Raw genomic sequence first — 71,904 nt, 5'->3', positions numbered from 1 at the left:
CAGACCCCTTGTGAGAGTCACCTGTGATGACCCAGCTCAGCCCCTCGAAGACTTTCCTGCTTCTTTTTGGCCTCCATGTGATGGATTTGACTTGACTTTGTGTTCTAGCTTACAGTGAGTATACTTCAGGCCTCCAAAAAGCTTCTGCCTATATTTATCTCATTTAATTCTTTCTATATCCCTGCCAAGTAGGAGACTTGGGTACTGCTGGCCCCATTTCACAGGAGGGAAATGGAGGCCACAGAGCTCAGGCTGCTGCCCAGGCCACACAACCAGCCGGGGGCAGAGCAGGGTGCAGACACAGGGCGGTGTCACATCTGGTCCCCTCTGGAGGTGCAGAGCCCTTCTCGAATCCTTCCAGCAGGGCTGAGGCTAGGATGAGGCGAGTGAGGCATGGCCCTGTACACAGAAAATGCTATCATCGAGATAATTACAAAGCAAAATTTAAAAAAATCAAAATCAATGCTGAGGGCTTCCCTGGTGATCCAGTAGTTAAGAATCTGCCTTCCAGTGCAGGAGACACAGGTTTGATCCCTGGTCCAGAAAGATCCCACATGCCACAGAGCAACAAAGCCTGTGTGTTGCAGCTACTGAAGCCCAAGTGCCTAGAGCCTGTGCTCTGCAACAAGAGAGGCCACCACAATGAGAAGCCCTTGCACCACAACTAGAGAGAAGCCCCTGCTCGCTGCAACTAGAGAAAGCCCGCAGATAGTAATGAAGACTCAGCGAAATCAATCAATAAATAATTTTTAAAAATCAATTGCCGAAAAAAAGCCATGATGTACAAAATACAGAAAAAGTTTGGCACAGACAGGTGGCAGCCCAGTGTTGGCACCATCCTGCCTCACTTGCCTCTCCCTAAACCCAGCCCCGGTGCCAATGAACATTATTTACACAGACAGACAGCGGCCTATAGTGGCTGTAGCTTACTGATCTGAATTTTGCAAACTGTGTACTGCTTCCCCACTGCCACCCAATTTTTATTATGTACACCTTCTGCCTTCCTGTCTTAGGGCAGGTCCTATGGTGTGTGTCCTTTTTTCTCCCCCTCTGGACCGGGATTCCCTGGTGACTCAGATGGCAAAGAGTCTGCCTGCAATGCAGGAGACCTCGGTTTGATCCCTGGGTTGGGAAGATCCCCTGGAGAAAGGAATGGCAACCCACTTCAATATTCTTGCTTAGAGAATTCCATGGTCAGAGGAGCCTGGCAGACTATAGTCTATGGGGTCTGAGTGACTAACACTGGACCATAAGCGCCCCAAGGCCACAGGCAGTGTCTAGTGCAAGGGTTCATGCACTTCAGACAAGGGTTGCATCTTGGGCCCACCCTAGACCTGTCCCATCAGATCAGCACCCAGCAAGATCCCCGGGGCGTCCGTGGGCACAGTCAGGCCTTGTGGTCAGACACATTGAGTTCAAGTCCATCCTGGCACTTTTAGGCTCCTCAATTTGAAAGCAATCATCCCATGCTGGGGTTTCTGCTAGGTCCTCTGCAGACATAATCTCATTAATCTTCAGAACAACCCAGGGGCTCTCGGCTAGTGATCCTGTCTCCCTGAGGACACTTGGAGACATCTGTAGACCTTTCGGTCATCACAGCCAAGAGCGGCTGCTACCTGCATCTTGTGAGTAGAGACCCTGATGCTGCTGAGCCGCTGGCGGTGCAGGACATACCCCTGCACAGAATGGTCCAGGCCGAATGGTTGTTGTGCTGAGGCTGAGAAACCCTTCCAAGTGAGCCAGTGACTGTCATCATTTCTGTTTTGCAGAGAAGGAAACTGAGGCTTAAGGGGGGAAGGGTTCCAAAGTCACCGCACAGGTGGTAGGTGAGGGCTGTGATAGCAGTGGGAGAGCTCATTCATTCAATCAACCAACTTTCTACAAAGCATCTCCTCTCCATTCAAAGCGGGAATTGCACACACCTGTGCAGACACACAGTCAGGATTCAACCAGTGCTACCACTGGTTAAACCAGAGGCTCATAACATGTGCTGAGCACTCAGGAACTATATCATGGCTATTACCCTTTAGATCCCAGAGGATCCAGCTCCGGTGTTCCATTTAGCATTTTCATTTGGACAGAGGGAAGGCCTTGAGGGGGACTTGCTGGTGTCTTCAACTTTCTGATTCCAAGTCTTGGTGCAGAGCTGAGCTGCCTTGGGGGTGCCCAGAGCCTTGGGTTCATGGTCTGGCTGCACCCCAAAGTAACCCATCTGGGGAGCAGATGAGCTGGATACCATGGAGACCACCTGGAGACCATGAGAGGTGGTGGAGAGAGGCCAGGTCCTGGGACTGTGGTTCCCAGTAGCTTGCCAGGCAGGTCCAGCGATATTCAGGACATACTTGTGCTTACTTGTTTAACTGAAATTCAAATTTAACTGGATGAGCTGTGTTTTCTCTGCAGCCCTACTTCCTGGATGGCCCCACGTCTCCCCTTCCCTCCTGTATTATTTTATGTAAACTTTTATCAAGGTGTAAAATATACAAACAGAAAAAGGCACAGATCTTAACTGACCAGACGCACAAATCTTCACAAAGGGATCACACATGGGTATCTAGAACCCAGATCCAGAAAGAGAACTTGACCCTCGAAGTTCTCCTTGTGCCTCTCTGGGCCCCCTCTTCCACCCCGGGGTTACCACTGCCCTTATTTTCAGCTCCACGCATAGACAGTTCCTGCCTTTGAATGATCTGTGCATGGAAGCGCACAGTGTGTTCTCCTAGTCTGGCTTCCTTCTCATGTCGAGATGCATCCCTGTGGCTGGTGTCTCATCTGTCCTCAGTGATCAGGAATATTCCACAGCTATATACACGGCCCTTTTTTCCTCCACCCCATGGATGGGCATTTGAATTATTCCTAGTTCGGGGCTCTTATAACTAAAATTGCTAAGAGCATTCTTGCACAACCCTGTTTTAAGTATTACCCACCCCCAGTTAGAGAAGATCCTCTGGAGTTGGAAATGGCATCCTGCTCCAGTATTCTTGCCTGGAAAATTCCATGGATTGAGAGCCTGGTGGGTTACCGTCCACGGGGTTGCAAAGAGTCGGACATGACTGAGCAACAAAGCACTTACGCACCCTCCCCGCACACACTCCCCAGCTATCATCTTAGGCATTTGATGAATTTGTCCAGCTGTCTGCCCATTCACTGGAAGCCCCACAGGTGCGGGCTGGCTGCTCACTCTGGTACCCAGCCCCTAGCATGCTGCCTGCACACAGTAGGTGCTTATTACGTATTTGATGGATGGAAGAACATCTGCTCCCTCTCTCCCTGGGCATCTCGGGTCTGGGCTCTCTTGGGAACAGTGTTCATCAAGAGATAAGTTTGGGGCACAGAGCTTGGATTTGCCTGCACTTTGACTGGAGGCCCAGGCAACCGCCATGCAAATGTTAGGGAAATGAGCACCCGAGGCTCTGGCAGAGGAAGAGATGGAAGGGTTCAAGGAGTAGGAACCAGCTTCTTGCAGCCTGCCGGCTACGCTCCACCTGCAAGGATGTCCTATTTCTAATTACCCCAGGCTGCCTGACTCTCCCCAGACGTTGCCAGTGGGAACATTCCTGGGCTTCTCCAATGCCTCCAGGCACTCTGAGTCCAACGCCTCAGAGCTGGGTGATAAAAGCTGATAAAAGACTCCAAGCCCAGCACCGGCCTGGCCCCCCAGTTCCTCCGACCTGTGCTATCAGAATCCCATAAAAATAGCCTGCTTCTAGCTATTTTGGGCCCCAGAAAGCCTCAGAGAGACACAGTGTTCTGAGGAGAACCAAGAGGGAACCCAGAGCAGCTGAGAGGGGCGATGAACAGGGAAATCAAGCCGCAGATGGTCTTTTCCAGCAAATGGGAATGCTTCTGAAAATTGCAAATTAGCACCCAGTATGTAAGAGGAATATTCACGTGAAAATGCAGTTCTTGACTCTCCTTACCTGCCCATTTTGCACCTGCCCACCCCAAGGAGCATTTGAATTGCGGCTGTGGGTTGACTTGGTCCTGTTGGGCTTGAGGGCAGGGGTGATTTCAGGCAAACATCTCATTAACTTTTTTCATCTCGTTCAACACTTTTTTTAACTAATTTATTTTCAGTGGCATATAGTTCCTTTATGGGACTTCCCAGGTGGCGCTAGTAGTAAAGAACTTGCCTGCCAATGCAGGAGACTTAAGAGACAAATGTTCAATCCCTGGATAGGAAAAATCCCCTGGAGGAGGGCATGGCAACCCACTCCATTATTCTTGTCTGGAGAATCCCCCGGACAGTGGAGCCTGGTGGGCTATAATCCATGGGGTCACAAAGAGTCAGACGCAACTGAAGTGACTGAGCACGCATGCATAGTTGGTTTATAATATTGCACTACTTTCTGCTGGCCAACGAAGTGAACCAGCCATAAGCATTCATATATCCCACCCCTTGTGGACCTCCCTCCCTCCTACCCCGCATCACACCCATTTTACACGTGACAGTTCTGGCTGCACAGAAGTTCACAGCCCATGTGTGAGGTCCTTTGGGAAATCCCATCGCATCCCAGCAGAAAAGTTCTCTCTTCTGTTTAAACAACTCTCCCTTCAAATTAACTCACTCTCTCCGTCTCTCTTTTTCTGTTAAAAAAATAGTAAAAGCAAATTTAGGAACATTTTTATAAAGAGAGGGTGCTGTAGCTTCCCCTCCCCCACCTTAGCTGACTTCCATGTGGCATATTCCCTTTCCTGTGGTGCTACCAGAGTTCAACCTGCCGCTTCCAAGTGGCCTGAAAACACCAGGATGAATAGTTAGTCCTGTCAACACAGTTGATCGGCTGCTGTCACTGTCCTGAGATGCACACATGAGCGGTGGCTGCTTTTCAAGGGGTTCTCAGCATTGGAATCTGAGTCCTGGGTTCTCCATCTTCTTTCTCCCAGTATGACCCTCAGTTTCCCCATCTGTGAAATGGGCATGGAGCACTGCCTCCCAGGTGGTTGCATGGACCAGGGAGATGTTGCCGTGGAAGGTTGAGCAAAGGGGCAGGTGAGCCCCACCCACCTTGGGTGGCCCCCTTAGCCTGGCGTCCCTCCCACTCACTGCTCAGGCTGTTGTGATATTGCCTTGCTGTCCTGAAATTGCAGTGGGGTCCTGCATCCACAACCTTCCTCCCCTTTCCATTCCTTCTTTCCCCTACTCTTTCCTTCTTTCCTCCTTCTCTCCTTTGGTGAAGTTCTTGGGAGCAACGTAGTGTGATTGTTCCGGGCAGGCCTGGCTACAAGGTCAAGAGCCTCCTCAGGGCCAGGCTGAGTGTGAGGATAAACAGCCCAGGGACAGTGAACTCTGGAAAGGGTGTGGGGGCTGAAGATCCCTGAACCAGCCTCCCAACATCTGCCAGATCCTGGCCTGGCCTCTGCTCTGGACATGGAGGCTCTTTGCATATGCAAAGGAGCCTTCAGCCTCCCCAGGCCTCAGGGGGCATCATTCCGGCCACCTGCTCTGGAGGTGGAGACTGGGGCCACTGGGTCCTTCCAAGGAGCCGAGTTAGGTACTCCCTGTCAGGGGCCGGAGAGGAGCCAGAGTCCCCTCGGTGTGGGGAGAGAGGCTGTGGCTTTCCCTCCTGCTCTGCTTCGTCTCTTCTCCTCTTTGTCTCTTTCTCCCTTCTCTTCTTCCCTCCCAGCCCTCCCCACCCTTTTCCTCACCCCAATCCCTTCTGATGCAGACCTGACAGTCCAGGCTGTCCTTTCCAAAGGGTGCATCCAGGTGGAGAAATGCCAGGATTGACCCTGTGACCAAAGATGTCCCCAGGCTAATCCTTAGAATCGGTGACACTCCCTTACGTGGCAGGGAAATTAAAGTTGCAGAGGGAAGTGATGTTGCCAATCAGTTGACTTTAAAACAGGGAGATTGTCCTAGACTATCCGGGTGGGTCAATGTCATCCCTATGCACGTGCAGGTGCATGTGCGTGCTAAGTCGCTTCCGTAGCGTCTGACTCTGTGTGACCCTACGAATTTTAGCCCACCAGGCTCCTCTGTCCATGGGATTCTCCAGGCAAGAATTCTGGGGTGCGTTGCTGTTCCCTTCTCCAGGGGATCTTCCAGACCCATGGATCAAACCTGGGTCTCCTGCATTGTCAGGCAGATTCTTTACTGTCTAAGCCACCGGGGAGGATCCCCCCCACCCCCCCGCAATGCCATCACAAAATCCTTTAAATGGAGGCAGGAGAGTCAGTGTCAGAGGGAGAAAAATAAACCAGCTTTCCTGGCTTTGAAGGCGAAAGAGGCCATGAGCCACGGGATTTTGGCAGGCTTCAGGTGCTTTCCAGCACCTTTTCCAAGGCAAGTATAAATGGATTCTCTCCTAGGGCCTCGGGCATCTCACTGCCCAGATTCGAATCCTGGCTCTATCTATGAGCTGTGTGGCCTGGGTCATGTTTCTTAACTTCACCGTGCCTTGCTTTCTGCTTTGTAAAAAGTAAAAAATGATGGCATTTTCCCCAAGGGATGGTTGTGAAGATGTGAGATCATGAGTGTAAACCCCTTGGACCAGGAGTAGCCCATTGCCCATGGGCTCCTGATAATGACATCCAGATTTTTAATTTTCCCCCAAATACCACCTTCTTCACAGACAGTGGCTGAGCATGTTTGTAGGTGGGAGATATGAGGAAAAATTCAGCTTTTACTGGCTACTCTGATAGGTGTCCTTGCAAAACCATGGCTTTTCTATGAGAAACTTTGTAAGATGGCTGTCCCACTGTCTAAGTCAGATTTAGGGAGCCCCACGCTCTGAGCTATGCTACTTAGAAATACTGTTCATTATGAGGTTGCTCATGTCATTTGGTAAGGAATTAAATCCCCTGTCAAGTAAATGTATTGCTATTAGTTTGAAAGAATGGTCTTGGAGTTCTACTTCTTTCAAAATAAAGCCTGGGGAAGACAAAAAGGACAGGTGGAAGTTACAGATTAAGTTTTTCATATGTGCTTATAAAATTAAAGGATGTATGCGAATGAAGACAAGCATGGTAATATGAATATTAGCTTAAATTCACTGTAAGAGGGCCACTTTTCTTATTTTTTAAAAATTATAGTTGATTTAAAAATTTGTGATAGTTTTAGGTGAAGCATGCCACTTTCAAATTCATTTTTTTTTAATCAAAAAGACTTAAAAAGAACTTTACAGTACTGCTTTGGTACATAGTAAACAAGATCACTTGCCAGAAACAGGAATAATTATCATCATTATTATTAGTGACATTTTAAGCATTTATTCTGTGGCGAGAACTGCCAGAATGCTTCATAAACTGTGACACATCCATCCTCGTCACAGATGTTACTCTATGACGCTGGTACCATTATTCCCATTTTACAGATGAAGAAACTGAGGTTAACTTCTTCTTTCCATCTGCTCATAATAGGGGTCTCCATCGAGGACATGAAAATTACTTGAATTCACCTTTTTAATGTACCTGAATTGCCACATTCCCCTCTCCTCTTCCTTTATTCTACTCAGCTTCCGTTCTTCCTGAAAAGGTTAGAAACTTGGTCCAGCATCACTCCCCACTCCCACCCCTAAGCCTAGGCGGGTGAATGTGCCCTCTCTTGTCCCCAGCTCTGCAGCTCCGAAGTGCCCACCACATGCACCCTCCCCACTCCAGACAGAGCTCATCAAGGGCAGAGAGAGAATCCCCCCGCTGCCCCCTCCACCCCACAGCCCTGGCGCACAGTAAGTGCTCAGTGAACACTTGTTAGAAGAGATGAGTGAATGAGCAAATCAAAAGCCGGAAGTGAATTCAAAGTCCAGCATAGCTGAGGTTCCTCGCCCACGGGCACCTGGATGATCAAGACAGTTCCTGACTTTGGTTTTGGTAGTGACCTGTCTACTTTAAGGCGGAGCTACTCTGAGCCTCATTTTCTCATCTACACGATGGGATGACAGTAGAATGGGGGCTGGTATAAGGATCGAGTTCACATTTTAGGTTAGAACAGAGACTGGTACAGAGCAAACGCTCAAAACTGTTAGTAACAACATTATGTGTAATCACTATGTATATGATCTACATATTTATGTGTCATAATTATTTATGGCAAGCGATACTGGTTTTCTATTTACTGTAGTGTTGTGATGCTCTATTTAGAAATAAATGTATTTGCTTTTTTAAAAGTGAGTTGAGGGTTTCTTTGGTGGCTCGGTGATAAAGAATCCGCCTTCCAATGCAGGAGACACAGGTTTGATCACTGGTTTGGAAAGATCCCACATGTGGTGGAGCAACTAAGCCTGTGCATGACAACTATTGAGCCTCTGCTCTAGAGCCTGGGAGCCACAGCTACTGAAACCCGTGTGCCCTAGAGCTCTTGCTCCGCAACAAGAGCAGCCACTGCAATGAGAAGCCTGAGCGCTGCAATGAAGAGTAGTCCCTGCTCTCTGCAGCTAGAGAAAGCCTGTGCAACAATGAAGATGCAGCACAGTCAAAAAGAAAATAAATAAATAAAATCATATATTTAAAAAGTGAATTGAAAATAAGTTTCTGTGCAGTGGTATCTAGATAGGGTCCACATTCTGAAGTGGTACCAAACAACGGGTTAACATGACACACAGGGTGATGGTGATTCAGTTGAAGGCAGATTTTAGAATTTATACCCTGGTCATTTGGGCCTCCCAGGTTGTACTAGTGGTAAAGAACCTGCCTGCTAATGCAGGAGACGTTAAGAGACCTGGGTTCAACCCCTAGGTGGGGAAGATCCCCTGGAGGAAGGGCAGAGTGACCTACTCTAGTATTCTTTCCTGGAGAATCCCATGGACAGAGGAGCCTGGTGGCCTACAGTTTATAGGGTCGCACGGAGTGGACACGACTGAAAAGACTTAGCATGCACCTGCACCTTGGTCACTGGACATGTGGCTGTGGGCATGGGTGTCAGTGTAGAGGCCGAGGCTCTTTGGAAAAACCTGAAGATGCTTTGCCAAGGACCCCGATGATCTGCCACCCTGGGCTTCCCCGTCTTGTCTGCTCTGAATGCGTGGCCTCCACCCCAGACCCCTGCTGGTATTTTTAGCACACAGGCACCCGGCACTGCCTCCTGCACTCTGACCAAATTTAGAAATCACAAGAGGTCTTTGCACGCCCATGCCCTCGGTAGGAGGAATGGATGGAAAGGCCCCCAGCCCCAGCCCCTGCCAGTCCAGCTAGAGCAAACCCCTAACCTATGCCAGGCTCTACCGACTGCTGAGAAGCCCGAGACTTAATTCGCAGTGAGAAGCAGCAGGCCTTAGAATCACAGGTGTGTCTGGGTCTACTTCTGCAAAAACAAAACAACCCCCACGTGTATGTGTCTGGGACTGCTTAGCCTGGGTGGGGCATGCAGCAGGCTGCTAACTATGGGAATGGGGGAGCAGGAGGGAGAGTGGGTTAGGGGCTGGAGCTAGAGCCTGGGAGGTGAGTAACTGTCCTTATGCAAAGCTTTGTATTTATTGTTTAAAACAAGTGTGGATTACTTCCAAAATTTGAAAACCTTGAACACCAAAAAGTTTAAATATATCCCAAAATTGAAAAATCTCAAACTGAATGTTCATATGGGGTTTTACAGTTAGCAAAGGGCTTCTGTGGTTTTGCGTGATGGACCCTCACTCTTTCGGACAACTGGACATTTGCTCTCCATCTCCTGATGCCTCTTAGATGTGCCAGGAACTTTATTGCTCCGGACTTTGGTCCACTGGATGCTGACTCCACCCCCAGTTCCAGGAAGGAGGCGTGGCCAGGGCTGACCAATCAGAGCACTGCATGGCCTTTGTGCTTTAAGGCTAGATCTCACGACTAGCAGGGAGGTTATTGCAGACACTGTTAAGCATGGGAACCCAAGACCCTCTGCTTAAGAGCTGCTACGGAACCTCTCACTTGAACCAATTCATTTCTGTCAGCTGAGCTTGTCTGAGGCTTGTCTGAGTGGCGATTGGGTCAGCTCTCCAGTGAATCCACACAAAATGATGGCTGAATTGGCAGGAATTTTGCGTATCATTTGTCACACATGGGAAACATTGAAATTGAATTGTATGAACTTATCATTAAATGAGTTATATTAAAAACAAAGATAATCAATACTTGGCACTTATCTCTCCCTAATTATTTCACTACATTTTACTGTTTTTTTTAAAGAATTTTTTTTTTTATGTAGGCCATTAAAAAATGTATTTACTTATTGACTGCACTTGGCCCTTGTTGCTGCATGGGCTTTTCTCTAGCTGTGGCGAGCAGAGGGTACTCTCTAGTTGCGGTGCACAGGTTTCTCATTGTGGTGGCTTTTCTTGTTGTAGATCATGGGCTCTAGGGTGTGTGGGCTTCAGCCATCTCGGCTGCTGGACTCTAGAGTACAGGCTTAATAGTTGTGGTATACGGGCTTAGTTGCTCCGTGTGGCATGTGGGATCTTCCCGGCCCAGGGATGGAACCTGTGTGTCCTGCATTTGCAGGCGGTTTCTTTACCACTGAGCCACCAGGGAAAGCCTGGATGTGGACCATTTTTAAAGTCTTTATTGAATTTGTTCCAGTATTGATTCTCTTTTATGTTTTGCTTTTTTGGCCCTGTGACTTGTGGGATCTTGTCTCCCCGAGTAAGGATTGAACCCGCACCCTCTGCAGCCCTGCAGTGGAAAGTGAAGTCTTATCAACTGAACCAGGAGGAAAATCCCTCAGTACACTTTACCATTATCCATGCCCTTGCGGTTATTTATCTCTGCTGTCTCCGTGCGGTGTAAATGCTTTGGACAGTGTATGCCTCTGTGTCTCCCTGCTCCACACAAAGGGAGTCAGGCTGGTAGCTTGAAACCCGTCATGCTTGGGAGTATTCACACCATGGAAACTGGCAAGTGCTGCAAATGGGCCTCCCCCACTCCAAATTGTGGTTGAACATTTGTCAGCATAGTGCTGAAAGGAGGCCTGATAACACATGCGGGGCCCCATCTGCTTTTCAGGAGCTTTGAGTACCAGGAAGGAGGGGTTATAATCATCCTTGGAGCAAGATTCACACTTTGGTTTCACCAGCATCTAGCGCGGACAGCCCATTTATGAGGGTCGATTGACTTGAGGCAATCGGTGTCCAAGACCACCTGGTGGTGGGGTAGGATCCTGAGCACAGACCCTGTGCCCCACCCTGGAATCAACCCTTCTTTTTCAGTCATCTCTGACCCCTGGAGGACTGAGAGGCCCAGCTGGTAGGTGAGCTCAGATGCTCTCCCTCAGGCAATGAAGAAGACTCTGCCCTTCCCAGTGGCCCTAAAGTTCAAAGCCTTTATTCTGAGCACCCATTTCTTAACAACTTGCAGCTTTGCAAAATGATTTTAGCAAGTGATGGGCGCAGCATTTACTAACATGAAGACTCTAAAGACTGAGGGCAGGAGGAGAAGGGGGTGACAGAGGATGAGATGGTTGGATGGCATCATCGTCTTAATGGACATGAGTTTGAGCAAACTTCAGGAGATGGTGAAGTTCAGGGAAGCCTGGCGTGCTGCAGTTCATGGGGGTCGCCAAGAGTCGGACATGACTGAGCAACTGAACAACAATATGCCCTTTCAAAATGCACAAAGCAAAAACTGAAAGGATAGACAAATCTACAATTCTGGTTGACCTCAAACTCTTCTCTAAGTTATTGAAAAAATAGACAAGCAATCAGTGAGGATAGAAAAGACCTAGATGGCACCATCAGTGATGTGATCTAAGTGACGCATTAGAACAGGCCACTCAGTAACAGGATACAAAGTTTTCTCAAGTGCCCATGGAACTGTCACCAAGACAGACCGTATTCTGGGCAACCAAACAAACCCTAACAAATTTAAGAGGAATGAGAGCATACAGTGTTCATTCTCTGACCATAAGTTAATAAATCTAGAGTTCACAAACAGAAAGGTATCTGGGAAATTCCCAAATATTTAAAAATTAAATGCACTTCTAGGTCAAAGTGGAAATCTCAAGGGAAAGTAGAAAATATTCTGAAGTGACTAAAAATAAGAATATATCAAGATTTGTAAAATGCAACTAAAGCAGCGCTGAGAGGGAGTTTCATAATGTCAAGTGCTTATGTTAGAAAATAAAAAACATCTCAAACGAATTATCCAAACTTCTATCTTAAGAAGCTAGAAGAAGAATGGCAACTTCAGGCTGAAGGAATGAAATTATAAAGATAAGCGCAGAAAGCAATGTAATTAATATCAGAAAAAATTAAAGAGAAAAATTAATGAAACAGAAATCTGACTATTTGAAAAGGCCAACAAAATTGATAAACCTCTAGTCAGACAGATAATAACTAAAGGAGAGAAGATAAACATTAGCAGTATTAGAAATGAAAGAGAAAACATTGCTAAAGACTCTGCTGCTGCTGCTGCTAAGTTGCTTCAGTCGTGGCCGACTCTGTGCGTCCCTGTAGACGGCAGCCCACCAGGCTCCCCCGTCCCTGGGATACTCCAGGCAAGAACACTGGAGTGGGTTGCCATTTCCTTCTCCAATGCATGAAAGTGAAAAGTGAAAGTGAATTCATTCAGTCGTGTCTGACTCTTCGTGACCCCATGGACTGCAGCCTACCAGGCTCCTCCGTCCATGGGAGTTTCCAGGCAAGAGTACTGGAGTGGGGTGCTATCGCCTTCTCTGGCTTAAGACTCTACACGCATGAAAAAGATGGTAAAGAAAGGTTACAAACAATGTTATGTCCTAAAATTTAACAGCTTAGGTGAAATGGACTAATGTCTGAAAGACCTAGAAAACCAAAACTCACTCAAGAAGGAATAGTTAACCATAACTATTAAAGACATGGAATGTATAGTTAAAACTTTCTAACAAAGCAAGCCCCAGACCAGATGTCTTCACTGGTAAATATTACCATTCAAGGAAGAAATAATCCTAATTCTACACAAATTCTTCCAGAAAATTGAAGAAGAGGGAACACTTCCCAACTCATTTCTTGAGGCTAGCATATGCTAATACCAAAGATATTAGAGGAAAAGGAAACTATAGACCAGCATTGCTAGTATACATAAGTAAAAGAATCCTCAGCAAAATATCATCAAGTCAAATTCAGCAAAATATAAAATGTATAATACATCATGACCAAGTGAAGTTTATCCTGGAATGCAAGGCTGTTCAACATTGGAAAATCTGTCAATGTAATCTAAAGCACTGACAGATATAGACAAAGCATAGAATCATCTCAACTGATGTAGAAAAAGCATTTGAGAGAATTCAGTACTCATTCATGATTAATTCTCAGCAAACTGATATTAGGAATAAATGTCCTCAATACATTAAATGGCATCCACAGAACATCTACAGCTAACATCTTAGTTAATGGCAAAAGGCTCCATCCTCACCCCCTAAATTGGGAACTGGAAAAAGATGTCCACTCTCACCACTCCTATTCAACATCATACTGGAGGCCCTCACAAGTGAAATGAGGCAAAAAAATAAAAACCTAGATTGGAGAGGGGAAAAAAAATAAAATCATTCTATTTGCAGATGGCATGACTGTCTATTTAGGAAACACCAAGAAATCTACAAACAAATTGCCAGAATGAATAATAAGTGAGTTTAGTAACGTTGCAGGATACAAGGTCAATATATAAAACTCAACAATATTTCTCTGTACTAGCAATGAACAGTAGGAAGTTGAAATTCTAAAAACAGCACAATTTACAATAGTACCAAAAAAAAAGAAAAATCTCACCAAAAACTGAGTATAAATTCCAACATCTGTGCAAGATCTGTACACTGAAGTCTATAAAACAATGATAAATGAAATTAAAAACCTAAACAAGTGGAGAGATATACTGTGTTCATGAATCAGTGCATGCTTGCTTAGTTGCTCAGTCATGTCTGACTCTTTGTGACCCCGGGACTGTAGCCTGCCAGGCTCCTCTGTTCATGGGATTCAGAAGACTCAATATTGTTAAAATGATAGATTCTTCCCAAACAAGTCTGTAAATTCTTCCCTTCCAAAATGTACTTTTGTCCAACAAAATGTAGGAATTTGTACATCTTTGGTACAAATCAACAAGCTGGTTTGTAAATTTACTTGGAGGGGCAACAGATCTAGAATAAGCAAAACAATTTGGAGAAAGAACAACTTTGGAAGACTCATTTTCTAATTTCGATGCTTACTATAAAGCTACAGTAATCAAGACAGTGTGGTACTGATGAAAGCCTGGATCAGTGGAACAGAGTGAAATCCAGAAATAGATCCCACATGTGTGGCCAATTTACTTTCAACACAGCTGCAAAGGGAATTCAATGGACAAAGGATAGTTTTTTCAACAAATGGTGCTGGAACAATTGGTCATCCATGTGTGAAAAAAGAAACCTTGATCCACACCTTGTATCATAAACAAAATTTGACTCAAAATAGATCCATGACTCCCATGCAAAGCATAAAATTATGAAACTTCGGAACTAAACCTAGTGGAAAAAAAAATCTTTGTAACCCTGAATTATGCAAAGATGTCTTAGCCAAGACACTAAAAGAATGATTCATCCCAAGAAAAGGATAAATTAGACACTATCAAATGAAAAGAAAAACCTGCTCTTTGAAAAACACTATTAAGGGAATGAAAAGAGAAGACAGAGAGAAAATATTTGCAAAGCATATGTCTGATAAAGAATCTGTGTCTAGAATCTATAAACTCTCAAACTAATTGAAAAAATAGTTAAAAGATTTGACCAGATATTTCATTAGAGAAGATGTGTAGATGACAAATAAGTCTATGGAAAGGTTTTCAGACTCACGAGTTATTAATAAAGTACAAACCAAAACCACAGTAAGATATCACTATACCTATTAGGACAGCTTAAAACAAAACCAAATAAACCCCGATAATACCAAGTGATGGCCAGGATGTGGGGTGACTTGACCGCTTACACCTGGCTGGTGGGAATACAGGTGCGTCCACTTTGAGAACTGGTTTGGTAGTTTCTTATCAAGGTAAACACACATCTATCTTATGACCCAGAGATCTCACCTCAGGAGAAATGAAAATATAGATTTGCACAAAACCTGTACACAAATGTTTTATAATAGCTTTATTCATAATCTACCCAAAAGTGGGAACAACTCAAATGTCCTTGACCTGGTGGATAGAGAAGCAAATTTTGGAATAGCCATACAATGGAATATTACCCCATAATAAAGATAAATTAACAAATAATCTAGGAAACAGTAAGGCAAAATCTCAAAGTCATTACCATGAAAGAAGCCAGGCTCAAAAATATAGTGTATTTGATTAGAAACATGTGATTCCATCTATAGGACGCTCTGGAAATGGTGATTGTCGGGGCAGAAAGAAACCAGTTTTTGCTGTGGGCCAGGAGCAGGGTAGGAACAAAGGGGCACTGTGGGGCTTGGGGTGGTGTTTACATGACCGTTCTCTTGTCAAAACTCAGAACTGTGCACTTGAAAGGGGAACTTTTACTATTTGTAAGTTATACCTCAAAAATCAAAAACATGTAAAAAAAAAATACAGTGTTGGAAAATAGCACTGGGATTTCTACTATCCAGCTCATGTAGATAAAACGTTGTGATTAGTAAACTAATTTCCATTTGGCCAACGTTTGACAGCTTCATATTTCCATGACTGATTTCTGATTCTTCATGAAATTTTGTTTTTTTTTAAAGATGCTTACTTAAGTTTTATTTTTATTTATTTTTTTGCCATACCATGAAGGGTGTGGCATCTTAGTTCCCTGACCAGAGATAGAACCCATGCCCCCTGCAGTGGAAGTGCAGGGTCTTAACCACTGGATCACCAAGGAGGTCCCTTCAAGAAATTTTTTAAAATCAAAATTTTAAAAGAATGTGAGCAAGCATCTATCTGTACCTACCCATTCATCCATTCATCCTGATGTTATCATACCTGTTGCAATACATGGTAAGGATAATTTTTAAGAAGATGCAGTTTTTCTTATTCTGAAATGGGTCTGTGTTATTACCCCGACACAGGACAAATTCAGTCACTCCAATGCATTTTCAAATGTCCATTCTCTACATGACACATTTACCGTCAGCCTGGTAGAAACTCCTGTGTGGTTGGCAGACCCTGGATCTGCCGTCTCCCTCCCCTTGTGCTCTGCCACCACGAAACAGATGTCCCAGGCCACCTGAGTGTGGGATCTCTGTTCCAAACCACGGACGAGGCCCAGCAGACTCCAGATCACAGGTCACCTGACGCTTCCAGAGCTGTCTCCTTCCGTTCCCAGGGGGGCAGAAGCCAGTTGCCAGGCCACCAGAGGGCTGCTGAGGTGCCCTTTGGGGGTAGAACCATGCAGAGTGAAACCCTCAGGACCTGGTACTGAAAGCATCTTCAGTTTTTCCAGCATCGGTGAACGCACGGAAGCAGCGCCGCCTGGAGGGCAGGAGATGCCGAGCTGGCTCAGCCACAGCACTGCCAGTGGAAAATGCCCTCGGAAAATGCCAGCTCTCGGGTGTCACTCGGAGCCGCTCACTTCGTGGGCCAGGGTGTCCTGTCCGGGAGTCTGTGATTTTCACAAGCTCCTGGACAATCCCAGCGCCCAGAGACATTTCTGAACTCCGCTGTCGAGGGCCTTGAAGGAGCTGGGACTCCGCCCCCGCCCCCAGGACAGGATCAAGTGACAAGTGTGTTGTGCGGTGGCCCTCGAGGAGGGGACCAGGTGACCAGAGCAGGGAGATGCACACACCACCCCCACAACCCGGTGACAGGTGACGCTGTTCCGAGTGGGACCCAGGCCCTCTGCACAGACAGGCTGCCCGCTGAGCAGAAGCACCCCCAAAGAGCTGGGGGGTCGCCTGCAGACACAGACTCCAGTTCAGGTGGGGCTGTCCAGCCATACTCACTGTCCACTTGCAGCTCCAGCCACTCCGTCTGTTCCCAAAGACATACCCCTCTCCACCCCTCCGCCTCTTCCAGCAGAGGCGCCGGGCTTCTCCTGCCGCTCGTGACCACGTCTGCTCTTCCCAAGCCCTGAAAACGTGACTTTCATTTCAAGCTGGGGTTTCCAAGGGAATTCAGTTGGGTTCACGCCTATGGTATTATGAACAGCTTTGGGATCACATCCTAAAATCCAGGCGCACAAAGTTGAAAAAAGAGCACCAGCAGTTGTGGCCGCTTCTAGGGAGACCGTCACACTAGGTGACACTTTGGCCTCCAGGGCTCCTCCCGGTGAAAATCGTTCCAGAGATTTCACTGCTAAGTTGGGCAATAAAACTCAACTTCCGCTCCTCTGAAAGCCTCCTACTTTCAAATATTAGCTTCTTTATTTAGGGAGTTGGCAACAGGCTTGATAACAACACTCTGCGGCCAGGATGGAAAAAGCCTAACTGTTCCTGTATTTCATTTAAAATTGATTTTTGACGCCCAAGGCAGCTGTATTTAAATCTTGCTACACCAGCAGCAAACTAGGGCATGCCTGTATCGTGAAAGGTTTTTATTTTTTTCTGCTTAAGACAAATTATTTAACTGACAAAATACTCTTGTGTCGTAGAAAAATCCTAGAATCCCTTTTAGAATTGTTTTGTCAGTCTTCACCCATGATTCCAATGCCATCAACCGGCTGCTCTCATTTTTAGGGGGTGAAGCGGTTCTCATGCTTTGAAATACTAGACGCGCTTCTCACCACAAATAGATTCGTGTTTAAAGTTTGCAGATGGTCATTAAATGAAAGGGCTATACCTCAGAAAAGGTTAAACACAGCTTTTCTGATCAAGTTAGTGACCGAAGCTGATGGACTTAAAGTAATTCATTGTCTAGTGCACTGTTTTCTGTTTTTACCTTCCTGATGTTGGTAGTTCAGGCACTGGGATGTAATTATAATAATTATCAGGATGAATCTTTTAATCAGCAACCTCTGGACTCGTCTACAAACTGTCACCCTTCATTAACAGGAAATGACATCACGTTCCAGCTCAACCATTTGGCTGCTACGAAGGGCAGTATTCTACCACGACAGCTATTTGCAGCCATCCTATCTCGTCTCCTGTGACTGGCTCCTGGCCACTGGGGCTCAATAAAGAGTTTTTTTTTCTTTTACTGCATTTTTTGTCTCAACAATCATGGTGAGCATCCTGTACAACACTTAATCTGCAACTGCTCAGAAAAACAAGCACGTGTGTCTTTTGACATCCTGAACTGTGCATACTATGAAAGACAATGATTTATGGAAACAAGGCTTACAGTCATAGCCATGCCTTGGAAATGATGCAAAAGCTACTTAAGTCACACCCTGAACGAGGCTGCCTCTTAAGATCTGTTTTATCTGATACACCCCATTAAAATTAAAGTGCAAATAAAGATGGGGAAATGTAGAAACAGTTGGTTTGATAAGCCAAAGGTCCTAAGGCTTTTCATTGAACGTGTTTAAGTTCAATGCTATTAAGTCCTTAACTGCCCGCTAAAAGGACTGATCGCTGTAAAGGATACATTTCCAGGGACTATTAAGTGAGATTATCAAAGGTCAGCCAAAAGCATAACATTTATACAGTAAGTCCCCTACTGACGAACGAGTTCTATTCTGAGAGCATGTTCATAAGTCCAACAAAGTTAGCTTAGATACGCAACTAACACAATCAGCTATGTAGTACTGGGCTGTAATAGGTGTCTACTACTTACCACACAAATAATACTTTAAAAAAAACCCACTTTAAATCTTACAGGACAGTACCTTGAAAAGTACAGTAGTACCAGTTACATCACCACTGCTTTTACCCTTTCTTCCAGACATCCTGGCCTTCCCCGGTGGCTTGGATAGTAAAGAATCTGCCTGCAGTGCAGGAGACCTGGGTTCAACTCCTGGGCTGGGAAGATCCCTTGGAGGAGGAAATGAACCCACTCCAGTATTCTTGCCTGGAGAATTCCATGGACAGAGGAGGCTGGCGGGCCACAGTCCATGGGTCTCAAAGAGTCAGACATACCTGAGAAACTAACACCCACCGGACATCCTAGACTTGAAATAAAGAAACTAAACTACTGTATTCTGTACAGGATTGTAGAGCAATGTACACAAAACCCAGTCACTTGTAGAGGGTACTGGGGGTACATGACAACCTACCCCAGACACATGAGCTAACTTACAGGACTGGACATGTGAATACAGGTTCACATCTTTGAAAGTTCCCAGGTTTGTGTGTAGGGGAGTTACTGTCCTGGAAATAATGCCTGGAAAATAAGAAAGCCCTGCCATTTTCATAAGGCTGTTGAACTTTCTAGTGTAAGCCGCTTGCCTTCCATCAGGGCTAACCCCCTAGTGGCACGAACTCTTTCAGTTGTTGCTGTTTGTCGTTTAGCTGCTCAGTTGTGTCTCTTTGAGACCCCACAGACTGTAGCCTACCAGGCTACTCTGTCCGTGGGATTCTCCAGGCAAGAATACTGGAGTGGGCTGCCATTTCCTTCTCCAGGGGATCTTCCTGACCCAGGGATTGAACCCAAGTCTACCATGTCTCCTGCACTGGCATGCAGGCTCTTTACCACTGAGCCACCAGAGACCGACCTCAAACAACAGAGGCATCAGACAAGCCTCAGTTCAGTTCAGTTCAGTCGCTAAGTCGTGTCCGACTCTTTGCGACCTCATGAATCGCAGCACGCCAGGCCTCCTTGTCCATCACCAACTCCTGAAGTTTACCCAAACTCATGCTCATCGAGTCGGTGATGCCATCCAGCCATCTCATCCTCTGTCGTCCCCTTCTCCTCCTGCCCCAATCCCTCCCAGCATCAGGGTCTTCTCCAATGAGTCAATTCTTCGCATGAGGTGGCCAAAGTACTGGAGTTTCAACTTTAGCATCAGTCCTTCCAATGAACACCCAGGATTGATCTCCTTTAGGATGGACTGGTTGGATCTCCTTGCAGTCCAAGGGACCCTCAAGAGTCTTCTCCAACACCACAGTTCAAAAGTATCAATTTTTCGGTGCTCAGCTTTCTTCACAGCCTCAGGTGTGTTTAAAAAGCATCTTTTATATAATAAAGTTGTTGTCAAGCAAGTGCTGCAGTTTGAACACCCTTGCCTCCAAACAGAGACATTAAATTGTGCAAGAGGCATTCATTCCAGAATAATTTCCTGCTGGATCTCACAACTATTTAAAGCAGAAGTGTGTTGAAGGCGATCTCTCTCCAGGTATCCGGACCCCAAGCCCACGAGGTATCTTCTCTTCCAGTTCTGGGAAAGGCCCCTGTCTCACTGAACAATGGGCCAGAAACCCTCCTGTTAATATTAAAAGACACACAGCTTTTTATTCATCTTTCTGTGTGGTAGGAGAGTGATCAAACGAATCACCGAGACTTTTTTGCAACTTGTTGTTTCTTAACCATCTCCGAGGACTGGAGTCCAGCTCCGTCTGAAAAGGAAGAAACTATCGCCCTCTTGTGGGCACTTGTGTCATTGCTCCTGCCACAGAAGTCAGGCTTTGGGGATTTTTCCTTTGAGAAATTTCAAAGCTGGTGGGAATCGGGGCACGTAACAGAATCTAAGTCAGGCATCTGAACTTAATACTACTGAATAGCTCATCCAGGTGGTATATGTTCAAAACTCTGCAAATAACCTACGAAAAAGACTGTTTCCAGGAAGTTTTTGATGGTGTCTACATACCAACTGGACTTAACACTTTTCAAACATGTTTCTTTTCTTTTTAAACCCTTTAATTTTATATTGGAGTATAGCAGATTAACAGCACTGTGAAAGTTTTAGGTGGATAGCAAAGGGACTCAGCCATATGTATGCGTGTATCTATTCTCCCCAAACTCCCCTCCTATCCAGGCTTCCACACAACTCTGAGCAGAGTTCCCTGTGCTATACAATAGGCCCTTGTTGGTTATCCGTTTTAAACACAGCAGTGTGTACATGTCCATCCCAAACTCCCAACTATCCCTTCCTCCCATCCTTACCCCCGGCAACCATTATCAAACACGTTTCTTATCTGTTCTTTTTAAATTAAAAAAAAATACATTTTAGTAAAATACAGGATACGAAATTTAGCATCTTAACCATTTTAAGTGTGGAGTTCAGTAGGGTTCATTACATTCACTTTGCAACCAATCTCTACAACCTTTCTTGTCTTCCCAAACTGAAGCTGTCCCCATTAGACAGTAACTCCCCTGCCCCCTCCCTCCCCAGCACTTGCAAACCACCGACTTACTTTCTGTCTCTGTGAATTTGACTCCTCTAGGAACCTCACATGAGTGAAATCAAGCAGTTATTTGTCCTTTTATCACCGGCTTATATCACTAAGCATAATATCTTCAAGGTTCATCTACCTTTTAGCAGGTGTCAAATTTTCCTTCCTTTTTAAGGCTGAATGATATTCCACTGTACAGATAGACCACATTTGGCTTATCCATTCATCTATCCATGGACACCTGTGTTACTTCCACTTTTTGGCTATGGTGAATAGCGCTTCCGTGAACAGAGGTATACAAGTATCTCTTTAATCCCCTGCTTCAATTCTTTTGGGTCTATCCCCAAAACTGCTGAATCACGTGGTAATTCTATTTTTAATTTTCTGAGGAGCCACCATACTGTTTCCATAGCACCTAGCATCTGCACTATTTTACATTCTCACCAACAACGCACAAGGGTTCCAGTTTCTCCACCTTCTCATCGGGCGAAGAAAACATTTTTTAGAACCGTCATTCACACATAACAAAAGACAGCAAATTTAAGTCAATTCATTTTATTGAATTTTGCAAAAACATCTTTAAACAACAGTCAAATAAGAAAGTATTACAGAACTTCAAATAGATCCAATTGTAGCATACAGCAGAGCATGGGATTTAAGTCTTAATGTGTGATTTCAATTAATTCACTGTCATAAAATGAATATACTGTCTTTCCTGCTATGAAATATGAAATTGCTTCCATATGTTCACCTTACATGGGCCTTCTGAACTTGGGCAGATCAGCATTTTAAGAATTTGAATTTAGTTAATGAGATGGGAGAAATTCTTTTACAATGTATAGGTACATCAAATTGTTTATCAAGTCATCACAAGGTACACTTTAAAAACCTTACAATTTTGTCAATTACATCTCAATAAAGCTAAAAGAAAGAATTTAGGGCCTATCAATGATTTTAAAATATGGGGTGGGGGGAAAGAGTTCACAGCAAAAGCAGTTGCTGAGCTAAGGAGAAAAATATGACTCAGTATAAATGTTTAGTTGCTGTCATGTCTGGCTCTTTTGCAACCCCATGGACTGTAGCCTACCAGACTCCTCTGTCCATGGGATTCTCCAGGCAAGAATGCTGGAGTGGGTTGCCATTTCCTCCTCCAGGAGCTCTTTCCCACCCAGGGACTGAACCCAAGTCTCTTGCATTGGCAGGTGGGTTCTTTACCCTGAGGCACATGGGAAAACCTCACTATAAAGATAGGTACTAGTTAATTTTAAGTAAAAGAGGCATTTCACGTGCTGCTCAAATGTGGGAAAATTCAATTTGCAAAAGAGAAATACTCATTATAGGGAGCTCTAAAAAAGTACAAATTCTTTACAGGTGCACATTCGCATTATTGGGTATTTATGTTTTTTCTCTGCCAATTATTTAAAAAATATAAACAAAAGTGTTTTAGCAAAACAAAAGGGTGACCAATTGATCTAGTAATTAATAAGCAATAATGGAATGTAATGGGGGGAGGGGTTTCATACATGCCAAATAATGACATGAAGAAAGAATACAAAATGTAAAATCGAGTCTTGCTCATCAACTAAAGTAAAAAATTTACTCATCACTTTCCAGTTTATAGTTTCTTATTTCTATTTAGTTTTTAAAATAACATTAAGATATTTCATGTTGAACTTAAAACTAACTAAAAGCATTACATTTTATTATATTACATTAAATTTAGCCTTAAATTTTATGGAAATTTATTCATATTAAAAAACGGACACAAAAGTAGTCTTTAGTGTTAAAACTTATAATATCGGAAATATCATGGGTGTGTACAATGTAACCTATAGTTTCCCGTGTTTGACACTATTTGCTGAAACACTAAATAGTCAATACTACGATGGAAATAACTCTTATCCAAAAATTATTGCTCATTCATCATGGGCCATGTTGTCTGCATCAAGCAAACGAATTCATAGGTTTGAGATTTTATCCTCCAATTCAGAATTTGGGCCCTTCATCCAATATCTGCAATGTTTTGCAACATCCAGTTGAAAATAGGGAAAGAATTCTAGGCACTACCACAAGCTATAGAAAAAACTATGATAATTCGCTATGATGAATTCAATTGTTTCAAACACAGTGCTAAAACCTTGTAACTCTATTTAAGAATTCTGTGGCTGTGAGACTGAACCCTGCCTCCTATCACTTATCCATCAAGGCCAGGATCATGTCACAGGTCAGGTCTTCCTCCAGGTCCTCGCCTTCGGTCTTGGCTTCTATGAAATCAATGGGCACCGTCTCTTCTGGGTACAGCTCTCCACTCACCAGGGATACCTCCTCGACTGTGGCTTCTTGGGGAAAAATGCACAGGGTTGGTATATTTAAAATAAAGCCAAGAAATTAAAATTGATAGATGGTGCAACTGTATCTTGGAAGTAACTGCTCAATTTTTAGCACGGCAGTAAGCGTTTTAGAAAGTAATCCTTCTGTTTATAGAACAGTACAAATGTGGTCCTGGAGTAGACTCCTGAGAGTCCTCTGGACAGCAAGGAAATCAAACCAGTCAATCCGAGAGGAAATCAACTGGGAATACTCATTGGAAGGACAAATGCTGAAGCTGAAGCTCCAATACTTTGGTTACCTGACGTGAAGTGCTGGAAAAGACTTCCCTGATGCTGGGAAAGACTCAGGGCAAGAGAAAGGGAAGGCAGAGGACGAGATGGTTGGATAGCATCACCAACTCAATGGACACGAATTTGAGAGAGATAGTGAAGAATCTGGGAGATAGTGAAGGACAGGGAAGTCTGACGTCTGACGTGCTGGAGTTCATGGGGTCACAGAGTCGGACACAACTGAGTGACTAAACAATGACAACAACATGGTCATTTGCTGTAGCATCTCCAGGAGATGGACACGGCGCCCAGCAACTCCATGAGGCCCAGGGGCGGTCCACCAGGGTGGCCAAGGACGTCACCACCCAACTCACACATCCAGCCAGGACCCCATGAGACGGGAGTGTGGATCCACCAGGCCCCCAGGCTCATTCCTCTCCGATTCCTCACTGCCATCATCACCCCACTTTTCCAACCCACCCACTGCAGCGGCAGCAGCAACACTGCTAGGACCAGGCGCCTGCCGGGGTGGGCACTTAGGGTTCACTTTCACAGTAACTCCCAGGACCCAGGGAAATGTACAACCAGAAACCACTGTGGAATAAAACCCGGCTGGTTTAAAACAAGGTACCGTCTTCCTTGGCTGGCTCTCTTGGGTTGGTGGGCTTCGTCATTGTTCTTTCTTTTTCCACGGTGGCCAGCTTTTCCTGCCCAGAGTTACATTTTTCCGAGTGTCTGTGCATGTTGCTCTGTGGAGGGGAGAGAGAAATGACACAGCAGAGGGCAAGTCATTGTTGGCAGGACCGGCCTGGAAAACCCAGGCTAAAGAGACAGGACGCAGGAAGAGCGCGTGCCTCGCATAGTTTCTACAAACAAGACAACTTTTTAAAGGAGACTGCCTTCTGTTGTGTTTAGGTCGAGCCAAAATCCTGCTCATCTTTAAATATTTTAAACATCACAGGCGTCAGAGAGAAGACAAAATTTATTTTTCTGGACTGTTTTTACTCTATGAAGCAAGGCTTGAAAAATTCAATAGACTGTATCCCGGATTTTATGAAAATCAATGATATACCATGTACATTTCACTGTGCTGTCAGCTTCCACCAGGAAGGTATTAAGATCATACAACATCTGGAGTTAAAAAGGCAGCTCAGAGCTTTCAATTCAGACCTATTAACCATATATTTTTGTCAGCAAACACTCAGGATGATTTAAAATAAGTGAGAACACTTACACTATCTGACAAGTTCATAAGCTAAAGTAAGATATTGGCAGCATGTCATTAAATACGTCCATTATATAAAACACGCCTCCTAATTTGCATTTTGACTTCAGTGTGGTGCTAAGGACCGTCCTGGTGTGTGGGGAGGAGGAAGGAGGATTCACATGTCAGGGGAGGGGAAATACTATTCAAATTTCTTCCCTTTTATGCTTAGCCATAGAGGTTGGAACGCTGCCTCAACAGCAGACTTAAGTAGCTGAGACAGAAATTGGTCTGTGAAGCTGAAAATATTTACTTTCTAACCCTTTACAGAAAGAAAGTGTACCAATCCTTGGTTAATAGAGTGATAATGGATGTAAAACCAAGCCTTGTGGAGTCAAAGATTCTTCTGTGAATATGATAAAAGCAATGGCTCCCCCCCCAGCAAAGTTCATAAATCTCCATCTACAACTTTCCAACAACATCACGGACTTCCCAACGTCACGAAGTTCATGGCTAAGGGCCCCGATACCAGTTTTGGATGAACAAACAAAACAAATAAAAACATCAAGTCTTTAAAAAGTAAGTGGGGTAAGATTTTAAGTAAACATTTCGATATTTGGGGCTTCCCAGATGGCGCTAGTGGTAAGGAACTCGCCTGCCAAGGCATGAGACATAAGACGTGAGGGTTCGATCCCTGAGTCAGGAAGATTCCCTGGAGAAGGAAATGGCAACCCACTCCAGTATTCTTGCCTGGAGAGTTCCTTGGACAGAGGAGACTGGTAGGCTACAATTCACAGGCTCGCAAAGAGTCAGACGTGACTGAGCGGCTTCGCACACATCAACATTTAGGGCCCAGAGAGCAAAGTGTAATAATACAACAAACATTCGTGTCAGGGAAATGTTTCTCAAGAGAGGAGGCCCCTGGTACTCCGAATCCAGAGTGGAGGTCCTTTCTGGGGAGGAATTGGGGGTGACATTCTGGCACCCACTCCAGTATTGCTGCCTTGAGTACACAGGGCCCGCTGTGTTACAGACAGGAAGTCGGTGGAGCACTGACTTCTGATTGGAGCATGGCTGCCTTACAGCGTTGTTGGTATCTGCCGTGTAGCAAAGTCAACCAGCTATGCACGCCCGCATGCTCGGTCGTGTCCAACTCTTTGCGACCCTGTGGACTGAAGTCAGCCAGGCTCTTCTGTCCATGGGAATCTCCAGGCATGAACACTGGAGTGGGTTGCCATGCCCTCCTCCAGGGGATCTTCCCGACCCAGGGATTAAACCCGCGTCTCCTGCGTCTTCTACATCACTGGCGGGTTCTTTACTGCTGAGCCACCGGGTAAGCCTGAATCAGCTATAGGTGTACATACATCCTCTCCCTTTTGGACCCCTCTTACATCCCTTATCCCACCCTTCTAGGTCATCACGGAGCACTGAGTTGAGCTCCCTGCACTACACAGCAGCTTCACACTAACTGTTTTATACGTGGCAGTGTATATATGTCAATTCTACTCTCTCCATTCGTCCCACCCTCCCCTTCCCCTGCTGGGTCCACTAGTCTGTTCTCTACTACTTGTTAAAAATGAAATTGAATTTGAGTATCCATATATGCTTTCATTTATGTAAACAGGTTTTTTTTTTTTTTTGGAGTAGTTCTATATTCTCAGTAAAATTGAGAGGGAGGTAGAGATTTTCTGCCCTAAAAATTCTTTGTTTTGGGCCTGTGCATTCCTCCATCAAGCTCAACCCTTGGAGGCCATTGATCTTTTTATTGTCTCCATAGTTTTGCCTTTTCCAGAGAGTCATGTAGTGGGAATCATACAATCTGTAGTCTTTTCAGACTGGCTTCTTTCACCTAATGAGAATGTACAGTTCCTCTGTGTCTTTTCATGACTTGATGGCTCATTCCCTTTTAGCACTGAATAATATCCCATTGTCCGGATGCACCGCAGTTTGCACTGAATAATATCCCACTGTCTGGATGCACCGCAGTTTATGTATCCATCCACCTACTCGAGGAAGCCTTGGTCACTTCCGAGTTGGGCTATTATGAGTAAAGCTGCTATCAACACCTGTGAGCAGCTTTGTATGTAAATATAAGCTTTCAGCTCTTTGGGGGCAAATATCAAAGAACACGATTCCTGGACTGTCCTGTAGTACTCTACGAGTACGTTTAGTTTTGCAGGAAACTTCCAAGCTGTCTTCCAAAGTGGCTGCGCTGTTTTACACTTTCACCAGCAACGAATGACAGTTTCTGTTGCTCCACATCCTTGCCAATATCTGGTGTTGTCAGTGTTCTGGATTTTGGCTGCTCTAATAGGTGTGTCGTGGCATCTAGTTTTTTTTTTAAAGTGTTAAACAAAATGAAGTTTATTCTAACAAGTTATTACACGTTTCGGTAAAATAGCAATTATTTGAATTTGCATTTCCCTGATGACATATGATGGGGAATAATTTTTTGTAGGCTTATTTGCCATCTGTATACCTTTCTAAGAAGATCACGGCATCCGGCCCCATCACTTCATGGCAAATAGATGGGGGAAAAGTGGAAGCAGTGACAGGTTTTATTTTCTTGGGCTCCATAATCACTGAGGACGGTGACTGCAGCTATAAAAGTAAAAGACGCTTGCTCCTTGGAAGAAAAGCTGTGACAAACTTAGCGTATTAAAAAGCAGAGACATCACTTTGCTGCCAAAGGTCTGTCTAATTAAAGCTGTGGTTTTCCCAGTAGTCATGTACAGATGTCAGAGTCGGACCAGAAAGCAGGGTGAGTGCTGAAGAACTGATGCTTTCAAATTGCAGTGCTGGAGAAGACTCTAGAGAGTCCCTTGGACTGCAAGGAGGTCAAACCACTCAGTTCAGTTCAGTTCAGTCGCTCAGTCATGTCCTACTCTTTGCGAGCCCATGGACTGCAGCATGCCAGGCCTCCCTGTCCATCACCAACTCCTGGAGTTTACTCAAACTCGTGTCCATTGAGTCGGTGATGCCATCCAACCATCTCATCCTCTGTTGTCCCCTTCTCCTCTCACCTTCAATCTTTCCCAGCATCAGAGTCTTTTCAAATGAGTCAGTTCTTCGCATCAGATAGTCAAAATATCAGAGTTTCAGCTTCAGCATCAGTCCTTCCAATGAACATTCAGGACTGATTTCCTTTAGGATGGACTAGTTGGATCTCCTTATAGCCCAAGGGACTCTCAAGAGTCTTCTCCAACACCACAGTTCAAAAGCATCAATTCTTCAGGGCTCAGCTTTCTTTATAGTACAACTCTCACATCCATACATGACTACTGTAAAAACCATAGCTTTGACCGGATGGAACTTTGTCAATCCTAAAAGAAAGAACTCAACCCTGAATATTCATTGGAAGGACTGATGCTGAAGCTCCAGTACTTTGACTATCTGGTGCAAAGGGCCAACTCGTTGGAATAGACCCTGATGCTGGGAAAAACTGAAAGCAAAAGGAAGAGAGGGCAACAGAGGACGAGATGTTTGGATGGCATCACTGACTCAAGGGACATGAATTTAGTGGAAGTGGAAGACAGAGGAGCCTGAGGTGTCACAGACCATGGGGTTGCAAAGAGTCAGACTCAACTTAGCGACTGAACAATAATGACAATTATCTTCTTTGGTGAGGTGTCTGTTAAAATCCTTGGTCCATTTTTTAATTGGGTTGTTTCCTTGTGGTTGAGTTTTAAGAGTTCTTTGTATTCTTGATAAATCTTTCATCAGATTTGACACCTGCAAATATTTTCTCCTAGTTTGTAGCTTATGTGCTCATTCTTTTGACACAGTCTTTCACAGAAGATGTTTTAACTTTATTGAAGCCCATTGTATCAGTTGTCTCTCTCATGGATCACGTCTTTGGTGTTTTTTCTATAAAGACATCACCATACCAAGGTCATTCGGAACTTTCCCCCCTATGTTATACTCTAAGACTTTAACAGCTTTTTTTTTTAAGCTGTAAGGCTGTGATCCATTTTGAGCTAATTTCTGGAAGAGTGTAAGGCCTGGATCTCAAATTTTTTTTTTTTTTTCGGCATGTGGGTGTCCCATCGCTCCAGCATCATTTGTTGAAAAGATTATCTTTTCTCCATTGTCTTGCTTTTGCTCCTTTTTCAAAGATCAGCTGATTGCGTTTTGGGAGGTCTATTTCTGGGGTCTCTATTCTGTTCCATTGATCTGTTGGTCTGTTCTTGCACCAACATCACGCTATCTGAAGTTTTCTTTCTTTTTTTTAATAATTTTGTATATTTAAAAAAAGTTTATTTATTTATTTGGCTGCATCGGGTCTTAGTTGCAGCAACTCGGGATCCCTTGTCGCGTCCTGGGCACTCTAGAGCATGTGGCTCAGTAGTTGCGACACCTGGGCTCAGTCACCCTGCGGCATGTGGGATCTTGGTTCTCCGACCAGAGATCGAACCTGCGTCCCTAGCACTGGAAGGCAGATTCTTAACCTCTGGACTACCCGGGAAGTCCCTAAGGCTTTATAGTAAGTCTTGAAGTCAGGGAGCCTGAGTCTCCCAACTTCATTCTTCTTCAACATTATGGGTCTTCTGCTCTCTCTGTAAACCTTGGAATCAGTTTCTTAGTAACCACAAAGTAACTTGCCAAGACTTTGATGGGAATTGCACTGAATCTATAGGTGACATCTTGATGATACTGAATTTTCTTATCCATAAACCTGGAATATTTCTCCACTCATTTGGTTCTTCTTCGACTTCATTCATCAGAGCATTCTTCATTTCTGTTATAGTGTTATTGATTTCCAGCATTTCTTTTCAGTTATTTCTTAGGATTTCCAGCTCAGCTTACATGGTATGCTGCCTATTTTTTCTGTTAGAGCTCTTAGCATATGAATCATAGTTGTTTTAAACTCCTGTCTGATAAGTCTAACATCCCTGGCCCTCCTGATGCTCACTCTCTTCAAATTTTTATTTATTTATTTTTGCTGTTTGGCATGCCTTGGAATTTTTTCTTGTTAGCTGGACATGATGTACTGTATAAATGAAACTGCTGTAAATAGGCCTGGGCTCCAAAATCACTGTGAATGGTGACTGCAGCCATGAAATTAAAGGCTGTTTACTCCTTGGAAGAAAAGTTATGACAAATCTAGACAGCATATTAAAAAACAGAGACATTACTCTGTGGACAAAGGCTCATATAGTCAAAGCTATGGTTTTTCCAGTAGTCATGTATGGATGTGAGAGTTGGACCATAAAGGAGGCTGAGCGCTGAAGAATTGATTCTTTTGACCTGCAGTGCTTGAGAAGAGTCTTGAGAGTCCCTTGGACTACAAGGAGATCAAACCAGTCATTCCTAAAGGAAATCAACTCTGAATATTCATTGGAAGGACTGATGCTGAAGCTGAAGCTCCAATACTTTGGCTGCCTGATGTGAAGAGTCAACTCACTGGTAAAAGACCCTGATGCTGGGAAAGACTGAGGGCATGAGGAGATGGAGGCGAGAGAGGACGAGATGGTTGGATGGCATTACTGATTCAAAGGACATGAACTTGGGCAAACTCTGGGAGATGGAGAGGGACAGGGAAGCCTGGCGTGCTACAGTCCATGGGGTCCCAAAGAGTTGGACACAACTTGGCGACTGGACAGCAAATATTCTATCAAACGGATGGGCAGCATTTTATCTGTTTGTTATTGATGGACATTTGGGGAGTTTCCACTTTTTAATGAATAATGCTGCTGTGAACGGCTGTGTGCACACTTTTGTGTAGCCATAAGTTTTCACTTCTTTGGGTTACACGACTAGGTGTGGAATTGCCAGGTTACATGGTAACTCTATGTTTAACTTTTTGAGGACCTGCCAGGCTATCTTACAAGGTGACTTCATCATTTAAAAATTTCACCAGTAGTGTATGAGGGTCCAGTCTCCCCAGATCTTTTATGATCTGTCTTCTTTGATGACAGTTATCCTGATGACTGTCCCATGGGGTAGCTCACCATCATTCTGCTTTGCATTTCCCTAGTGAGAAATCTTTTCACAAGCCTATGGTTTATCTGTATATCTTCTTTGGAGAAATGTCTACTTAGATCCTTTGCCTGTTTTTAAAAGAATACTTATCTTTTTATTATTGAGCTGTAAAAGTTCTTTATACATTCTAGATGCAAGTCCCAATGTGCTTGCTTGAATAGGAGGAAAAGTTTTAAAACTTCCGATTATATGTTCTGAAGGAGTCTATGAGACTGACTTATTCTTTTCTCTGTTTTCTTGTGGCTTCTTTACAATTTTAACTCAGCATGAATGACACTGTTTCTGGAGCACTGCCACTGCTTCTGTTTGAATTCTGAAGTTTTAGCATTAACACTCTAAAGTAAAAGTGTTAGCATGAACACTCTAAGTGTCCCATGACACTATCCCAAAAACACAACAACCCTATCATCGTCTCTTAAAAGGAAAGACAGTTTCCTCCATAAAATAATAAAATTCAGATCATTTTAAGCTTTTATAAAGTTAGAGTGAAGCATACATCATATCTAGGAATCTGGCTAATCACCTCTGGTGCCTTTAAAATGTCCATAAATTAATACTTTTTTCTTTCAAAAGGGACTCATCCCCCATCCCTGGAATAGGGCCTGAATTATGTGATGTGTTTGTAAAGAACAGAAGCAGGGTCGTGTCACTTTTAAGACTAGGGACAAAAGGCACCACGGCTTCCTCCTTGCTCTCTCTCACTCGCTCTGGTTATGAGGATACTTGAGCAGCCCAGTGGAGAGGTCCATGTGGTCAGGAACTGTGGCCTCCAGCCAAAAGCCATGTTGAGAGCGCCAGCTTGGAAGTGGTCCCTCCAGCCCTCGTCAAGCCTTCAAATGACTACAACCCTGACAACATGCTGATTGCGACTCATGAGAGACCCAGAGCCAGAACCACCCCAACTTCCTGAGCCACAGAAAATGAGACAGGACAAATGTGGGTTGTGTTAAGCCAGTACGTTGGGGGTAATTCGTGATGCCATAGATAACTAATACAACATCTAAAAAATGATAAATAGAATAGTTAAGTGTATTTCTCGGCATAGTACCAATGGTACGAATCTAAGAATATCTACAAAGCGTTTGAAAAACAGCATTCTCTCTATGAAGTAGCCTAAATCGAATCCACAAGGACAATTCTTTAAAATGTTACCTGAGAAGCAGGGGTTCTTTAGTCTGACTTCCCTTAAAGCCATTTGCAAGATTCTGTCTGCAGGATTGTCTTTTTCCACAGAAGGGAGACGACACGTTTATATAAGATTTCCAAGACTTCATGACTCCAAAAAACTAATAACCACTTTCCTAAGGCATGGCAGATGCTATCGTAAATCCTAGCAAGTTTCTATAATCAGGTTTAAACTGCCTGGGTGTGACACCGTGCCTGGGGGATCCCGGGATCTTTTCAAGGAGGATTTATTGTGACTTTGAGTGAGCTTACCCAGCGGGAAAAACCTTTGCCACACTTGGGGCATTCATAAACAGTCGGGACGAAATTGGCATCGTGGTATTTCTTGAAGTGCACATTTAGAAGCTGCTTCTGTCGGAAACATTTATTGCAGGAGAGACAGACAAATGGCTTCTCTCCGGTATGGGTACGTATGTGAACTGTCAAATGACGTTCCTGGAAGGCAAGGAAAACAAACAGGCTTAGCTACTGACAATTTTTTAGTATCAGGCATTATTTATTGTGTGTGCTTAGTCACTCAGTCTGTCTGAGTCTTTGTGACCTCATGGACTGTAGCCTGCAGAATACTGGAATGGGTTGCCATTTCCTCCTCCAGGGCATCTTCCTGACCTAGGGATTGAACCAGCATCTCTTGCATTGCAGGCAAATTCTTTCCCACTGAGCCATTGGGGAAGACCCATTATTAATTGCATACCTTTCCCCCCTCCTCCAAAGATGTGTGCATTTTTCAGAAAAAATAAAGCCAATGCATTCTCGACACAGCATTACTACGGAAGCAGCATAGTATGGCCTCTAGGAAGCACGGTCTTACCCGGTCCTTGCCATCAGGTTACCAAGTTCTCACGATTAATCCCAGCCGGTCCTTCACTCCCGGGGGGATGAGGCAGACCACACTTGGAAGAGTGAAACCGAAATCAATTTCCTCTCCAGAAGAGCTCATGTAGCTGCAGCCTCATTTCTATAATTATTTGCCATGATCCGAGTTTACAAAGAGCAGACAGATCCTGTAAACTTGAAAACTTATCATTAGAGTTTCAATTCAGCGGATATTTGGGGGGTCGAAGGAAGTTAAGCATCTCAACATTTTCCTGGCTATTACCCGATGGTGTTACAGCAAATCTCCATATCGATTTAAAAGCACAGTGGTGAAAATCATTGTTCTCAGCAAAGAAATCACCAGAAATTTTAACTAAGAGTTATACGAGTAACTCATTTGGGGAATCAAGACAAGAATATAGATTCTACATGCTGTGGGATGACTGAGCTGACGTGCTGCAACTACTAAGCCTGCGCATCAGAGCCCCACGTGCTGCAAGGAGAACCCACCGCCATGAGAAACCCACGCGCTGCAACTTGAGAGTAGCTCCCAATTTCCACAACTTGAGAAAGGCCACACGCATCACCAAAGACCCGGCACAACCAAAAATAAATAAATTAATTAAAAAACAAGACACACAGCAGTCCTGCTTGGCGTGGCCGCTCTGACGCACGTTCGGGCAGCCCCACTGCCTTTGCACCATCAATGCCAACGTCACATAGCGAAAGGGCAGAGAGTGTGTTGGCAGCATAACTACTTGATGACAGTGACTTTGACCTTATGATGCTGATTGGCTTCAAGGACCTCAAGGGGTCTGTGAGCCACACTTTTGAACCCACACTGTAAAGGCAACTCGTGGCTCACGCACCGCTGTCTTTTGGCTATTCTGAACAGTCTCTTTATGGAAGGCACGATTTTCCAGAATATGTTCAAAGTGAAAGAGAATCCCACTCCAGCCCTTCCTTCTTCCATCTCCCCCTGCCCTCCAGCACCTGCCCGGAGTCCCTGATACACAGTACCTGCTTGCAGGCATAGCTGCAGTAGTCACACTTGAATCTCTTCTCATTTTTGTGAGTTTTCTGGTGCTGGATGAGACTGTAGCGATCGTGGAAGGCAGCAGGGCAGTAACGGCACTTCATCTCTGCAGTCTCGTACGTGTGCAGGTTGCGCAAATGGACACCTAAAAGCATCATGGAGCATCGTGTACAAGAAGTTATTTTCCGTGAGGTCGATTCCCCCTACCCTTCAAATAGAGTTTCTCAGCCTTGGAACTACAGGCAGACCTCAGAGATACTGCAGGTTCCCTTTCAGACCATTATGATAACCAAATACAACAAATATTAATACGTGGATGCTTTTGCTTCCCAGTGCCTATAAATCTTATGTTTATGTAGACTATTGTCTATTAAGTGTGCAGTACCATTGTGTCTAAAAAACTAGACACACGCTTTAATTTAAAACTACTTTACTGCTTTAAAAAATGCTAATTGTCATCTGAACCTTCAGCAAGTCATAATCTTTTTGCTGGTGGAGGATTTGAAATACTGTGAGATTTATACCAAAATGCGATACAAGAGACAAGAAGTGAACAAATGCAGCTGGAGAAAAATGGTGCAGATAGACTTGCTCAATGCAGGGTTGCCACAAACATTCAATGTGTAAAAAACACAACATCTGAGGAACACGATAAAGCAAAGTGCAATAGAATGGGGTCTGCTGGTAGTAACACTTGAAGCTGGCTGATGTTTTCCTGGGAAGGGTGGGGGCATCCTGGGTGCCGCAGGATGTATGTTTAGCAAAAATGCTGGCCTCCATCCTCTAGCACCAGTTGAATCCCTTCCTCCCCAGGGTGACCACCAAACTGCCTCCAGATACTGCCAAATGCCCACCTCCCCAGCCGTAAAGTCTCAGCTGAAAACTGCTGCTTTAAATGCACAGTGTACTGACATCTCATGCTAATATTTCTCATGGAGTTAAGTACATAAGGTAGGACATATCGGACCCAACATGTTCATTAAACAAAGCACTTGGAGAACCTTACTATGTGGGTGGATTTTTAGGATAATGTTAAGATGGTTTTACGTGCGTGTCCGTGCACACGCTGATTGTGTCCGACTCTTTGCAACCTTATGGACTGTAGCCCACCAGGCTCTTCTGTCCACAGGGTTTCCCAGACAAGAATACTGGAGTGGGTTGCTATTTCCTTCTCCAAGGGATCTTCCCGATTCTGAGATAGAACCTGTGTCTTGCGTCTCCTGCATTGGCAGGTGGGTTTTTACCACTGTGTTGCCTAGGATGGTTTTATATAACAAAGATATAAATTCTGCATTTTTGTGTAATTTAAAAAAATATACATTTATTTGGTTGCACCAGGTCTTAGTTGGGGCATGCAGGATCTAGTTTTCTGATCAAGGATCAATCCTGGGCCCCCTGCATTGGGACCTCTGAGTGTTAACCACTGGACCACCAGGGAAGTCCCTAACCTCTGTATTCTGACTTAAAAACCCAGGAGTTCTGTTAGATGTCAATCTTCTGATTTTTCCTATGTCGGAATTGACAGACACACTCTAAGATATTCTTGTCAACTGAATCTAGCGCGAGTTGGCTTTGTGATCCTTAGTGTCAGAGGCTAAACTAAAGTCAACAACTGCTGGGTGGAGGTACACCCCAGGTGTGCCGACTCAGTCATTTAAAGAGTTTGGTATCTCCCATAGAGACAAGATGGAGAAGGCAATGGCACCCCACTCCAGTCCTCTTGTCTGGAAAATCCCATGGACTGAGGAGCCTGGTTGGCTGGGAGTCAGACATGACTGAGTGACTTCACTTTCACTTTTCACTTTCATGCACTGGAGAAGGAAATGGCAACCCACTCCAGTGTTCTTGCCTGGAGAATCCCAGGGATGGGGGAGCCTGGTGGGCTGCCGTCTATGGGGCTGCACAGAGTCGGACACGACTGAAGCGACTTTAGCAGCAGCAGCAGCAGCAGCATAGAGACAAGAAGGAAGGCTGAGCTTGTTTATAGAGCATCTCATGACATGTATGGAAGGTGTCACTGACTCAGATGGGCCATAGCCTGTATTTCTTGGTGATGGTGTCGAAAATGTCCCTTCTTGGCAACTGGCTCATGATTCACGCCCTACAAGGTCCTGCTGGGCTGTGTTTTGCCACTGACAAAGATTTTGAATGAAAAATAAAAGCTAAGCCTTCACTAAACACCTTTACCCTTTCAGAAATGTTTTCAAAATAGTGTCTCTCATCTGTAGAATTTCTCTGGGCAAACTGGGGACTCTATCTCTGCTGGCAATTCTGAGCATCACAGTGTTATATGTTTCAGGAAGAGGACAGAGGCAGTGGAAACCAAGGGATCAGGAACCCTGGAACAAAGGAGAGAGGCTGGCTCACTCACTCTCCCTGTCCCCCACCCCTGACACCAACTACAACCAGTTTCCCCCGAAGGTGGCATATGATCCCAGCTCTCAACTTGGCACTCAGAGCTGCTGAAGGTGCCTCCTCTGTTATGATGGTTTACCTGGTCACAATGAGGATTTCATGTCACAGGAAGAGGACTCTTTCACTGAAGCAAGTTCCTTATGGGAAGAACCATGTCCCACTTCTTACTTTTGTAACTTTAGTTCCCATAACATTTCAGGGTCACAGCAGGGGCTGAAGAAAAGCTTGCTGAGTGTCACTGGACAGAACACTGATAAAAGATTCAGAACCTGCAACGAGGCCATATCCTGGCATCCTGGTCACGGGACTCTGGGGTAAGTTCGCTTACGGTCTCTGATCCCCTTCGTCATTTGTGAAAAAACAGACCCAACATGGAGCCTAGTAACACCCGGAAGAAGGCCATTATGAGCTCAAATGCCCGTGAGAGCTCATCTGTGTACCTAAAGTGGACCTGGACCAAACTCTGAAACTGCAGTTATGTGATACAGCCACAAGATGGCACCATAGGACTTCAGAAAAAAAAAAACCCAACCAACCCCAGGAGCAGTTCTTGAATCCTACTGCTTCCCTGGCATAAGCCTGGGGCTCCTCAGGTTTCCCAGAGCTGCACACAGTGCAGACAAAAGAAGTCAGTGGCACTGACACGTATACGCTATCACATGTAAAACACAGTTAGTGGGAAGACATTGTACCGCAGAGGGAGCTCAGCTCAGGGCTCTGGGGTGACCTAGGAGGGTGGGATGGGGGGGAGATGGGAGAGAGGCTCAAGAAGGAGGGGATATATGCATACATGTAGCTGATTCACGTTGTACTGTAAAGCAGCTATGAAAAGTGAAAGTCTTCGTGGCTCTGTCATATTCGAGTCTTGCAACCCCATGGACTGTAGCCTGCCAGGCTCCTTTGTCCATGGGATTCTCCACACACAAAACTGGCGTGGATTTCCATTTCCTTCTCCAGAGGATCTTCCTGATGCCAGGACTGAACCCAGGGCTCCTGCATTGCAGGCAGATTCTTTACCGTCTGAGCCACCAGGGAACTGGTGAAAAGCCCAAAGCAACTACACGCCAATGAAAAAAACAATAAAGGACGTTCCGGACGCCAGACACTCACGCAGATCGCTCTTCCTGGCGATGATGGTGGCGCAGTGTGGGCACTGGTACTTGGGGACATTCTCGCTGTGCTTCTGCACGACGTGCATCTTCATGGTCCCGCTCTGGGTGAAGCGGGCATGGCAGATGTGGCATTCGTAGGGCTTCTCACCTGGGACACGGAGGACAACAGTGATCCTCTGCTGAGGGGCTGCATCCCGAAAACCCTGGTGCTCCCCAAAAGATACCTGGAGCTGAAAGCCTTTCTTTCCCCCAATATTCCCTTTTCAGCTCCGTCATTCTACGTTTGACTCTGCAATGAGCACAAGATTCTTAAATCAAGCTGGACAACGTCACATCCAGCTGTGTGGACAGTGGGCCAGAGGGAGCAACTCTCCTAACGTCTGGTGGCTGCTCATGGTTCAAGACCTACGCATGCCTGTGTGCCCAGTCGCCCAGTCGTGTCCAACTCTTTGCGACCCTATGGACTATAGCCCGCCAGGTTCCTCTGTCCATGGGATGCTCCAGGCAAGATACTGGAGTGGGTTGCATGCCCTCCTCCAGGGGATCTTCCTGAATCAGGGATGGAACCCGCATCTCTCGTGTCTCCTGCATTGGCAGGTAGGTTCTTTACCACTAGCACCACCCGGGAAGCCCTCAGAGAAAGCAATGCTTTACCTAATTGGCCTTGAGCAGGAGAAACTCCTACCTGAATGTGTTCTCATGTGCCGCTTCAGCTTGTAGGTGTCCTTGCTGGCATAGCTGCAGAGGGAGCACTGGTATGGGCGCTCACCCGTGTGCGAGCGGACGTGGCGCTTCAACTTGCTCGCCTGATAAACAAATGAAAGATATTTATTGGGAAAAAAAAAAATATTTATTGCAATGGAAACGTCAAACCTGTGGACTCTTGAAATGAAGCAGCATTATAAAAGATATGTAAATGAGCCCAGCGTTAACACCAGAGCCCATTTCACACGCTGGAAAATATGCTAAGCCTTTCATTTTCCTCTCTGGGTTGGACGGTGTCCTTCATCTGAGTTGTGTGCGCCAAGATCCTCGGGCGATAATGAGCGGGAGGATCAAGAGACTCTCATCTTCAGCTTCGCTTTGCGAGAGAAGACGGAAATCCAGATGCTCAGCACAAACACGATTTTATTTTCATTTCTAAAGCAACATCCTCTCAAAAGTGGCAAAGTTTAGATTACGCTGCAGAAGTGCGGAGGCCACAAAACTATTGTTTGTATAAATAGAGAAATTTGAAACGTGAGTTCTTGAATGGATCTGCATCTGCTGGAGGCAATTCACAGCTCCAAGGCCTGTGGACCCTAAACAGCCCAGGGATGGAGGTAAGCCTTCTTGGTAATTAAGAAGAGGTTCCAGGGACTTCCCTGGTGGTCCAGCGGCTAGGACTCTATGCTCCCAATGCAGGAGGCCCAGGTTCGATCCCTGGTCGGGGAACTGAATCCCACATGCCATAACCCGAGCGAAGACTGAAGATTCCGTGAGCCGCAACTAACGCCTCGAGCAGTCAAATAACTACCTTTTAACAAAAGAATAGGTTCCACGTGGCAGTAGCTTCTCCGTCAGAAGTAACTTTAAAAAAATTATTTATTCTATTTGTGAATGCATTGGGTTGTTCTTGCTGCATGTGGGCTTTCTCTAGTTGCAGAGAGCGAGGGCTACTCTAGTTGTGGACGGGCTCCTCATTGCAGTGGCTTCTCTTGCTGCGGAGCGTGGGCTCTAGGTGCTCAGCCTTCAGTAGCTGTGACGCATCGGCTTAGTTGCTCCGTGGCATGCGGAATCTTCCCAGACCAGAGATTGATCGAACCCATGTGCCCTGCATTGGCAGGCAGATTCTTATTCCCTGTGCCACCAGAGAAGTAACTTTTAAGTAGAAGAAAAGTAACTTTTAAGTAGAAAAAAAAAAACTACCTTCTAATTTGATTAGAATGTATGTATCTTACTCAGTTAAAAGGCAGACACACCTCTCATTTGATATTTTTTTTTTTTTTGCCTACTTTATTACCGTCAAGAACTGTTCTTACTCTGTAATCACTTATTTTGGGCCTTTACCTTTAGTAGAACAGAGGGTAATCACTCATGCCTGGAATACAGATGTCAGAGGATGCCTGAGCAGCCTCTTTGTAATCTTAGGAGGGCTGCACTGGGCTGGGTTCCCTAATGTGTGGCAACTACACACAAGCCTGAAGAACATTCTAGAACAGAGGAAGACTTGGAAAACAAGAGCCAAACCAAAAAAAATTCAGCTTTTAGGTTTTCATTTCTATGTATTTATTTTTGGTTGGACTGGGTCTTCGCTGCTGTGGCAGGCTTCCTCTAGTTGCAGTGAGTGGGGGCTACTCTTCGTTGCGGTGAGTTGGCCTCTCGTTGCGGTGGCTTTTCTGGTTGCAGAGCACAGACCCTCGGCGCACAGGCTTCGGGAGTTGCGGCACGTGGGCTCAGTAGTTGTGGCCGCGGGCTCAGTAGCTCTGTGGCTTGTGGGACCTTCCCAGATCAGCGATTGAACCCCTGCATTGGCAGGCTGATTCTTTATCCACTGCGCCACCAGGGAAGCCCCAGCTTAGACTTTTAGAAGAAAAAGAAGATATCTTTGAATGTACCAGAAAGCAAAACAGAAAGAACTTTTAAAATCATAGCATGAAAGGTTTGAATGGTGTGAATGATCAAAGAAGAGTGTTAGTCACATAGGCGTGTCCGATTCTGTGATCCCATAGACTGTAGCCTGCCAGGCTCCTCTCTCCATGGGATTCTCCAGGCAAGAATACTAGAGTGGGTAGCCATTCCCTTTTCAAGGGGATCTTCCTGATGCAGGGATCGAACCCAGGTCTCCTGCACTGCAGGCAGACTCTTTACTGCCTGAGCCACCAGAGAAGCCCATCAAAGAAGGCTGTGTGTAAACCTTCTCTGGAGGGCTATGAACGTGAGATAGGGAGAGAGGGGGGTTCAGAAGCTGCTATACCTGTACCCCAGCCTGACTCACTCCTGCTGGCACTTGGGTATAGGGGTGATGTTACACAGGGGAATTGGGCTACTCCTCCTTAGAGCAGACCAGCATGCTACACTTTGAAAGTGCAAAAAAAAAAACCAAAAAAAAACAACCAACAAGGTGAAGGCGGCAGCAGAGCGTCGGTGTTGAGGCCAACCCCAGAGACGGGTCTCAGCGAACCTGGGAAGTGTGTGCTGAGAACTGGCAGGACAGCAACCAAAAGTCCACGCCACGCTTACGACCCTCAGATGGCTTCATTCTGCGAAACCTCCCATTTGTGTTTTTGAAATGGAGCAGGAGCCCATACTTCCCTAGTGGCTCAGACAGTAAAGAATCTGCCTGCAATGCAGGAGACCCGGGCTCGATCCATGGCTTGGGAAGATTCCCTGGAGAAGGGAAAGGCAACCCACTTCAATATTCTTGCCTGGAGAATTCCATAGACAGAGGACCCGAGGAGCTACAGTCTATGGGGGTCACAAGGAGTCAGACACCTGAGCAACTCACACTTTCAGGATCCCATGGTCCTTGCGCCCCACTCCCCCACCCCCGCAACATGTTCTCTGCCTGCCTTTTGTCTGTGGAAAACTTTAGTCAAAGAATAAGTTCAACCAGAGAGTGAGAAATGCTGAAACAAATGAAAAACAAAGTCAAAAAAGACTCAATAATAATGATGTTTTCATTAAGCATAGTGAAGGACCTTTAGTTCTTTCTCAAGGGCTATAGATAATATTCTAGGCCATATCCTGTGAACTGTCTTACAGATACTAAAACACCAGGTGGGAAAGTTAACTACATGAAGACCAGATGGCACCCAGGACACGAGAATTCTGAGAATTCTGCCACAATTCCGAGAACTGGCCTCAAAGAAATGGGAACAGAGGCCTGGAACTGAAGATTAACTGTACCTAAAACAACCAAGATGATGCCGGTCCGACCAGTGACGACCAATTTGAAGATGATTGTTACAGATGACTGCTGTTTCTGCATGTAGCTCCCCCCCAACCAATTCTGTCTATAAAGGCTCTCACCCTCTGCTTGTCGGGGTGGGAGGAGTTGGCCTTTGGACAGATGTCCGCCACCCTCTCCCCCAAGTTGCTGGTGGTGATTGTTTAGTCGCTAAGTCATGTCTGACTCTTGTGACCCCATGGACTGTAGCCTGCCAGGCTCCTCTATCCATGGAATTCTCCAGGCAAGAAAACTGGAGTGGGTTGCCATTTCCTTCTCCAGAGGATCTTCCCAACCCAGGAATGGAACTTGGGTCTCCTGCATTGCAGGCAGATTCTTTACTGACTGAGCTACACTGGCACCTGAAATAAAGCAAACTTTCCTTTCCACCAACCTGGCCCGTTTATTGGCTTTTGAGTGGCGAGCAACTGGACCCCACACATTCTTTTGGTTACATTTTCATTATACAGTTACAACCTTTAACTCAGATGAGAAACAATTTTTAAAAATAGTAATAGCAAAAAAAAAAAAAAAATTAGTTTTGGAATCAAATTCTGACACTGTCTGTGAAATTTCCTAGTTGATGAAACACAGTTGCCTCACTACTGCATTTAAACTTTTGCTGTCCCCTTTGGCTTAGTTGAGTTCGAGTGTCTTTTCCTTGCCCAATGGGCTCAGGACCCAGCATGTGCTGTACTGGACAGTGGAGTCCTTAAAACTTGCAGAAAAGTGACATTCAAAAGTAACTGTGATCCAGTGGTTAAGAATCCGCCTCGCAATTCGAGGGACGCTGGTTTGATCCCTGGTCTCAGAGGATCTCACATGCAGCGGAGCAGCTGGGTCTGTGAGCCACAACTACTAAGCCTGTGCTCTAGAGCCCAGGAGCCGCAATTACTGAAGCCCACACACCCAAGAGACTATTGCTCCAAACGAGAGAGTAGCCCCCACTCGCTGCAAAACCTGCGTGTAGCAATGAAGATCCAGCACAGACAAAAATAAAAATAAGTAAATAAAAAATCTAAAGAGTAACTGTACTCTTCTGTTGTCATTTCACTGAGGATGAGCTCAGTTTTCTGGAAGGCATAAATAAACCAATCTAGTTGAAACGATCATGACAAAACTGAAGATTGAAAAGGTGGTCTCTGTCCTTAAGAGCAGAAATGGCCATGTTTAAATCTTTAAGCAAGTTGCTTTGCACGGAACCAAGTACCACTGAGGAAAGCTCAAAGATTTCAGCAAAAATTCAAACCGGATCTGTGTTCTGTGTTACAGCAAATATAGTTTGATTTTGTGGAATAAGTGCTGCATGGAATGCTGGGTAGAATGTTTAAACAAATATGAGAATTATTTCTCAAGGACCACAGATTACTTGTAATCTGTACACCATAATATATTACTTTCACTAGTTGGTATTAAAGGAAAAAAAAAGAAATCATGTTTTAAAAATTAAATTTAGAAACGAGAAAGAGATATTGGAAGAGATTCTATCACCAGTTTGATTTACAGAAACTTCTTAATAAGACACTAAGCACAAAGAGTGAACTTACTTCTACACTAGCGTACTTGCACACGGAACATTTAAAGGGTTTCTCGTGAGTGTGTTTGTAACGTCTGTGCCGGATGAGTTCTCCACTGGTGACAAACGCCATGTCACAATCACCACACTTGTGGGGCCTGGTTCCTGTAAAATCACACAGTTTATTCTTTCAAGCAAGATTTAACAACAATTTTTTTAGGCAATTATAATGTATAAATGATACTCAGTCTCAAAATGCTTTAAAAATTCAAAGAGGCTCTTTAAACCAAATGCTCCAGAGAGATATGAGAAAAATCTTTGGGCCATCCAAAGTTTTTAACCAAAGTGGAAGAAAAAAAGACAAAGCTTAAGTCTAAAAAAAGACACCATTTGAATATAGAAACTGGTGGATTTGCCTTCTTACACAAGCCTCAACACGCATCCTGCAAGGAAAGGCCCCCCTCGGCTGTTTACCTGTATGGGTATTGACATGGTTCCGAAGGAGCGTAACCGTACGGAACGCTTTCAGACAAAGGTGACACACGTGGGGCTTTTCGGCGCTGTGATTTTTCACATGACGATTGAAATTTGAAATTTTAGAAGAGGTGAACTTGCACAAGTTGCAATGGAAGGTTTGTTTTACTTCTGCAGGAGGGAAAGACAACATTTATGTGTTTGTAAACATTTTTCTTTAGGTGTTCAAATTCCACTTAAATATATCAAAGTAACTTGGCACATCCATTTTTTTTTTTTTTAACCTAACGTGGTGACCCAAAAGACACTCCATGCAAATGGTAACCAAAAGAATAGTATAGCTGGGTGACTATACTAATAGATGAAATAGACTCTGACAAAAACTGTTACCAGAGACAGATAAGAACTTAACGTAGGGCTTCCCAGAAGCAGGAAAGAATTCACCTGCCAATGTAGGAGACATGGGGCTCGACCCCTGATCCAGGGATCCCACCTGCTGCAGAGCAACTAAGCCCATGTGCCACAACTACTAAAGCCCACACGCCCTAGATCCTGTGCTCCACAACAAAAGAAGCCACTGCAATGAGATGCCTGCACATTGAAACTAGAGAGTAGTCCCAGCTCTGCTGCAACTAGAGAAAAGTCCTTGCAGCCAAAAATAAATAAGTAAGCATTTTTTAAAAAAAACATAATGTAATAGTAAAAGAGTCAAATCATCCTGAAGATATAACAATTATAAACACACATGCAACTAATAATAAGTCCCCAAAATACTTGAAGCTAAAACTGAAAGAATTGAAGGTAAGAGAGCCTTCAATAGCAGTTGGAGACTTCAACAACCCACTTTCAACCATGAAGAGCACACCTAGACAAAATATCATCAAGGAAACAGAAGACTCAACATAAACCTATTTGACAGAATAGACTTCTATGAACACTCCACTCAACAAGAGCAAAATATACATTCTTCACAGGTGTATATGGAACCTTCTCCAGTAAAGACAATAGGGTAAACCAGAAAACAAGTGTCAATTAATTTTAAAAGACAGAAATAATCTGCCCTTTGACCATCACAGACTGAAGTCAGAAATCAATAAAAGAAAGAAATTTGGAAAATTCACAAATATATAGAAGTTAAACAATACACTCCTAAAGGACCAATGGGTCAAAGAAGAAATTGCAAAATACTTTGAGATGATGCTAACCACAAGTAAGAAGGGACAGTGGTGGCAGTGTGGTTTTCTAAACGGAATCACTTTTTAGCCCTGACCAACTGTTGCTAGAAGGAGGAAATAGCCAAGGGTGGCCAGATACAGCTTTTTATAAAAGAGCTTAAAGTTGAAATTTCAAGGGTGAAATCTCTTGATTTAGATAAGAGAGAAACTAAACTTTTTAAAAACCTGAACAAATAATTTTTGAGGGTCAGATTTATCTTCTTTTCTAGCCTCACCTAAACATCCCCTCCCCTTAGAAGATGACGTGTTGGCTGCCTTCTGGGCTTCACCCTGTCCATCTGCCAGATGGACACTTGCTTTAGTCTCCATCAGACCTCTCAACCCCCAGGGCTGCAAACTAGGGAGCAGATGGGGCCCAAACTTCTATCTGTTGCTGTTGTTTAGTCGCTAAGTCGTTTCCGACTCTTTGCAACCTCATGGACTGTACCTGCCCGGCTCCTATCTTCAGGGGATTTCCCAGGCAAGAATGCTGGAGTGTGTTGCCATTTCCTCCTCCAGAGCATCTTCCCAACCCAGGGCTCAAACTCAAGTCTCCTGCACTAGCAGGTAAATTCTTTACCACTGAGCCACCTTGGAAATCCAAACTTCTATTTAAGTGCACCTAAGTAGAAGGGAGTCTCTGTACTATGCTTTTAAAACATTTGGTCACAAAACCCAAAACTCTTTTGCATCTGATTCACAATACAGAGTTCAAAATTTCCTGCCATTCTGAAGACGACTAAAGCAACCACTACAAACTCAAGTTGCCATCTCCCCCACTAAAGAGAATCAGTTGCCCTGCTGTTTGCAGAGCTTCTTGCACCAAATGAACTGGCCTACCCTTTGCCTTTTTTTGATTTTTCGTAGTGCTGGGATTTTCAAGGTGTGCTTGATCCAGTTCAGGTTTCTCTTTTTGTTCTTCCATATTTAAGTTTGAAAATGTCAGAACGATTTCATCTCTTCCTTCATCTCCTGGCCTTGCTTCCACAAGAAAAAGCTGCTCTTCTGTATTTTCACTGAATCCACCTTCAGCGAGCAGCTGTTCCTCTTCCTGACCTTTCTGGAACTAATGCAGAAAAACAAGTATTCAAACAAGTACAATACTGTTAATTACAGCCTGGTTTAACTCTTTGCCTTGATGAAACCATAAAATCCAAAGAGGAAAACACAAAAAAGTACAGAAAATTGTCCATTGCAACCAAAATGCTTAAACTGTAATTATTAAGCATCAAGGGTTTGAATGGAACATTAACACAGTTTAAAAACTCAACGGATCTTATTGTATTCTTAAACTCTAAAAAAACTGCACAAGTTCCTCCTTGATTTTTCTGGAACATATTTTTATTGTGTTTGATTTTATCTTTTTTTAAAGTTTTTTTTTTTTTTTTGGATGTGGACCATTTTTTTAAGTCTTTATTAAATTTGTTAACATATTGCTTCTGTTTTATGTTTTGGTTTCTTGGCCATAAGGCATATGGGATCCTAGTTTACAGGGATCAAACCTGCACCCCCTGCACTGAAATGAGAAGTCTTAACCACTGACCACCTGAGAAGTCCCTGTGTTTAAAATACAAAATTTAAACTGCTTGTCCATATGTAACAGTGCACAAGTTAGTCGCTCAGTCATTTCTGATTCTGTGACTCCATGGACTATAGCCCGCCAGGCTCCTCTGTCCATGGGATTCTTCAGGCAAGAATACAGGAATGGGTGAAAGTGAAGTGAAGTTGCTCCGTCATGTCCGACTCTTTGCGACCCCAAAGACCCCATGGACTATAGCCCACCAGGCTCCTCAGTCCTTGAAATTTTCCAGGCAAGAGTACTGGAGTGGGTTGCCATTTCCTTCTCCGGGGGACCTTCCCAACCCAGGAATTGAACCTGGGTCTCCCGCACTGCAGGCAGACGCTTAACCGTCTAAGCCACCAGGGATGGGTAGCCATGCCTTTCTGAGGGATCTTCCCAACGCAGGGAAGGAGAACTCTAAAAAATAGTTTTCTGGCTCCCCCTTCCTTTTCTTAAAACCAGGTGTACCTTTATGGATCCAGTGCTTTCTTCCAGGCTCACTGCAGACTTACAGGCTTCACCGGCCCCGGTCACATCCTCCTCCAGAAGCTGAAACTGCATCACCTCCATCTCCTGCAGCGAGTATACCTCCTCCTGGACATTGAGGACACACTGGTGCAGGCTCTGCTGGGCCACCTCCCCGAACCACACCAGCGACTGCACCCCACTATCAGCCTGGTGCACCATCACCTGCATCTCGTCCTCCTGCTGGGGATCCAGCCAGCTGAGGTCCTGCAGTTCAGCCTCTTCGGAGGGGAAGTGCACGCTCTGCAGGGTCAGGATGTGCTTCTCGCTCTCCTCCGGGGCAGTCAGCACCAGCTCTGGCACCTCCTCCAGGATCGTGGTCTGGAGGGGCCCCTGAACACTCTCCACCTCCAAACCCGCAGAGTCAGGCTGTTCCTTTACTCGGCACACCCCGTCGTTTTCCTCTTCCTCCTCCTCCTCCAGGGCCCTGTCTGGTATCAACTCTGGTTCTTTGATTTGGGTGAAATGCTCAGGGGGGACAGAGAGCTCAGTGCCTGCCATTATGACTCCGCCTCTGTCAGAGAAAGAAGCAAGCCTGTCTGGGTGGGCACAGTGGGGGGTTCAGCCTAGGAGGCTTTGGGGCTGATCAAGGCCTGATAAGGTTCCAGCCCCCAAAGACTTGGGGGCTCACATGGGTCAGGACTAAGTTAACTCAGCCTAGGCTGAGAAGGGGCTGACGCTAAGCAGGATTTAGGCTAAAGTAGGTGTTTGTCTAGAAGATTCTAGAACCAAAAGATTTGAGCCTGGGCAAGCTTTCAGCAAATGCATATTCCAGACCTGAAAGGCTTGCGACTGGTCAGAATTTCAGCAAACGCACATTCCAGGTACAGAAGGGTGGCCTGAACCAGCTTCCTACCAGGGCACAATCACAGACTGAGCACCTTTTGAGCCATGGAGGTTTCAGGCCTAGGGCCTCTACCCGCGCAGCCTTGGCCTTCAGGTCTCAGGGTCACCACATGCCCCCTCCAGGCCTGGGGCATCTTTCCCTTCCTGGACCACCTCCCCCGGCTTGGCCCCTCCATGGCTGGGCCCCTCCCCCACCTCTCTGGTGCAGCTCCCCGGAACCTTTCCCGCCATACTCCTCACTCCCACTCCCGCGCCCACGCGGAGCAGCTCCTCCTCCAGAGGAGGCTGGAGTCTGGCCCCCCTCCCGGCGAGGATCCTCACCCAAGAAACGTGGTCTGGAGGTGCAGCCCACCAAGCCCACTGGAATCCGCCTCGTGCTGCATGCTTGCAGGTCACTGCCTGCTGCTGCCCGCCGACTGGGTGCGAGGGTCAAAGACAGCAGTGCGCAGGCGCAGAGTGGGGGGGGGGGAGCAGCATGCAAGGGGCGTGGCCTGGGGGGAGGATGATGGAGGAGGCAGAAAGTGAGGGAGAGGAGGTGAGAGCTGCCGGGGTTGGGGGGCTTCAGGTAGTGCAGAGACAATGGCCAGTGGGGATGGATGAAGAGAGAGTGGAGGGAGCCCTACAAAGGGCACTGAGACCAGGGGGGAGCTGAGGGGGCGGCGTGGAGGGCCACCTGCAGGGGGCGCTGAGATCACGTAGGGGGATGGAGGAGGGAGTGGAGGGCGACCTGCAGGGGGCGCTGAGACCACGTGGGGAGATGGATGGGGGAGTGGAGGGGGACCTGCAGGGGGCACTGAGAGTCCACCAGGGGAGATGGATGGGGGAGTGAGGGGATCTGCAGGGGGCGCTGAGAGTCCACCAGGGGAGATGGATGGGGGAGTGAGGGGATCTGCAGGGGGCGCTGAGACCACGTGGGGAGATGGATGGGGGAGTGGAGAGGGACCTGCAGGGGGCACTGAGAGTCCACCAGGGGAGATGGATGGGGGAGTGAGGGGATCTGCAGGGGGCACTGAGACCACGTGGGGGGATGGAGGAGGGAGTGGAGGGCGACCTGCAGGGGGCGCTGAGACCACGTGGGGGGATGGAGGAGGGAGTGGAGGGCGACCTGCAGGGGGCGCTGAGACCACGTGGGGAGATGGATGGGGGAGTGAGGGGATCTGCAGGGGGCGCTGAGACCACGTGGGGAGATGGATGGGGGAGTGGAGAGGGACCTGCAGGGGGCACTGAGAGTCCACCAGGGGAGATGGATGGGGGAGTGAGGGGATCTGCAGGGGGCACTGAGACCACGTGGGGGGATGGAGGAGGGAGTGGAGGGCGACCTGCAGGGGGCGCTGAGACCACGTGGGGGGATGGAGGAGGGAGTGGAGGGCGACCTGCAGGGGGCGCTGAGACCACGTGGGGAGATGGATAGGGGAGTGGAGGGGGACCTGCAGGGGGCACTGAGAGTCCACCAGGGGAGATGGATGGGGGAGTGAGGGGATCTGCAGGGGGCGCTGAGAGTCCACCAGGGGAGATGGATGGGGGAGTGAGGGGATCTGCAGGGGGCGCTGAGACCACGTGGGGAGATGGATGCGGGAGTGGAGGGGGACCTGCAGGGGGCACTGAGAGTCCACCAGGGGAGATGGATGGGGGAGTGAGGGGATCTGCAGGGGGCGCTGAGACCACGTGGGGAGATGGATGGGGGAGTGGAGGGGGACCTGCAGGGGGCACTGAGACCACGTGGGGGGATGGAGGAGGGAGTGGAGGGCGACCTGCAGGGGGCGCTGAGACCACGTGGGGAAATGGATGGGGGAGTGGAGGGGGACCTGCAGGGGGCACTGAGAGTCCACCAGGGGAGATGGATGGGGGAGTGAGGGGATCTGCAGGGGGCGCTGAGAGTCCACCAGGGGAGATGGATGGGGGAGTGAGGGGATCTGCTGGGGGCGCTGAGACCACGTGGGGAGATGGATGCGGGAGTGGAGGGGGACCTGCAGGGGGCACTGATAGTCCACCAGGGGAGATGGATGGGGGAGTGAGGGGATCTGCAGGGGGCGCTGAGACCATGTGGGGAGATGGATGCGGGAGTGGAGGGGGACCTGCAGGGGGTACTGAGAGTCCACCAGGGGAGATGGATGGGGGAGTGAGGGGATCTGCAGGGGGCTCTGAGACCACGGGGGGAGTGTGGGGGGGTGGATGGGGATTGGGGGGGGACCTGCAGGGGGCACTGAGAGTCCACCAGGGGAGATGGATGGGGGAGTGAGGGGATCTGCTGGGGGCGCTGAGAGACCATGTGGGGAGATGGATGGGGGAGTGGAGGGGGACCTGCAGGGGGCGCTGAGACCACCTGGGGGGATGGAGTGGGGAGTAGAGGGTGACCTGAAGGGGGAGCTGAGACCACGTGGAGGGATGGATGGGGGAGTTGGAGGGGATTTGCAGGGGTGCTGACAGACCAGAGGGAAGGTTGATGTGCGAGTGGGGAAGATCTGCAGGGGGCGCTGAGAGACCACGTGGGAAGATGGACGGGGGAGTGGGGAGGGGGAACCTGCAGGGGGCGCTGACAGACCAGTGGGAAGATGGATGTGGGAGTGGGGGGACCTGCAGGGGGCGCTGAGAGACCAAATTGGGGGATGGATGGGGAATGGAGGAGGACCTGCAGGGGGAGCTGAGACCCCTTGGGGGATGGATGGGGAATGGAGCAGGACCTGCAGGGGGAGCTGAGACCTCATGGGGGGATGGATGGGGAATGGAGCAGGACCTGCAGGGGGAGCTGAGACCTCGTGGGGGGATGGATGGGGAATGGAGGAAGACCTGCAGGGGCTGCTGAGAGACTTCGTGGGGAGATGGAAGCGGGAGGCGGGGGGAGGGGGACCTGCCGGGGGCACTGAGACCACCTCGGGGGATGGAGTGGGGCGTAGAGGGCGACCTGAAGCGGACGCTGAGAGATCACATTGGGGGATGAATGGGGGAGTGGGGGAGTGGTATCTGCAGGGGTGCTGACAGACCAGAGGGAAGATGGATGTGGGAGTGGGGGGGACCTGCAGGGGGCGCTGAGACCACCTGGTGGGATGGATGGGGGAGTGGAGGGGGACCTGCAGAGGGTGCTGAGACCACGTGGGGGGATGGATGGGGGAATGAAGGGGGACCTGTAGGGGGCGCTGAGACCACATGGGGGGATGGATGGGGGAGTGGGGCGACCTGAAGGGGGCACTGAGACCACATGGGGAGATGGACGGAGGAGTGGGGGGGATCTGCAGGGGGCGCTGAGAGACCACATGGGGAGATGGACGGGGGAGTAGAGGAGCACTGGGACCTGGGGGACGATAGATGAATGGGGCAGTGGGAGAAAGTCAAGAATGAACTGAAGGGAGTTTTGACGGATGGAGTGGGTTGAAGAAAGAGGAGGGAACTCTTAGGAGGATCTTGAGGCCTGGGCTGGGTTCGGCGGTGGATGGTGGAGAAGAGCAAGGGCGGGAGCAGAGCGGGGAAATACGGTGGGTGTGATGGAGAACGGGCGGGAGGTCAGGACATGACGGTGGGGAAGTGGGAAGTGGGAGTCGGTGGAGTAGAATACTGAGGAGGAAAGGGTGCGCTATGGGGGAGTTGGGAGGAGGAGAGTTTAAACTCGGAAGGAGCCATGGTGCACCAGCTCTGTGTCCCTGAATTGTTCGCTTTAAAGGGGTTACTTTCTGTTGGAATTTCACCTCAGGAAGTTTTTTTTAATGGAGATGACTGATTTTTTATTTCTCTAGAAGGAATTCGGTCTCCACTAGATACAAATAAATACAAGTTTGGAGCCAATGGATGATTAAAATCATTTTTAGTTCACTCATTCTTTTTTTTTTTTTTAAGGTATGGTTTACACTGTTCCAGGAAAATTTCATTCCGTGTTGTTTTTACTTTACAAAATCTTAAAATTTAGTGGAATTGTCTTAGTTTCTGATTGTGAATAAATGTATGTGGACTGGGTTTCCTAGGTGGCTCTAGAGGCAAAGAACTTGCCTGCCAGTATAGAAGAGATAGAAATGTGGGTTGGATCCCTGAGTCCAGAGGAGGGCCTGGCAATCCACTCCAGTATTCTTGCCTGGAAAATCCCATGAACAGAAGAGCCTAGTGGGCTACAGTCCATGGGATCACAAAAGATTCAGACATGACCGAGTGACTTAGCACACTCCCACACTAGAAAACAAACAAAATGCGCACTGGAAAACAAAAACTAAAGAAAGAAGACAGCAGTCTTGAGGATGGGGTTTTGGGGGGGCCTCCCCTCCCTCAGGGGAGCAATGGCTTTTGAGCACATCTTCCAACAAACCGGTGATGGCTTTTCTTCCCGTCCACAGTCAGAGAACTATGTCCATCAACGTGCCTTTTATGTGTCTGCCCATTCATTCTCCAAGCCTCTTCTCATTTTATTTCACATTATTGTGTATAGTACATACTCATTTTGGGGGGTTGTTTTTTGATAGTACAAAGGATAAAACCAAATTTGTTTTTGAAAGAAACTCATTTGAAACTAACACAACGTTGTAAATCAACTATACTCCAATAAAATTAAAAAAAAAAATCCTCACATAGCAGCTGTAATAGGTTTGTTGGTTAAAACCTTGGATGGCTAGTTTTAACACTGTGTCTGGCTTTCTATGACAATTTATATGCTTTATGAGGAGAAGATAAATATTTGAAGGTTACTGGGAAAAGAGTGTGTTTCAATAACTTCTTTTAAATCATTGAAATGAGTTTTTCTGCTTGAACAATCACGACCTCTTTAGTGCCTTCTCGGATAATTTTGTGTTATTGCTCTAATGCTCATCCAGCTACAATGTTTTGCCAGTATTTATATCACAAATTTGTATTTAGAAATTTCAACTACTGATTAAAAGCACATTTTTTAAAGGAAAGGGAAGATGTAGAAAGGGGAAACAGAAATAGACTTGGAGGGAAAAGTAGGGGCTTTTAAGGGATGGAGGGCAAGCAGGGGAGAGCCTCCTTGAAGAGGAGAGAAGGGTGATGTGGATGAAATATTTGAAGGGGATAAAGCAAAGGAGAGAGGCCTGTGGTTTTCCAAACTGGTTCTCATGTAGGAAGTTTCAGCAAAGATTGTAAAGCGTTTCCTTTACTCTTTTCAGACATCTCTCGGACTCACTGGAAGACCTCCCGCTGAAGGACATGTCCCCTTGGAGCCTCCGAGGGGCCTTCATTCAGAAGGCGGAGGTAGGAGAGACACCCCAGAAGGTTGTCTTCCTTCCAGGATGTCCAGGCAGCCCCGCTGACCAGGGCACGGGGAGGAGCCCTCACGTGTGGATCACGATGAAGTGAACCCGTCCCTCACTGTGCGGGGCTGGTGAGGCAGCACCCCAGGCAGTGCCGGGGCTGGGTTCCAAAGCTGGGCAGTATTTGGAGCCTACCTGCCTCAACCCTAAGGCAGTGGGTACGGCTGGCAGCCTCTGGAAGGATCCAGAATGTGGAAGCTTGATTTTGGCAGGGCTTGCTTCTTCAAGGAGGCAGGCGACTGTCATGTCCATTCCAGGTTCTCTGTGGAATCTGAACTGACCCTTCTCTTCCTGCTTCCTGAGCCTCCCTGCCATCTTGGATGATATAATATGAGGGGAGGCGGGATGTGTGTTGAGGGTGGACATCTCCAGAAGGAGATACTGGACTTCTGCTAATAGGCTCTTGGGGCACAGAAGTCTTACAAAATGAGATGTGACCCTGTTTCACCCATAGTGTGAGGGGCAGTTTCCACCAGTTAAACTCTTGATCCTTGTTTATCAGGGGTTAGAGATAGAGAAGGAGGCAGGCCATTTGCATTCAGCTGAGAATGAAAAGAGCAATTAACTCCTGGGCCCACAACTGTCAAGTCTAAACGTCTCAGATTCTCTTTGGTGCCTCCTTGGTGGGCTTCCCAGTAGCTCAGTTGGTAAAGAATCTGTCTGCAATGCAGGAGACCCAGGTTTGATCCGTGGGTCAGGAAGATTCCCTGGGTCAAGAAGATTCCCTGGAGAAGGGAATGACTACTCCCTCCAGTAATCTTGCCTGGAGAATTCCATGGATGGAGGAGCCTGATGGGCTACAATTCATGGGGTTGCAAAGAGTCGGACATGACTGAGTGACTAATACTTCCACTTAACCCCTTACCACTTCCCAGATGTTTTCTTCTGCAGTTCCTTATCCCTGCTCCATCCAGACCCATCTTCTAATTATCACAAGTGGCCACGCAGGGTGTAAGCTGAGCTGTGTGTCTGTTCTAACATCCAGAGCTTTGCATCTGGCTCAGCTTTGCCATCGTCGGTGTTCTCGATGGCACCGATGTAGCCCTGCCGAGACCCGGGAGGTCCTGCCTGCTCTTCCTAAGGCAAGTGCTGTTTCATCTTCTAAACATGACTGGGATTGGGACGAACTAGACTCCGGTCCTTCCAGTGCCCATGTATAGTTGTCGGTCATTTGCCTCCTCCAGAAGAAAAAGATGCTCACCATGCCTCTTGCGCAGGATGTCAGGGGACTTCTGTGTGGTTGATAGCTGCTTGCTGGACGGGTTCCTGGGAGACACTCAGGGGCCTGTAGCCTCTGGCCTTTTAGCATCGAGGGCAGTATTGTTCCTCAGCCTGCTCACATTATCAGCTCTTGATCAGCCAGTGTGGCTCAGAGTAAAAAAGGGTCCTGCCAAGTGTATGGTGCTTATATAGAACAAGGGCAGGAGGCTACGTTGATGCTTTGTGCAAGTGTCCGAGCACCTTCTACTTAGCTCTCTTGGCCACAGGTTTTACCTCCAGAGTCTGTTTTTGATCCAGGAGGCATGGATGAGTGGGACAGACACGATATATATTATTAATACTATTTGGAAATGTAATCGATTTACACAGAGATATATGTGGTCAATGTAACAATACTTTGAAACAGCAAAAAATACTAAATGAATGTCTTGCAGGACAGCATTAAAGAGGCAGGCCAGCAAGTGCTGTCATCGTCTTTTGAAATTATTCTCAGTCTGCTCACTTCTTCCAACGTGATGTCATGAGCCTTACCTCATAATGAGTCCCTGCCCCCCCCAACTTGAGTGCAAAATCTTTACAAGCCATGTGGTAAACATTGAAGTATTTGAGCTTCCCAAGTGAAAAAGGAGTTTGATGACGCAATGCTGCCTAAAGGTTGGAACTGTCGGAAAATCTGCGACAAGGGGTCTTTGTCAGTAGTTGTGTATCCAGTGTACCTGGGACAGAGAGGACCCTCCACAGCTCTTTGTAGAATCGCTGGATGTTGGTGCCTGTAACGCTTCACCATTCACTTTTCTGGCATCTCTAACATTCATGAAGGGTGAGTGTGATTTTTATATCCTGAGTCTCACATAAATAAATGTCAGGGTAGTTTTCTACTATTGCCCTGCAGGGATAATCACCTGAACAAAGAAAAGACATCTCTGAAACCCTTCATTTTAAGAAGGCTTCCTAAAACTTTTTACTGTTTTCAACAATTGTTCACTCATGCAGTAGGTGTTGATAATGAACTCAGATAGCTCCGTCTTTCAAAAGCAGATCTGATCCTAGAATTTCCAGACTTAACATCGATGGGCCATTTGCCCGAATGGATGGTGGGCCTGCTTTAAGGTAAAGAGAATTTCACACATAATAGGTTAGGAGGTAGCCCTGGTGCTAAGATCCTCAACTGCAGATGTTACCATAATCAACTCAATTCTAAGGAAAAGGAGAGTGAAAGTTAACTTTTACTTTGTTAAATATTAGAATTGGAGATCAGATACCAAGGTTTTCTTCTGCAAGGTTGGTTGTTTCTGTGTTTATTTACTTCTGTTGCACCAAAGCCTGACTAGCAACTGGTAGTAAATTATTTTTTAATTCACTTTTACAAGGACTAGATTGGCTTCTCTGCATGTCATAAAGATAATTCATCCCCAAAGAGTACCTAAACAGCCTTGCTGTTTTGCCTGAGTTGTGATTGCTGTCATTTTGGATTCAACCAATGGGTTGCCAAGGAGTGTCCGTTTTCGAACATGCCAGTTAACCTGTTTGGCAAACATTGTTGTTGTTATACGGGTCTTTATACTTTGACCTTTGGTATGAACGCAGAACAAATGTACTTTTATATAATGAGCCATTCAGCATTGCTGGTGGACTTGGTCTCGGGGGAAGAGTTTGGGGACAGAGAAGGTGCAAGAGAGAATTCTTAAAATTGTGTGAGAGGCAGGGTCCAAGCATGGGAGTGAAGTGAAAGTCATTCAGTTGTATTCAACTCTTTGCGATCCCATGGACTATACAGTCCATGGAATTCTCCAGGCCAGAATACTGGAGTGGGTAGCCGTTCCATTCTCCAGGGGATCTTCCCAACCCAGGGATCGAACCCAGGTCTCCCCCATTGTAGGTGGATTCTTTACCATCTGAGCCACCAGGGAAGCCCAATTTGACTGTTAAGCAAATGTGCAGGAGGTGTTCTGGAATTGCCCAGAACTTTATCATTATGACCTCTACTTTGTCCTGCTTCTACATGAAGAAACACTGGGGAAATAAATAGACAAATACATAATTAATGCTTGATTACATTGTCTGATTAAATGGAGTCTGATAACAAGCATATTTTGGAGTAAAAATCTGGAAACTGCAGCCCATGATTGGTAGTTAGCTTGCAGGCTGGTCTGCTGAAGAGGCCAATGAGAAGGATTCTATTTTTCTGTACATAATTTTTAAAAATAGTACAGAAAACTAATGCAAAAGAAAAGGTGGTTTACTTTTTTGTTGCTGGAAAAAAATTCTAGAGGATTAAAAGTGTGAAATAAATGCTGAGGGTTCATGGACTGTTCCATTTGTCTCTACGTCCCAAGCAAGTGTCTCACTGCTATTCAACATTCACAGGAACCAGAAAGTAGCAGTAAAAATGGTACCCTGCTTCCCTGCTGTGTGGCCTTCAACTGTTTACTCACCTTCTCTGAGCTTCTATTTTTTAATCTCTAACTTGAGCCTAAAAATAGTGCCTTCTTAGTTGTATTATTATGGGGAATAAATGAAATAATCCATGTCAAGTACTAAAAATAACACAGTGCTGGGGATATAGTAAATACAAAATAAATGTCAGATATTAATATTTTTCACTGATTTGTGCAACAATTATTTAATAAAATGAGTTGATGTTGTTGGAATTCTGCAAGTCTTTTAAGCTTCAGTTTTTAGATTTCTTTTGCTAGTTCTAAAATTAAATCTGCCTTAAAAACAAAATGACATCCTTAAATCTTTTGACACAGAACATATAAAGAGGTATTATTTTACATTTTTATATTTCTCCAGTAGGTTCAGCATTAAAGCAAGGTCTAAATTCAGCAACATGGTTGTTGTTGTTCAGTTGCCAAGTTGTGTCTGACTCTTTGTGACCCCATGAAGTGCAGAACACTAAACTTCCCTGTCCTTCACTGTCTCGCTGATATTCTCCCTGGTAATCCTACTCTAAAACCTAAGATGAGTGAGGTCTAGCATTGCCCGGTCCTGAGGAGAGCTTGGGATGTCCCGGTTTTTGCAGGAGCTACTCCATTCTTGCTCTTGTCAAGGTCAATGGTAACCACACCGATGGGTCCCTGCTCAGTTCCTAGTGCTCTGACCACCCCTCCAACCCTTCTCTGCTCCTACCCAGCCCAGGAGACTAGAATCTCGCCTCTGCTCAAAACACCACCCTGCCCCACACAGAAGCTCCCAGACTCCATGAGAGTTGGTGTCTACCATCCACCTACAGAGGTCAAGTGATTACCTCCCTCCCACCTGCTCCTGCCACACAGCCCCTTATTGTCCCTCACACCCTAAGCAGGGTGTCCCTCAGGGACCTTGCACTTTGAAAGATGGCAGAATGTGCCACCCCAAAGACCTTACTTTGGCATAAGGATTATTTTGAGGTAAAGGAGTTTGGAAAAGATCAGATGCAAGCAGGACCTCCTAACCCCCCTCCCTTTTCTTTCTTCCTGAAAGCAGGAGATGAAACCCCCATATGGATGCTGCTTTCCTGACACTAGGAGGAGAGAAACAGTCTTGTCATAGAGATGGGGCATGCAGGCAGAAAGAAATCTGAACAAGCAGACTTGTTCAAATATTTCCTATCATTCTTTAGTCTCCCCATGTATTATTACTTTTCCATAGTTGCCTGTCTTTGCTCAGTTTGGTGGATAAACACCCAGACCTGGTCCCTTCACTGGGTCTTTGTTCCTTTGGGAGTACCCAAGTCCATGCAACAATCTGCATTACTCCTGTTAACCTGTCTTGGGTGAGTGCTCAGTTGCTATGTCGTGTCTGACTTTTTGCGACCCTGTGGACTGTAGCCTACCAGGATCCTCTATCCATGGGATTCTGTAGGCAAGAGTACTGGAGAGGGTTGCCATTTCCTTCTCCAGAGGATCTTCCCAACCCAGGGATTGAATCTACATCTCCTGCATTGGCAGATGGTTTCTTTACCACTGAACTACCTGGGAAGCCCGTTAATCTGTCTTAGATCATTTAATTCTCAGGCGCAGCTGGAGATCCTTTGAGGGCAAAGGAAAAGTTTTGCCACCCCTAAAATTTGATTTTGGGTTTTCTGATGCTTCTCTGACTTCCCTGTTTAAAACTGAACTCCCTGTCTGTTGTCAGCTTCATGTTCCCCAGCATTTCAGAGTGGCTGGCGTCTCCTCTAAAACCTGAAGGCTCATGGCGTGCTCACAACAAATATCACTAAAATGTATGCTCCCCGAGGGCCAAGGTCCTTCCTGTGTGTGTTTTCTTTTTTTTTTTAATCTGCTCTTTGTTTCTTCCCGGTCCTGGGTCAGGCCTGCCACGTGCAAGGCACTCAACAAGTGTCTGTTGAATGAATGGACCTGAATGAACAGTTGTGCAATCATTTTACGCAATAATTTTACCTGGTTTCAAGAGTCAAGTGTTCAAAATAAATGTGTAGTGGGTTCTATTTACCTTTTAAGGTTAGCTGTCTATAACCTGTAACATAACACGTATCTAATACTTCTTTAACTTCTCAATCTGAAGGGTTTAGAAAGGCTACCTGCTATAAAACAGCAACAGGAAAACAGAATCCCCAGATGGACGCTGAGAGTCTTTTCATGGTTTATATCTTCTCCCCAAAGTCCTTCTGGGTTTTCATCAAGACGTGTTGCAAAATATATATTCTACAGAATTAAAATTCAGAATCATGACTCTGGAAAGGGGAAGGGATCAGTTTCCTTTGGAACAAGGGCTGCCTTGTGGGTGACAGGGACTCAGAGTGTCTGTGTAGGGCTTGCCTCCTGAGATGTAGAGCCAATGGGCTTCTCTTTAGTTTAGGCGTCCTCAGGGTTGTACTTCAGCCAAATATTTATGAATGGATAGATGGAAGGAAGGAAGGGAGGAAAGAAGGAAGGAAGGAAGGGGCTTAGAAAGCAAACTAGAAGCCCAGGTGAGCCAGTGGGTGGCTGGCAGATCAACCAGGTCTCCCAGAGGCTGCTTGGGGCAGGCCAGGAGCCCCTCCAGCAGCCACCCAAGGGGAGACCCATTGTCTAAAGCAGCTGGACTCTCATATCTCTGGAGAGAAGGACTGTCCTAATGTGGATAATCACCTTGATAAGTTGCCTGAGGGTAGAAGAGGTTCCCAGCCAACACCCTAGGTGAGATAAGGAAACTGCTCACATTAGACTCAGGGAATTCACCTCTATTGCGTTTCCCTTTCCTTCTCTGATGTTGAAGGAGGAGGGCATGCAGGGAAAAGGGTATGGGGAGAGGGACGACCAGACAATACTGTGGACCCTTGAGCAGCATGGGGATTGGGGCACCAACCCTCCACAGAGCCGAAAGCCCTCATATAACTTGCAGTTCTCCCCACCCTTCCGGGGTCCCCTCCATTCACATCCAGGGATCCAACCACCACAAACCTTGCCATATTTACTACTGAAAACACCCATTGTTAGGGGACCTATGGTGCAGTTCCAGCCAGTGTTGTCCAAGGGGTCACCTGTGCTGTGAAATGCCTGGGGCATTGCCTAGAAGTGAAAGTGTGGGATGCTGAGTTGTGTCTGACTCTTTGTGACCCCATGGACTGTAGCCCACCAGGCTCCTCTATCCATGGAATTCTCCAGGCAAGAATACTGGGAGTGGGTAGCCATTTCCTCCTCCAGGGGATCTTCCCAACCCTGGGATCGAATCTGGGTCTTCCGCATTACAGGCAGGTTCTTTTCCACCTGAGCCACCAGGGAAGGCTGAAGTTATTGCCTAAGCGGAGGTTATCTTATTAAGCTGCAGGTTGTGCATCTCTCCTTCCAGCTATCAGTGAGCTCCGCTGCACACAGAGTCCTCAGCTTGGGGGTGATGTGTGTGTATATTTGGGGGGATGTTTGTGTATGTGTAGGAAGGGCTGGCTTCCACGTCTTCAGGTGTGCAGTTCAGGGTGGTGTGGGTTGGGGGGAAGGTTCACACAAGTGCTCAGGCCTGGTGCACTGGGAAGACCAGAGGAATCGGGTAGAGAGGGAGGTGGGAGGGGGGATCGGGATGGGGAATACATGTAACTCCATGCCTGATTCATGTCAATGTATGACAAAACCCACTGCAATGTTGTGAAGTAATTAGCCTCCAACTAATAAAACTAAATGGAAAAAAAAAAATAAAGATACTAATCAAGTTAAAAAATAAAAATAAAAAAAAAAATTAACCCAGACCTGGGGTTTGGACAGAGGCCACCATGAGAGTGTTGGTTTTGTTTTTAAACTTTCTGCTTTGAAAATCATTCTAGATTGACAGGTTGGTTGGTTTAGTCACTAAGTCGTGTCCGACTCTTGTGATCCCGTGGACTATAGCCTGCCAGTCTCCTCTGTCCATGGGATCCTCCAGGCAAGAATATTGGAGTGGGTTGCCATTTCCTCCTCCAGGGGATCTTCCCGACCCAGGAATCAAACCCAGGTCTCCTGCATTGCAGGCAGATTCTTTACCGACTGAGCTACGAGGAATTGACAGGAAGTTGACAAAAAAGAGTGTGCGGCGATGGGGGGAAAGGGAGGGGCACATACCCTTTGCCAAGTCCTCTGTGGTGGTTACATCTTATGTGCCTGCAGAGCAATATCAAAAGCAGGAAACAGACGTGGGTACAGTCCACAGTTTCCCTAAATCCTCGGTTTTACATGCACTCCTCTGTGGGCGTGTGTGTAGTTCTTTCACACATGTAGATTTGTGCAGGCACCACCACCATCAAGATACCAAGGACCATCACCCCCGGGATCCCTCGAACAACCCCCTCCATGGCCACACCCTCTCCTCTCCCATCCATCCCTGTAACCACAAGGATTTAAGCCCCTTGCAAACTGACAGAAATTTTGGGGAGGATATTGTATTTTTCCATACGACTTGCATGGGAGTGTGTCTGTGTGTGTGCAGCAGAACTCACACACTCCCGTGTCATGCCTGTCTTATCTCGACATTGAGGGCCATGTTGGCCTTTGCAACACAGCCCTGGAACTACGCTGATGTGACAGAATGACTCAGACGTCAGTGCTAAATAGCTCACACTCCAAAGTCCTCTCACCCACAAAGTCCACATGTGGACAGCTTCTGGCGAGGGGGTGGGGATAGCGTCTGGGAGCTAAGCCTTGTGAGCTGGGTCCCAGAGTGCCAGGGTGTCCATGGAGATGGGAAGAGAGCCTTGTGGAGGTGAAAGCATTGGGGACTGTTTTACCAGATTCATTTCCTCCATGCCCTTGGAAACCTACGTTGTGACCTATGATAGCAATTGTTTCCATGAAGCACCCCAGAGTGCTGACATTATGGATAAAGGATTGTTCCTGTTGTTCAGTTGCTCAGCCATGTCCAACTCTTTGCAAACCCATGGACTACAGCACGTGAGGCTCCCTGTCCTTCGCTATCTCCCGGAGTTTGCTCAAACTCATGTCCATTGAGTTGATGATGCCATCCAACCATCTCACCCTCTGTTGCCCCCTTCTCCTGCCTCAATCTTTCCCAGCATCAGGATCTTTTCCAATAAGTCGACTCTTTGTATCAGGTGGCCAAAGTATTGGAGCTTTAGCTTCAGTCCTTCCGATGAATATTCAGGGTTGATTTCCTTTAGGATTGACTGGTTTCATCTCCTTGTTGTCCGAGGATAGAGGATATGTTTTAAAATCTAGGACAAAGCAGCAAAGCCATGGCCTCTAGGGACCAGGCCCATGGGTGACTCTGGCTGTCAGAAGCAGGGGGATTTCCTCTCCTGAGGGGTCCAGTGCTCCCAGCTTCACTCAGCCTCAGCCACAGCTACAGAGAGGCAATGCCTCGAGCCTTATTTTTCTAAACAAGTCAGGGCCTGAGCATCTAAGTAAATACCTCTGAGTTTCAAACAGTGGCAACTAATTGAAAGAAGTTTTAAGTCCTCGTCTTGTCAATCAAATAAAAGGATGCAAGAGCCAGATTGGCCCCAAGCCAAATGGATTATTTCCCATCACTTCCCATTACTTAGTCACAGAAGGAGGGGACTGGATGGTTGGCACCATGGATCATTCCAAGAGTACTCGTAAGTGCTTTATGAACTTATGAAGTCTTTGTATTTGTCAAATGAAAGCTCTGGAGTCATAATAATTAAACTTTGTATAGTGCTATCAGGTTCATCACATCAATGGTGGTGCAGGTGTCCTCCATTTTCTTCTGGTGGAATGGGAACACGGATGGTTTGTCTGAGGTCAAAAGCCTGGGAGTCCAGTTGCAGCCTGAACATTTGAACCACAGGTGTGCAAGACATCAGAACTCCAGGGCTCATGCCAGAGCTCCTAGCCACATGACAATTGCTCCCAGGGGGCTAACCAGAGAAAGGGTGACCTTTGCCAACTCCGGAGGGAAGGTCGGTGATGTTGGACCTATTGTGTTCAAAGTGAGAGGTTATTGCTGCTGTTTGAGGGGTTTCATATGGATCCAGACTGCCTTTACTTTAGACTGTTCAGAACCTAAATCCAGTGTCGCCCAAGTTTTTCTCACCACCATCAAACACCTCTTACCATCCTCCCCAAAGCATGTACACGCATGCATATGTGTGTGTGCGCGCGCGCACACACACACACACACACACACGGTCCTGCAGGTTTTCTCACTTGCCTGTCTCTTCACTAGTCCAAGTCTGAAGCATTCCCTCGGGACTCCTTCACATCTGCCTCTGTGTCTGCCTGGGCCATACAGCCCCGTCTAAGCCCCTACCCCTTGTTCCCTGCTTTCCGAGCTCCTGGGAGGTGGTGAAGTGCAGGGCCAGCTCCTACAGGAGCACAGATGGTCCCAGGTCAGAGGTCGAACTCTCTTTGGGTTCCAGAGAAAGCCACTGGTGGGCTTTGCCTCAGGGAGTGACGCCACCCAAGTTACTTTACGAAGTTCTCTCCTTTGCTTATCTCTGCTCTCATGTCTTTGTACCCTCGAGTGCTTAGATTCATGCTTTCGACCCCGCAATGGTAACCATGATCTTTGCTGATGGGAATGCCTGCCGTATCTCCACTGACTGCAGGAGAGAGATGACCCAGGTGTCATCCTGTCGAGGGCGATGGATGAGATGACTGGGTGGCAAGGAGGCAAGCTGCTGCTGTCATCTTAAGTTCTTAGGGAGCGGAAATCATTCTCCTACAGCCGTAAAGATCTTAAACATGACCCAGCTCATCTCTATCTCTCTCCCATGAAAGACACATCCATTATTACAGACAAAACATTTTTCTCATCAGCTTACCGTTCACAGAGATGCTCACTGGGATGCATTTAGTCTTTATTGTTTTAAACGGCCTGGGGTGGAGCATGAGGAAATTAGTCTACAGTTTGTTGACCTTGAAAGCTTGATCTAGTAGGAGGTGGAGATGTCCACCCTGTCCAGCACCTGCCAGCGGCTTCTTGGCCATCCCACCGCCTCCCTCTCTGCCCCACTGTTTCTTGGCTGCAGACTCCCTGGCCTCAGCTTTCCTCATAGATGCCAAATGCAGGCCCATTTTGTGTGTGTGGGGGGAGGGTCTCCACCCTCTGATGTAAGCGTGGCAACTCCTGCTCAACAAAAGTGTGCTTTCCCTGGTATAGCCATAGTCTAGAATACTCCCCTCCCCAACACACGATTTCCATCACCACCCCATGCGTTAGTCTCTCTTTCATCTGAATTCTTGTTCATATGTTTGCCTGTTCATTGTTTGTTTCCCCTTAGAACGTGGCTCCAAGAAGGAAGGGCTCCCGTGATCCCCTCTGTCCCTCAGAGTTGTGAACGGCACTTGACATTCATCTGCTGAGTGAACTTGAAGAGTCTAAATGCCGATGTCCTTTAAAAAAAAAACTTTATAAATCTATCAGTTACTTAAAAAAAAATTGAATTATAGTTGATATAATGCACTTTTAAGTCTTAAGTTCTGCAGTGGACAGAGCAAGGCACTGCTGATGGTCTTTTTAAAAAATATTTTAATTAATTAATTTATTTGGCTGTGCCGAGTCTTAGTTATGGCATACAGGAGCTTTAGTTACAGCATGTGGGGTCTAGTTCTCTGACCAGAGATTGAACAGGGGCCCCTTGATTTGGGGCTTCAGAGCCTTAGCCACTGAACCACCAGGCATGTCCCAACTGCTGATGGTCTTGACTTTCCTTGACAATAGCAGACATAAGCATTTGTGATTCCTGAAACTCAGTCTTCCCATCCACCTGTGCAAGCATTTAGCTCTTGCAAACAGGCTCTCCAAGTCAAGGAACATTCCAGAGAAAGAAGGCGCTGGACTCTGGAGTGGACGTGTACCGACACCCTTCATCTTGCTGTTTGCTTTAGCACCATATGTTCACTTTCTTCCTGAGACTTTGATCTGGCTTCTTTCCAGTAGCCTGTCAGGAAGTTATAGACTAAGCACCCTTCAACAGTTAGCCCAGACTTTAGCTGTGTTTTGAAAGATGAATTTAGAGGTAATTTTCCAATTACCAGTGGTCGTCACATAAACTGAGACAAAAGACCGCTGAGTCTTTGCCTTGACATAAATGGGCCTTCACTCTGGCAGGAACTGGTTGTGATGTCTTAGTGATGAATGCAGGGAATCAGCAGCTTAAAAACCAATTAGCTTTCTGCTTCTTTTACTAATGAGGGGACAGTGCCGGGCAGAGTTTGACTGCTTGAGAGTGGAGTTCAAATAGGGCCAGCCGTGGAAGTTAACCTAGCAGAACTGATGAAAGGAACACATTTCAAGGGCGTCTGTGTTCTTAGCAGTATCAAAATGCTCATCTTCATCTGATGGAATGCTTCTGAGCCCAAATTATCAGTGCAAATGTTCAGGATGTAATAGCTATTGACGCTTATTCTAGATAATAATGCCTAAAGATATCGCTGGGGCATTTTTCATGGGAGCTTGACTCTGCAAGTGGAAGTTTTTCTGTACTGTTGCTATCTGCAAAAATGTCAAACTTATCCATGCTAATATTATAAGGTGGCATTGGTGTTTGTTCCTATAGTTGTTTGTGTGGCATTGTGCTTCGTCATAATGATGTCACAGGGTGACCGATGGCACCGGGGGAGGGGGTGATCACCTTGAGGCTGTTGCTTGGGCTCGGGGTCTGATTTGCTGCCAGGAAAGTCTAGGAACTTAATTCTGTCAGGAAGGCACTGATGTATCAGTTGGTGCCAATTTCTTAATTTACAGCAAAACACTCCCTTTCTAGAAAGATAGGCCCCAACTCTACCATTTAGGGTTTCTCATTTCTTGCAGCTACTGTGATTAGAACTGTGGCTGGTGGAAAGACAGACCAGGGGAGAGTCCTAGCTCCACTAGTTATCTCCAGCAAGCCGCAACTTTTCTGAGACTCAGTTTCTGTCTTTGTAAGATAGCCATCCGGCCTCCTACTCTTAGAGCGGCTGGGAAGATTAAAGGAAAATACTTATGGAAATTGCTGGGTCCAAAAAAGAAGCATTGGATGGTTTCAATGAGACAGCTAAATGCAGTGGTTTAAGAGTACAGACTTCAGGGTCAACGAGTGGCTTCCTGTTCCAGCAGTTGTCCCTTGAAATAAACTGCTTCATTTTTCTGAGATTCAGTCTTCTCATCTGCTAAATGGGATCAGAATAGCATTTACTGAACAGAATATTATTACTGCATAGATTTTCTTGCGTAGATCTTACACCGAAGGATACACAAGGCGGTGATGGTGTAGCCTGGAAATCACATGGGCTCTGGTGAACGGAATCCGCCCCTGTCATGAGGAATCAGTAGTTTGGCTGGCGGAAACCATAGTAGCTATGGTGACACTACCAGCAACCAAGCAGAACAAGCAAGAGGTGAAGGCTGCTTGGTGAGCACAGAACTGAGTGAAGAGGTGGACTCTAGCAGGCAGAGCTTCTCCACCCATCATTTATTGGTCTCTCCGGTGGACATGGGTTTGAACAAGCTCTGGGAGTTGGTGATGGACAGCGAAGCCTGGCGTGCTGCAGTCCATGGGGTCGCAAAGAGTCAGACACAACTGAGCGACTGAACTGAACTGAACAGGCAGAGGGATTCTCTGTGTGGGGCTGTTTGTGCCAGGGCTGAGTTGCATCTCTGGTTTCTACCCCCAGATGCCAGTATCACCACCCCATTGTGATGACCAAAGATGCCTCTTGTTGTTGTTCAATCACTAAGTTGTGTCCGACTCTTTGTGACCCAGTGGACTGTAGCACGCCAGGCTTCCCTGTCCTTCACCGCCTCCCAGAATTTGCTCAAGCTCATGTCCATTGAGCCGGTGATACTATCTAACCATCTCATCCTCTGTCACCTGCTTCTCCTCCTGCCCTCACTGTTTCCTAGCATCAGGGTCTTTTCTAGCACTTCACATCAGGTGACCAAAGTGTTGGAGCCGCAGCTTCAGCTTCAGTCCTTCCAATGAATACTCAGGGTTTTGGAGACTGACACGTATCCCCAGGGTGAGGACAGCATCACCCCACTGGAGTAGCTCCAGTCTAAGGGACAGCCTCACCCCGAAGTCCACTGTCCTCTGTAACACACTTCAGTGTCCACACCTGTGCAGACTCCTCCCTGACTGAAAGTGTGCTTTGATCTTCTCTTTTTCAGACTAATCTCTGCTATCATTTGTCTGACAGATACCGAATGGCTACAGTGAACCAAGTACCTGTGGGGTAGTTTATCGGGGAGTGAGGTTCAGCCTCTCCCTCGGGGACACTCCCTCCAGACCGTTCCACCTCACGCCCTCCGTCCGTACTCTCCTGCTCACGGGGTCTCTGTCTTGACCTCAGCTTTTGGAATCTCCCTCCTGGACCAGGACAGCCCTCGCCCCCTCGGAGTCAAAACTTCTCTGCAGAGAATCGCTTCTCTGGAGAGCTCATCTTTCCCCCCGTGTGGTTGCCCGTGGCATCTTCTAGGATTGTGATCCTGGGGGATGCGGATGAACCTCGCTGGACCACAGGTTTCTGTGTAAAATGAGGACAATGATGTGTCCCCCAGGTGGTGCTTGCATGCAGGTGGACCGAGATTCCAGGCCCTTTTACATGTTCTCTTTCTTTTCTAAGGATAACCTTGTTCTCAACTATACCTCCTCTGACTGCTTGATATTTACCACAAAGTGATTTTTAAGGATAGGGTTAAGTTATCATGTCTAAACTTCAGTTTTTGGTTCTATATTCCCAATGCCTATATTTGTCTGCATTACTATCAAGTTTCAAAAAGTTCTTTACCAGCAGAACTCAGTAGTATACTGATCTCTATATCATGGCCAGAATAACTTTGTTGTTGTTGTTGAGTCGCTAAGTCGTGTCTGACTCTTTGCAACCCCAAGGACTGTAGCCCACCAGGCTCCTCTGTCCATGGGATTTCCCAGGCAAGAATACTGAGTGGGTTGCCATTTCCTCCTCCAGGGGATCTTCACGGACCAGGGATTGAAACTGTGTCTCCCGTATTGGCAGGCGGATTCTTTACCAGTGAACCACCAGGGAAACCCCATCTAGAAGAGCTTGCTCCATTGTAATTTGTCAGAGAAGGCTTGGCCGAATTAGTAAAAGTGCAAATAATTTTCCAATTTAAGAAATAAGGTATTTTATCACATTCAAAACAAGCAAGAACTAGGCTAGTTAACTAAGGGTGAAGAAGATGGGGAACTTCATTTTATAAGATCTGGATTGCCTGTGCACTACCCACCAGCGCATAAGTGTATCCATAATCTCTGCTCTGTTTAATGTGTTAGGGAACAGCTTGAACTCTTAAGTAGCTTCAACATTCACCAGAAATCCTGTTGACATGGTTAATTTGCTTAGCAAAGGCTTTCTCAGAAGATCTTAAAAGGTAAACTTTAACCTGGCCTCTGTCAGGATTGCTGTTAGAGGTGCAGAACTAAAGTGGTTTACTCAACTCATTTCCACCTCTGCTGTATTTACCAGGGCAGCAGTTCCATATTGCTGAGATACAAAATGTTCATGTCATGACACCATTTTTATAGCTGCTTCACATAATTTAATTTGGGGCACCCAATTTAATTGTGTGTGTCCAGCTTTAACTATGGATTTTTCAAAGGCAAATGAATAATTTTAACAGGAAATTTTAATTCCTGCTCACCTGCACCAGCGCCCTGTTCTTTGTCTTAGAAGTTGAATCATTGCCATGAGGTCTCCTGGAAAGCTTGCTTGTCTAGACATGGGTCAGATTCAGGCTGGTCTCTAACAAACTGTGTTGATTTCTTCGATATTTAGTTTCAGTGTTTTGGAATCATCTGCCATTTTCCTCCCTTCTCAGATTTGTAAAGATCAGATTTGAGAAGAGAAGGGATCTAGAGGCAGAAAACGGAAAGTTTTTATACAAAATTCTGTCTACAGGATCTCTCAGATCTGCAAAGTGAAAATGGATGGGTTGGCATAACAGAATTCTGAAAAGATCTTTAAGAGAGAGTGTGCAGAAAGGAAGCCATGGAAGAAAGCAGAAATGTCACAAGGGGTGTTTCATAAAACACAAGAAATGGCTCTCTCAAAGCCGTTTAGAGATAATGTGAAGTTTAAGGTGAGAGACAGTGCCAGTTACGGAGGGGTGGGGGCCGGCCCAGGAATATTTGGGCTTTAGTTTATGCCCTGATGTAGGGCAAGATTAGGAGAAAGATGGGCAACCACAGTTACCAAGTAAATACGAGGCCAGCAACATCAACCATTTGTTGTTGTTCAGTCGATAAATAATGTCCCATTCTTTGTGACCTCATGAACTGTAGCATACCAGGCTCCTCCATCCTCCACTGTGTCCCGGTTTGCTCAGATTCTTATCTATTGAGTCGGTGATGCTATCTAACCATTTTATCCTCTGCCTCTCCCTTTTCCTTTTGCCTTCAATCTTTGCCTGCATCAGGGTGTTTTCCAATGATTTGGCTCTTTGAATCAGGTGGCCAAAGTATTGGAGCTTCAGTTTCAGTATCAGTCTTTATAGCCCCCAAATGGAAACAACCCAAGTATCCATCAATAGAAGTATGGGTAAACAAAATGTGATATAGACACACAATGGAATACTATTCAGCCATGAAAAGGTATGAAGTATTGATATATACTACAACGCTAAGTAGTATATGAAAATATGCTAAGTGAGGGAAGCTCCAAGAGGTCACATTTTGTATGATTTTATTTATAGAAAATCTAATTTTATTTACAGGCAAATCTATAGAGATGGAAAGGGGATTGATGGTTGCTAAGAGGTTAGGAGATAGTAATGAGGAGTAGCTGGGAATGAGTGACTCATATCCCTTTGAGGTTATGAAATGTTTTAAAAGTGAGTGGGGTGATGGTTGCTTACTTCTGTGAGTATATTAAAAACCACTGAATTGTACACTGTACTTTTAAAGGATGAATTATTTTAGGGTGTCTGAATTATGTGTTATGGGGGAGAGAGAATTAGGAGGTTATGGTCATAAAAACTTGAAATAGGATTTTTATAATCATTATTTCGGTTAACAAAAGTTATGCTTCCAGTTGCTGAGTTGCTAGAAAGAGTTTGGGAAAAAAAAAAAAGAATTTGGGGTTTGGAGTTCAGAGACCTGCCTCTAGGCTTCAGGCAAATCTCTTAAACTCCCAGGGCCTCAATTTCCTCATCTAAACCTTAGGGAGTTAGATAAAATGATCCATGTGTTCCTTTCCAACTCTTAATGTTCTGTGATTTCCAAGATTTTCCTCCTGTCTTCTTTCTTCCTAAGCATCACACCCAGAAAATTCCACCTGACACCTCCCTGCTATCACTGACATGAAGAGGGCTTATTGTGTTAAATAACTTTGAATGTTTTATATACTGGGTTTCCTTTGCACAGGATATCCTTAAAGCCGGGCATTCTTAATTCTTCTTAAACTGTCCCATACGATTCTAAAATTATTTAGAAACATCATGCATGGGTCATCAGAATTGTGACCATTGACCTATGTTTATGTAACCTTCTGGTTACACAATCAAGCCAGGTGAGGTTAGAAAAAGGAGTGTCTGGACTTTTGTCCAGTATCTGCCCGTGGGATCAATTTATCACTTTATTTTCTTTCTTGATTCCTGTTTATCTCTCCTGATCTTATACAAAGCAACTTGAAAACATTAGGTACAGCTCTTGATATGATTAGACTGATGGCTCTAAGTGAAAAAAACAAGACTGTCCACTTAGAGCTGCAGATAAGACCAGTTTCTGGGGACATGAGGACAGCAAGCTTTACCTGAAACTAACACCGGAAAGTTAAAGGTGGAGGGGGCTGGTGGGAAGGAAAGAAAGTAAAGAAAAGGAGTTATGTTACAGTCGGTAAAGGTTAGAAATGAATCACAAGATCAAGGTAGGAAACCAAGTAATAAAATAAGTGCATAATAGTGGGTTGCCAGGCAGACAGTGGGCTAATACTGGAGTGACAATTGAATACAGAAGTGGGGGCTGAGCGAGGGAAGAGTGGGCGAGATGGAAAAACAAAGGAAGACATCATCAAAGCCAACACAGAGGGGAAGAACAGTCTGTCACATTGCCTTTGGAGAAATTAAGAAGCCAGACAAATTATAAGTGTATCTTTCCTGGGAAACATGATCAGACAGTCTCAGGTTGGCTCTCCTGGAGAGGTGGTGAGAGGCGCTGTGGGGTCCTATGTGTTGACGTTTCTGACTCCTCCAGGGACAGTCAGGACTTGACAGGGTTTGCAGGTGTCAGCGAAGTGCAAGAGTGAGAGTGGGGTGATGCTTGGGGGTTTTGCAGGACCTCCTGGATTTTTCTGTTCAGAAAGAAAATAGCAGACAGAGGTAAAGACATGTAGTGTTACTGGGGAGGGGTGAGCTGTGTATTCAGCTGTGGGCTGCCAAGCCTTATCCCTCTGATTCTCCCCAAGGCCCCGTGTAATGGGGCTATTCTCATTGTGCTGTTCCAGACGAGGACCCTGGGACAGCTTGCATGACCACACATAGCAAGGATGCCCCGCTTCTAACCTCCCTGACACCTGTCTCCCTTCCTGGGTCTCCTTCTGGAGCCACCGCATGCGTGGTTGAACATGCCTCTCCCAGCCAGGGCTGGAGGGAGGGGTTTTCAGGGACCACCTGGACTTGGATGACATGGATTTCACTTATCCTGACACCATAAAGGAAATGGACAGGGCCACTCTGAACACTTGATCTTTGCATTCAGTTGTCTTTTTCTTCTGTCCATTGGCAATGGCTTCAGAATAATGCCTTGCACAGAGTGTGTCTTAGTGTGTCTCAGAAACAAGCTGCACAGAAACCCCCCCTCTCCTCCTCACCCTACAAACACCAGCCATGCCCAAGCAGCCTGCAGAGCTGGCCACAGCCTGGGATTCAGGTGGGCCTCAGGTGATGCATGGGGCAGCTTAGCTCAGCGTCCATGTGAAAGGAAGGGTCTTAGTGAGATGGGATTCCTCACTCCATCTCTCTCTAGCCCACAGAGTCAGGCAACCACACACAGCCACTGTGGCCTCTACAGTCTAAGAAGGGATTCAGTCTCCTTCTAGAAGTATCTCTCCAGTCCTCAAATGTCATGACCAAAGGAAGGAAGAAAGTCTGAATTTGAAATCGATGCCTCGACACGGCAAGGCAAAGATAGTTTCTAGTGGACGGCCCAGGTCTTGCTGTTTTGTGAAGATAACAGGAAATGTAATTTGTTTTCAGAGTGTAATTTTATTGTATCTTAATGCAAAAGAAGGTGAGATAAATTCCCTATTATTTTATAATAACCCTATCATTTTTAGAATACCATACTGTTTTAATAACCATTTCACTGCAAGTGATGAATATGTAATTGCATTTCTTATATATTAGCATATTATAAGTTAGCACCAAAAGCTTTCCGTTTTTTCCCCTTTAATTTTTATATTTTCACCATTGAAAATCTTTTAAACATTTTCAAATGGCTTGTTCAGGCTTATATTGCAGACTTTGTGCCACAAACCTTTTGCCATCATCTCTCTTTTCAGATGGCAAATTACCCTGAAAGGTTTAATGAATAAATGAATAAATAAATTAATAATGACCAGAGAAAGGTCCCAGTAAGGCAATATGTGTTTGGGGTGTTTTGGCTGA

The 71,904-nt window shown here is 46.0% G+C and overlaps 1 protein-coding gene and 1 non-coding gene across 2 annotated transcripts; one reads left to right on the top strand and one right to left on the bottom strand.

Annotated features, from left to right (window-relative positions):
* Nucleotides 1-23,240: 23,240 nt before the first annotated feature.
* On the bottom strand, nucleotides 23,241-47,119 carry CTCFL (CCCTC-binding factor like). Its single transcript, XM_065919703.1, has 11 exons — nucleotides 46,784-47,119; nucleotides 46,562-46,687; nucleotides 45,373-45,598; nucleotides 43,319-43,489; nucleotides 42,876-43,009; nucleotides 38,086-38,206; nucleotides 37,399-37,548; nucleotides 33,858-34,018; nucleotides 32,274-32,456; nucleotides 24,282-24,399; nucleotides 23,241-23,389 (listed from the first exon to the last, which is right to left on the bottom strand). The coding sequence occupies exons 1-11, from the start codon at nucleotides 47,117-47,119 to the stop codon at nucleotides 23,241-23,243; spliced, it is 1,875 nt and encodes a 624-aa protein (XP_065775775.1).
* On the top strand, nucleotides 38,762-38,834 carry TRNAW-CCA (transfer RNA tryptophan (anticodon CCA)). Its single transcript has one exon. It is a non-coding gene; the product is annotated as a tRNA-Trp (tRNA).
* Nucleotides 47,120-71,904: the final 24,785 nt, after the last annotated feature.

This window comes from Muntiacus reevesi, chromosome 2 (assembly GCF_963930625.1).
Source record: "Muntiacus reevesi chromosome 2, mMunRee1.1, whole genome shotgun sequence".
In the NCBI taxonomy this organism is placed as follows: domain Eukaryota; kingdom Metazoa; phylum Chordata; class Mammalia; order Artiodactyla; family Cervidae; genus Muntiacus; species Muntiacus reevesi.
The sequence above is the reverse complement of the archived record's forward strand: the minus strand, read 5'-3'. Positions and strand labels throughout refer to the sequence as shown.

Coding starts and splice junctions, on each gene's coding strand:
- CTCFL (XM_065919703.1), bottom strand. CDS start 47,119: ATGGCAGGCACTGAGCTCTCTGTCCCCCCTGAGCATTTCACCCAAATC. Junction 38,207..42,875: donor GCAAGTACGCTAGTGTAGAA/GTAAGTTCACTC, acceptor TTTGTTTATCAG/GCGAGCAAGTTGAAGCGCCA. Junction 34,019..37,398: donor CGCCAGGAAGAGCGATCTGC/GTGAGTGTCTGG, acceptor TGATGCTTTTAG/GTGTCCATTTGCGCAACCTG.